Here is a 72089-nt window from a genome sequence, read left to right as displayed (position 1 = left end):
GAGGCCCAGTGCACAAAAACTTGTGCACTCGGGGGTGGGGAGTTCCCTCAGAGTCCGCGCCTTCTCACAGTCCGGGACTCCTTGGGGGATGTCCACTTGCCAGCTTAGGCCCATTCCCCAGAGGATCAGGCCTAAGCTGACACTCAGACATCCCTCTGGCAGCCTGGGAGCCCTCGGGTAATGTCCAACTAACCGCCCAAACTATGAAGTCCCACCCCAGCCCGCATTGCCTACTCCCTGTGGGAAGCAGGCCTAAGCCATTAGTCAGACATCCTTAGAGCTGCTGCAGAGGTGGGAGAAGCTCCCGCCACTGACGCTGTGCTGGCCAACCATGAGCCAGCTTCTGGCTGAGCGGCGCTCCCCCTGTGGAAGCGCACTGACCACCAGGAGGCAGCTCCTGTGCTGAGCATCTGCCCCCTGGTGGTCAGTTCCACCGATAGGGCCAATTTGCAACTTTATTATATAGGATAGAGAGATTATCTTACCTACCTTGTTTGGACTTTCCTCACTTCCCTAAAGAAGCCTGAGTCAGGCAGTTTCCCTGATCTGTCTCCATGAGACTTCTTTCTGTCCAAGTGTGTGGCCATTGTCCTTGCTCTTGGAGCTCCAGTGACTTTCTGTAGACAGTCACACTCAAATAGGCTGATTTTTGCCTATGGGTCTGAAATAAAGCCATCGCCTCATTTCCTAGGTATAGCTCAACCAGCATTCCCTGTTTTCCTAAGAACTTTGGAATACCTTCACAGCAAAGTGACATGCAAAAGAAAAAAGCAATTGGCTAGTTACTAGTGTTTATTGTTCTATGGAACATCTAGCTAGAATCTTTTGTGAAGGGGACCAAAGAGGAGTAAGAGCATTTGTTTCTTCTAAAGTCTGTGAGGAGAAATTCATGCCCCTTTGGGAGTCACAGGAGAGTCTGAAACTCCCCGGAAAGATGTTCTATGAGCCAGGCCACGTGAATAATTGTGGTAACCAGTTGTGGGAACAAATTCTTACTTCAACAGACCCAGTTTTCAGTCTCAAGAGTTTCAAAATGCCACACTCCCTCCAGTTCTGACAATCAGTCCACAGACTGCCCTAAATATTTTCATTTTATGTCTGGAACTTAATGGGAGCATGGTTTGTTACATGCAGAACATATTCCGACTAATAAAAAATGAATAAGACCACCTGGTGGGCTTTCTCTTTAATCTAGACCTTGAGCTCATTTCTGCCCCATTTATTCAAGGTTGGGGCTGAATTCCACTTGCCAAGTATAACAAGTGCAATCGTTTCTGTTTAATTTTTTTTGAGCCTGCACATTTTTTTTTGATTTCAGTCCAGATGAATTCAAATTTAAGCAAAACCTGACTGTGAAACTTTAAGAAAGCCTTAATTCATTCAGTTCTGCCAGTAGGTGGCAGGCGTGCAACATGAAAAACATTAAGGCACTAAATGGAGTAAGCTGATGATGATGATAAGATGATGATGAAGAAGAGTGAGGCATTTAACCTTGGATTTTTACACTGCTTTTATTCTAATGTAATTTTATTGCTGTTTCTCTATTGATCCTTATAATACACATGGGAGATGGAGAAGGGAGTGTCCAATTTCCATGTTGTGAGCTGGAATTAATGAAACTCAGTGCTGTCCAAGGACTTGCCCAATTAGTTTAGCAAGTTATTATCAGAGCCAGCTCTGGAATTTAGGTCTTGGGATCCAAATCCAATCTCTTACTTGTGCTCCTTTCCAAAAAGCATTAAGCCCTTTTAAGGGTGAAAATTCATTAATCCTCATTAAATATAAACTTAACTTTACCAAAGAATTGTATTTCATTGACTGGATAAAGGAAAGAAGAAGTCATGAATGTGTAGGGTTAAAGTAGAGATCTGTTTTGCCTAAAAAAGTGGGAGGCGGGGGGAGTTTTGCCTGAGAGTAACAACACCTGTTAACTTTCGGAGGCCAGATCACCTAGTTTAGTGAACACCAGGCAGTAGTTTCAGCATCTGTTTCTTCCATGCCATTTACAGCATGTAGGAGCTCCTACATGGCCTCCAGACCACCTGAAATAATATTGGGTGGCCTTCTGCAGGGCTTGGGGGATTGCAGCTGTGAACAATGCTTCCACTGGTCAACAGCGCCACACAATGGGAAGAAGAAGTGCACATAAGGGGGCAGTGAGACCACCCCAAGGACAAGAACCACATTTTCTACCAGATTTATTCTGCAGTCAGTAATCACCAAAAGCACAGCAAGGCTTTGTGGGTGGGATGAATTCTGAACCACACTTGGGTATCAGGTGCCTGGGCTTAAGGGGATTGAGAATGGAAAATGTTATCTACAGTTTCTGTTTTCATTGTTTACTTTGCTTTTGAAGCAAAATGAGAGTCTTAAGTCAAAGCAAGATATATTTTTTTCTCCCTTGAGTAAAAGTCCAGTTCATGGTCTGTGTCACAGCAGGTAAGGTAATCACCACGTAGCTAGAAGCAGAACCTTTGTTGAGAGGTGCTGCAACATACAGACACGTGGGAATGAAACAGTTAAACTAAAAACACTGAGGAGCCTTTGATTGGACAGCAAATAGAAAGGGCACAGAACACAAGATTTCACACCATTTATGGGGATGTTAACTGTAGGTTTTCAATCTATCTTTATCTTTTTTTGGTTTTATAGTGACTATGCCCAAAGTTTGGATTTTGAGCAACTACCTGTAGTAATTGTATTCTCTGTAAAGGGTTCATGAACTCTGAAGGCTCATCTGCAGAAGGGAACATGGGAAGGCAGAGAACAGTGGAAAACTTGGAGAGTAGAAGAAGGTTAGCATCAGAACCAGGACAGAAACATTTCTGTTTTCTTGGATTTGGAAGGAGAACATGTGCAGAGTGAGACTTGGGGTCTAACGGCAGATGCTTATGGTGTGCTCTATTGCTGTCTTTGAAAGGAATTCTCAGGGTAAATATCATGCAATTACATATTACTAGTTGTGGGATTTTATATAAAAATCACCCACACATCTGCCTCTTTCCTTTAAGTGTGAATCATTGAACCTGGAGGAAGGAGAGAACTATGTGATAGTGGTATACATGTACCAGGCATTTTGCATATATTGTTTCATTGCCTATGTTATTTAATGAATATTAATTGAGAGGTATTATATACCTGGACCTGTGCTACACCAGCAAGACTCTTGATATAAAATCCATATTCTATGGATCTAATGAGGAAATGGACATTAATTAAATCAAGATGCACATGCTAAGATTCTGTTACCAATAGCAATGTGTGTGTGTGTGTGTGTGTGTGTGTGTGTGTGGCGGGGGTGGGGGGGTCATGTTTCAACACTACTAAGTAATTTGCCAATACCAGTCCTACAATTCAACTCAATCTGACACTATCTACTCAGAGATAATATCAGATCCTACAGGTTAAGGGCTCAGTCCCACAAGACCGCCCTCCACTTCAGATGCTAATTCAAGTAACTGTGCTTCTAGACCAAATAGCTATAAAGTGGAGGTTCCCACAAGCACCTCATGGGGTTCTATTAATTGGCCATGTGGCTCACAGAACTCAGAGAAACATTTTACTTACTAGATTATGGGTTTATTATAAAAGGATATAACTCAGGACTACCATATGAGAGAGATGCATAGGGCAAGGTATGGGGAAAGGGTGTGGAGCAACCATGGCTTCTCTGAGTATACCACTCTCCCCAAATCCCCCAGAAGCTCTCTGAACCCTGTCCTTTTGCTTTGTTACATAGGCATGGCAAAATATTTGGCCATTGGTGATTGAATTCTCAATCATCTCCATCAAGGGAGAGGATGGGTTTTCTTACTGAGAGGCAGGATTGATGGTCTGAATGCCCTGCCACCCTTGGTGTCAGTGATTTGAGCCACGTATTCTTGCCAAGTCCTTGTTCTTTCTCCCTAGCATCCACTGAGGCATTAAACATAAGCTTACCCACAGGGAAAGCACTGCATCGGCAGGGTTTGCATCTTCTGCAGTGAAAAACGGATTACTATCTTTTTTTATTGCTATGATCTCCATTGACTTTGGGACTTCTAAGCTTCTAAAAGAATGTCCCGAGGTTAGAGGTTTAGAATAGAGTAGAATAGAATGCAACATTAGTTTGCATAGTATTCTTCATAGAAGCTACATCCCAAAATGCTTCAGCTGGAAGCAGAGACCTACTGCAGAATGCATTACAGAAGGCAGCTTGATTGAGGCATCTATAAAGAAAGCAATTGAGGGGCCTGAGCCAAGGAGAAAGATGTGTTTGCTGAGACTTTTTTTCTTTGGTAAAATGAACTAGTGACAGCCAGTAGCCCCTATGTGAGAATAGAGAGGGAGGGAAGTACTGGTGGCTGAGTGGAGGTCAGGGGGCTGAGATAAGAGGGAAGGAAATGAGACCCTGATCCTCAGCTAAAGAGTATCCTAGCTTGGGATTTATAGGTCTTCCCAAGGACTATGCTACAGAGACCCAGATATGCATTCCAGGCCCTATGGTGGACTATGGCAGCCTTGAACAAGGACCTTGAGGGGAAGAATTAGATACAGAGTGATGCCTGGGTAATGGCCCTGTCACTTCTTAAGAACAAGTTTGTGCCAGGTAATGAACTAAACATTTATTTACATTATCTCCTTTAATCCTCAAAACAAATCTACAGGGTAGATGTTTAGTCTCCATATATAGGTGAGAAAACAGAGGGTCTGAGAGATTCACTCATGCAACAAACAATCCTATCTAATAAAGAGGGAATATGCAAATTGACCATCACGCTGTAACAAGATGGCTGCATCCACAGTGGAGGCCGAGTTCCTGTAATGAGCCTTAACGAGCAATCAGCAGGGACCTGAGGCTGCGTGGCACTGGGCTGGGGCAGGGGACCTGAGGCTGTGCCCCCCACCTGGTGGGGCTTGATGGGGGACCTCAGGCCATGACCCCCACTCTGGTGCCAGGCTGGGGGACCTCAGGCCATGCCCCCTGCCCCGGCACTGGGCCGGAGGACCTGAGGCCACTCCCCCCACCCCAGCACCAGGCCAGGGGACCTGAGGCCGTGCCCTCTGCCATGCAGGGCTTGACGGGGACCTCAGGCCACACCCCCCACCCTGGCATCTAGCCAGGCGACCTGAGGTCACGTGCCCCCCCTTCCCCTGGCAGGGCTTGACGGGCATGGGGCCGGCTGGGCCTGGATCTAGCCCAATAGGAGTGGGGCCTGCCGGGTCTTGGTCTTGCATGATTTTGAGGCGCACGTGGGTGGGTGGGGACTTGACTCAGGTTCCCATGGTGCACCCCAGACTCTGACAGGAGGTTTTCATTACATTTTACTAATTTTCTTTCATCTCTGACACTTCTATTATAGAGAAAGAGCAAATAGAAATATTAAAATATTTCCTCTAATTAATTCCCTTTTAATGTGCACAAATTTCGTGCACTGGGTCACTAGTAATTATAATAAAAGCTAGCATTTATTGGGTAAATGCTACATGCCAGACACTGTTTTAATTCACTTCAATCTTCCTAACAACCATATGAAGTAATTACCATTTGTGGAACTACTTACAGATGGGGAAGCCAGGTAGAAAAAGTTTAAGTAACTTGCCTTGGGCCACATAATCACTGTCAGAGCCAGTGTTCAAATCCAGACAGTCTGACTCCAGTTCTGAGACTTTCACTTTGACATAACTTGAGTGTCAGTCATGTTCCCAGGACCATCCTGGACCCTGGGGATGGAGCATAAACAAGGCAGACCTGATCTCAACCTTCCCAGAACATACTTCTTAGTACTAGGGAGGTTGAGTTGTCTAGGGTCACACAGCTATTCAGGTTTGGGGGTTGGGACTGAAGTCCTAAAAAAAGCCACCTTCACTCCTCCCTCCCCCAAATATTCCATACGCTTCTGATCAGGATTTTAAGTCCTTTCTTACTTTCCTAGTCTGTACTCTGCCATTTAATCCTGCTCATTCTTCTTCCCTCTTCTTGTCTCTATGACTTTGCCCCATCTTCCCTAACCCAATGCAGCAAGTCTAAAGTCCCAAGAGTGCACAGAGCTTCTCAAAGGCCGGAGATAGAAACTGTCTTTGCAGTTTTATTTTTCCCCCATAGCCTGAGCTACAGTAAGTCTTCAGTTAACATTGTTGATAGATTCTGCGATTTTAAGCAAAATGATATATAACAAAACAAATTTTACCCTGGGCTAAGTGATATAAACAAGAGTTAAGTTCCTACAAATCTCAATCAATGTTATAAATGAAATGACGTTGAACAAATCGATGTTACTCGAGGACCTGCTGTACTGTGGAGCATATGAACTTCTCTCACTTGGTCTAGCCCTGAAATGATTACTTTTGGTGTATAAGGGGGTAGCCTCAACTGAATAAAGTAGCCCACTATGCTCAGGATTACTTCCCCTCAACATTAACCTCCAAGGACCCGCACTCTGTCACTCAATCACTCACTCCATCATTTGGCATTTATTCAGTTCTTACTATATACTGACCAGAAACTGAAATATAGTGATGAGTAAGCTTTTGATGATAACCTCAAGGAGCTCACTTCTAGTGAGGCAGGCAGCCTTGATTAATGTCATAGAAGAGAAAGAGAGGCAAAGAGTTAGTGGATGGTAAAAATAGCTATTTTTATTGAGAGATTGTGGTAGCCTTGGAAGTGCATATCTCATAGCTCCCTTCAAAAGGGACCCCGAGGCAAGGAATGTTGTTAACTGATAGCCTCCAACTGCTACACCTTTGGGATTCACTGAGCTGTTCATGCTGGCTCTCCTCCCAGGGTCATGCCCTTCCCAAGTTGCTCCTAGCCCAGGACAATGGGGGGGCTAGAGGAGGAACATTTCTGCCCAATGCAGGACTCCTCTAGGGGACACTCTTTGCTTTATAGCTCCCTACCCTCTAGCCTAGACCTTCAAGATGCTGCAACAGTCTGAGACTCCCCATACCCAGTCTCCCTTCTTTCCCCTTCTCCATCCATGGGTGTTGAACCTGACCTGTATTGTGGTTGGAAGGCTTGCCCTGCTTGTCCCTGTCCCCTCTCCTCTCTCTATCATAGTCACACGGGTTTCCTTCAATAAGTCTCTTGTGCTAATAACTCTTAGTGTCTGCTTCCTAGAGGACCTGAACTGACCCAGGGCACATTCGTCAGGATAGGCTTGGTCACACTGCAATAACAGGTTAATCTCAGCTTCTCAGTAAATGAACACAAAAAAGTTGCTTTCTCCCATGCTCCACACCCAGTGCAGGTTGGTAGGGTGTCCGTGCTCCCCATGGGTACCCACGCTGAAGGGCTCAGGCTTATACCTGACTTCCTCGCTTGCCATGAGGCGATCTGGAGGAAGGGAGAACTTTCACACCTAGGCCTGGAAGGGACTTAAATTGCCTCTGCCCATGTCTCACTGTCCAGAACTCAGTCACATGGTCCCAACTCACAGTCGCCTGTAAATTGTCACTTTTGTGTACAAGCCCTGGACAAGCCATATAGTGGGGAATAAGCATTCTCTGTGCTTCCAGTGGTCACTATGAACTAGGCCTTATCTGTTTGCTAAGGTTAATTATACCTAGTTTATGAGTGAGGCACCTGAGGCTGAGCGAGGCCAAGTATCTTCCCCAAAGCCGCATAATTAGCAAGAGGTAGAGCCAGAGTTTGGAGTCACGTATGTTTGACTGCAAATCACAGTTTAACCACTCTACTGTGGGTGCAAAAGAAATGCCTAAATGCTGGGGGAGGGGGGTTGTGAGTGGCTAAGAGATTTCTAAATTTTGACCAGACACATCCCAGTCTCTCCAGAGTGTGTTTAAGCCTCTGTGAAATGTGTGAGACACAGGGAACAGGACTGAGATTTATGCCAACTCCATTATACCAGGTGTCTGCTTTACCCCTGCACTTTCGTTTCTGAACAGGGAAGATAGTATTTGAGTGGCACTTCCTCCCACATCTCTCACCGTTCTGGGGGCAGGAGGAGAAGATTTGTTTGGCTTCCATTTATTTAGGTAGAGCAGTCCAAGTGGCAAAAAAATAAATAAATGAGCTGAAAAAGTTTGGGAGCTTTTTTTTTGTATGTGTGTGCCTATTTTGATTGCAGTTAATAGTTTTGAAGAGTGCTACAAAATAATGTGGCTGTTGAAAGAAATGCTTTTTGCCCAGTTTCTTTCTAGCCAAGGTTTTGAGCAAACTATAAATAGCTGACAATAAAAGAAAATTGCCTCTGTGATCTGCGGAGAAGGAACGGGAAATACAAAAGGACCGCCCTGAGAGGTTTTCAAATAAAAATTATGGCTTCCCACCCAGGGCCCAAGATTGCTACTTCTCGGAAGAAGGGAAGGGCAAGGATGTGATGGATGCTTCCCCTCTCTTGTTTGTTTTCAAAGATGCTTTGACTTAGTTGTTTTTGTTCTATAGAACTCGGAACTCTTCGCATCTATTAAACATTTTAAATGAACTGAATTTTTCTTGAGAAGTAGGTAATCATGCAACTCTTTGACTTCTCTGTCTGTGTTTCCATTTTCCTTTTGTGCGCACGTGTCCTCTGGCACAGATGTGTTGGGGTGGGAGAGAGGGAACAACTAAGGTACAAGGAAACCTTGGCACCAGTGTGACTGTTAAATGGATAATGCCCCTTTGTTTATTTTCCCCAATAAACCATTTTCAATTTCCTGCCAACATGTTTGCTTGCCATTGATTAAACTTCACATTTTTTTGGACCCAGGATTAACTGTAATGCTTATGAAAGTGGAAGGTGAAAAGAGACGAGTTGTATTTTCCTGTAACGAAAGGGCTTTCCCAAGCTGAAATCGTCTCCTCTTCATTTGAAATGACTTTCCTATCAACTGGAAGTAATTGGCCACAGCTCAGATGTGCAAACTGCTGTTCCCCCCACCCCTTTTTAATTGAATTTATTGGGGTGACATTGGTTAATAAAATTACATAGGTTTCAAGCGTGCAGTTCTATAATACATCATTTGTGTATTGTATTGGGTATTTGCTACCCCAAGTCAAGTCTCCTTCCATCACCATTTATTCCCCCTTTTTCCCTTTTTTACCTTCCCCCACCTTTCTTCCCCTCTGGTAATCACCATACTGTTGCCTATGCCTGAATGTATTCCACGCCCCCCACCGCCTTAATCTCTTCACCTTATGATTTCACTCATATGTGGAATGTAATGAACAACCCCTCCACCCCCCTAACAAACAAAATAGAAACAGACTCATAGATAGAGAGCAGACTGACAGCTGTCACCAGGGATGAGGGTTGTGGGGCTGGGAGAAAAAAAGGTGCAGCTACTGTTTTGAATAATATGCTAGCTCTACTTGCTGAAGGTTTTTCTATGATATGAAAGTTGATTTCCAGAGGTGGTCTTGAAATAGAAAGTCGGGAAACTGTGATCTCTGGGTTCAATGAAGACAAACTGCTCTGTGTTTTTACAGACCCATTGATATGCGTGCACACTTATACTTTTGAGTCACATCTGTCTTTTGTGTCGGGATCCTCCTTGTGCCTGCGGACAGCGCACAGGGACTGATCTTAGACTTGAAAGAATGAATGGGTTCCTGTGGAGTTGTCTCCTGGTGGCAGGTGGGAGCTCTGTCAGAGTCGCCAAAGGAGAAGAGGCATGTTTCTGAGATCAAAGGCATCCTGACAGCTTGACATGGAGAAGGAAAGAAAAAAAAAAATGAAGTTGGAAATGAGAGAGAATAAAGTCAGAGAAGAAACTTGCCCTAGGGCATTTTAGACATAGATCTTGTGATATTAATGTTTCCTTTATTTTTTTAAAAAAATGAAATAAATTGCTTGCCAGTGACCCTGAAAGTCATTAGTGCCAGCTGGGACTTCATACTGTTGAGAGAGAATGACAGTGATGAGCAATGATAGCAGGTAAGCAGTTGGGATGGAATCAGATGTTTGTACAGCTTAGTGAGCCTGGATACTTGTAGCAATTTCAGGCTGAGTCCACCTGAGCTGTCCTCAGAATTTAGTTCAGCTGTCACCTCTGGGTCCAATTAGAAGGCACACTGGATTAGGAGCCGGAAGACAGGGATGTCACCTTCATTCTGTCCCTAGTCATATACTTTGTTGTATAACTTCATTTATCTGTGCCTCAGTGTCTTTATCTATAAAATCAAAGATTTGGGCTGGACCTGTAATTCACCCAGGTTCTAGCTAACTTTATGTGAGGTGTGATAGAGCTGTGATTAGATCTCCTCTTATCTATTTTGGTCAGGAAGCCAATTAAACAACACAAATCAACTGTGCACTTTCTCTGTGCTAAGCTCTGTTGAGAGAGGGAAGATATAAGGAGATAAAAAATTTGGTTCTTGTTTTCCATCAACCCCATGTGAGACTTTTTAAACCACTGTGTCCCAGAGTCTAGCACAGTTCTTGATGTCAGTGGGTGATTAGGGGATAATACTTTGTATCTAGTTAGAGAGACAAGGCATTAAGAAAAGATGCCCAAGAAGGTAAGGCATATAAAATCAGTACCAACTGCGTAAGCATGATATAACTATTGTAGAACTTCTGAAAAGGTAACTTTTTTTGCGGGGGTGGGTGGGTGGGTGGAAATGGTGTGATATTTTCCAGAGAAGGAGATTTACTTCCATGGCTAAAATCCAAAGATCAAATTCATTTTGGATCCTGAAGGTAGAAATCAGTTTCAAGGCTGAGATAAAAGGACAGCACAAATCTTGTTTGACTGCTCTTCTTGCAACAAGTATCATAATTCAGGGCTCTGCAGACTTAGATTGTATACAGAATGGATCAGAGTGAGACTCAAAAAATGGAGGCCTGAGGAGTGTAGGGGAAAGCAGCAAGCATTTATCCACGTTGGGGTATGGACAGATTTATTTCTCAGGACAAATTATGTGAGCGTGAAGCACATACTTAGCACCAGGAGTTTATCCATTACACATACATGGGCTTTGGGGCATCTTCCCACACTTCTTCCTCTCTGCCCATTCTCCTTTTCTCTGTACTTGGACATCATCACTGTGGTAAGTTCTGTGCTAGGTGCTGGGAAGACAGAAATGAGAAAAAGAGATGACATCTCCTCTTGAGGAGGCTAGGTCAGTGGAAGAGGAAGACATGAAATCAGAAAAGTTCCAATGCCTTGATTGCTACAAGAGATGCAAATAAATAACTGCTCTGAAAGCTTGCACTCAAGGGACTAAAGGGTCTCAGCAAATTGGAAACGAGGTGTGGGTACCAAACTTGTGCCAAGTGTGGTGCAAATGCAAAGATGCAGCTGCCACCGGGGGGTGAGAGGGGTGTTTTGATGCCTCTCACCTAAAATCTAAGGTCCATGCTTTGAGATACTTCCTCCAGGGACTTGGAAAGAAAATAAATGTGCATGTTATTTGCATGAAAAAAAGAGACCATGCATTTCTGTATTAGTTTCCTCTTGCTTTTGTAACTGCAAATTTCGTAGCTTAACATAGCACATTTGTTATGGTTCTGGAGGCCAGAGTCCCCAACTTGAGGAACTAGCAGGGCTGAGTTCCTTCTGGAAACTCTTGAAGAAAATGTTTCCTTGCTTTTTCTAGAGGCTTTCCTTGTTTTTAGAGGCTGCTTGCTTTCCTTCACTCAAGGCTCCTTTCCTCTGTTTCTTTTTTTAAATTTTAATATATATTTTTTATTGACTTCAGGGAGGAAGGGAGAGAGAGAAAGAGATAGAAACATCAATGATGAGAAAGAATCATTGATCAGCTACCTCCTGTACACCCCCCAATGGGGATTGAGCCCGCAACCTGGGCATGTGCCCTTGGCCAGAATTGAACCTGGGACCCTTCAGGCCGCAGGCCAACACTTTTATCTACTAAGCCAAACTAGCTAGGGCTCCTTTCATCTGTTTCAAAGCCACAAGCATAGTGTCTTCCAATCTCTCTCGCTTTGTCTCTGACTTTCCTGCCTCCCTCTTATAAGGACTCTGTGATTACACTGAGACCATCCTGATAATATAGGACATTCGCTTCATCTATAATAATAAAAGCATAATATGCTAATTAGATCGGACAGCCCAATGACCTTCTAGACATCATTCTGGACGTCCTTCCGGACGACCTTCTGGATGAAGCTGTGGCAGTGGGGGCGAGGCAGATGTGGCCGCCATGATAGGCAGGGGCCAAGGTAGAGTTAGTTAGGGGCAATCAGGCAGGCAGGCGAGCAGTTAGGGGTGATCAGGCAGGCAGGCGAGTGGTTAGGGGCAATCAGGCAGAGTGGTTAGGGGCAATAAGGCAGGCAGGCAAGTGGTTGGGGCAATCAGGCAAGCAGGCAGAGGGGTTGGGGGTGATGAGGCAGGCAGGCGAGTGGTTAGGCGTGATGAGGCAGGCAGGCAGAGTGGTTAGGGGTGATGAGGCAGGCAGGCGAGTGGTTAGGGTGATGAGGCAGGCAGGTGAGTGGTTAGGGGCGATGAGGCAGGCAGGCAGGCAAGAGGTTAGGAACCAGCCATCCTGGATTGTGAGGGGGATGTCCGGCTGACGGTTTAGGCCCGATCCCAATAGGGCCTAAACCGGCAGCCGGACATCCCCCAAGGGGTCCCGGATTGTGAGAGGGTGCAGGCTAGGCTGAGGGGACCCCCTCCCATGCACGAATTTCATGCACCAGGCCTCTAGTTTTTAATATTCTTAATGTAACCAGATTACATTAAGTAGAGTCCCTTTTCCCAGATATGGTAATGTATTCATGGGTTCTGGGGATTAGGACATGGACATCTTTGCACATCTTTAGAAGGCCATTATTCAACCTATAACAATAGCCCAGTGTTCTCCTGAGAGTTTATTCTTCTCTTTTCCCTCTACTCTCCTGGACCACTACACTCTCTGGTCCACTTCCCTCTATGGGAAATGTAGAATGGAAGCACTGTAGCTGAACAGGTTCTGGATCAAATGTTCAGTGTAACGATGAATAAGTTACTTCACCTCTCAACCCCAGTTTCCTCATCTGTAAGGTAGAGATAATAGTGATGCCTATTCATAGAACTGTGGTGAGGATTAAATGAGGTATTGTGTATAAAGCTTTTACTACAAGAGAGTCTTACACATAGAATGCACTCAATGAATTTTGACTATTTCTGCTGTTTTAAAAATTATTATTGGGAAGGTGGAATGGGATACCGTAGAAAAGAGGAAGGTCTCCAGAAACCGGAGCTGTACTGAGAACTCAGCTTTATCTTGGTTTTGGGGTTCTTAGTTTTCATGAAAACCAATTTCCATCATTCTAGTCCCAGGGAATCAATGTGTTGAGACTGACCCCACCCCATCAGTGTACCCAAGTCCAGCTCTGGGGACTTAGGGAAGGATGGGTCACAATGAACCTTTCCATCTTGTGGGGTTATTAATTATTGAAGCTCTTGGCAGCACCAGGGTCTATAATTTCCTAAATCCATCTTCTGATTTTAGCCTGGCATTATGAGGAAAATTGTTTCACTTTATTTACTCTGACCTGTGCCTAACTGATAGCTAGACAACCCTCCATATTTTTATGTTTCTCATTAAATTAATAAAATCTCTGCATGATGAAAGTTTAAGAGTTAGAGAGGAAGATGAACATAATCTGGAAATGTAGGGGAAAATATGTCTGCAGAGTTGTTAAGTGTATTTTTGCCTTACATGTAGCCCTAGTGGTCAATTGCTCTAACCTATACTTTCTTCTCAGTTTTATGCAGTCCTCCAATTTTGAACATACATTTTTTCTATTTCAGTATTCTCAAAGGAGCTCCAAAGCTCTGGGGAAGTTGGGAGGGATGGGGTATTTAGCAGGGAGGACTGGAGTGGCGGTGGGCATCTATTTGTAGGGAATATCGTAGGTCCTGAGTTTTTAAGTCATGGGCCTGCCCGTATTGTAATCTGCTTCCCACTTATTTTCATCTGCTTTAACAGGAGACATTTTAAATTCTGCTCAGTTATTAAATATTCAATATCTCAGGATCACACGAGCAGATATAGCCTGAAAATTTTTATTAATGTTGCTTCCAGAGCTATCTTTCTGCAAATGAAATGTAGCAGTAATCTTCAGGCAGCAGGTCTGATAAGCCCAATAAGGACTTGGAATTTGCACCAGAAGCTATAGCAAACGATTAGGCAGCACATGGGTCTTTAAAACTCCAAAGACTCTCTCAGGAGCGTGGGATAAGGCACATTTATTGATGGTGCAAGGTGGTGCCAGTTGGAAAGGCCTGAGAGATCCAAATCCTATTCATCATAGAAGAGACCTTGCCAGCTCCTGACAGGTGTGACTTGTTTCGGAGTTGTGAGAATTGTTCCTAAGGGGTAGCATCACAGTGTGGGTAGGAACTTTAGTTTCTGCAGTTTGATCTATAGCATAGAATTTTGATGCCCCTTTTTACATGGATATCCAAGAGTGCCCTAAAAATATTAACTGGTGACCCTCTCAGAGGTCTGGGATGATGATAAAAGTTATCATTGATTGAATATCTATGGCCAGGTGCTTATAATGCATTTTCTTGGGTCCTCATCACAATCCTACAAGAGGGATATTAGGGCTTTTCTTTTATAGCTAAGGAAAGCCATACTCATGACAGATAAGTAACTTGTCCAAAGTCTCATAGCTAATAGTCACAGAACTGGAGTTTCTGGAAAATTCAACTACAGAGCTGTTGATAGTAGGGGACCTATTTGTGTTCTCTAAATTTGGAAGATAAAGGGGAGATAAAATGTGAGAAGAGATAATTTGAAAAAAATGATCTAGTTAAAAACAAGTAAATAAAAAATAAAAACCACTTCATTACATTAAAATCATTTGTTACATTATGTATAGTACTTTTAAAAATGTAGTTTATAACCCAATCATGGGCCATGAAGTTTGTTTATTATACTTTAAACACTTTAATCTTAGTAAAATAGAATAGAAAAAAATAGAAGAGAAAATACCAGAGGGCAGCACATATGGAATAAGGAGGAGCAGCTTTGGAAAATGTGTGTATATCTATGAATGTGTATATTGGGGCAAGAGGGAAAATGTATCACTTCACTGTGGTTTATAGTGAAAAGAATATGGAAAACACTGATGGGATTTTTGAAATAACACTAATTCTCACCTCTCTAGTTTTAGAAATATATACCCCAGTCCTTTCTTCTCGAAGTCACCATTGTAAATGGAGCAACTGTTCCCATGTGTGATGTTGTATAATAGCCCAAAGCAGAGCCCGCTCTCACAAGAAGCCCAAGGGTCAGAGAATTTCTTGGGAGGGACTAAGCAGTCAGGAGCAGTGACTGTTTGGTGCTACAAACATTGATAGAGCTTGAAAGATGACTCCTAGAGTGATTAACCAAACCCCTTCATCTTGATTGCCTTTGTCTTGGTTACTTGGTTTAATTGTGGCCCTGTTGTAATTGTGTGAGTGTGCTTCTGTAAGACCTCAGATAATGTATTTGAAAAAGGTATAATATGAATGAATCAATCAAATATAAACATTTCAAGGTATCCATCATTCATTTAACAAAAGTTTGTTGAGCACCTATTTTGTGCCAGCCACTCTGCTAGAAATGGAGAGAAAAAAAGAGTGTACCCTATATTCACTGTTCTTGATGAGTTTATATGGTTATAGGAGAGGTAGACACATAAAGAAATAACACAACAAGTGGTATGCATATTCAGTCTGACATAAATCCAGAAAAGCAATTCTGTGGACTGAATGTTTATGTCTCTCCCCCCCGTTCATATGTTGATGCCTAATTACCAAATGATGGCATCAGAAGATGGCAACATTGGGAGGTGATTAGGTCATAAGGGTGGAGTCCTCTTGAATGGAATTAGTGCCCTTATCAAAGAGACCTCAGAGAGCTCTCTTTCTGCCATGTGAAGCTACAACAAGAGAATGGTCGTCTATGAACTACAAAGCAAACTCCCACCAGACACCACATCTGCCAGCACCTTGATCTTGGACTTCCCAGCCAAGATTTATACTTCATGAACTGTGAAGTATAAATATCTGGTGTTTAAGCCATCTAATCTCTGGTATTTTTGTTATAGCAACTTGAGCAGATTAAAACTGACACTGAACCCAGCATCTGTATGAGCATGTAGGGTGAGTGTATAAGGTGTGGGGGTGCAGAAAGGAGCAAAGGGTTTGGTTACAAAAGGTTTCTGGGAAGAAGTGATGCCTGGGAATCATATAATACATTCATCAAATTGCTGGTCTGTATCTCCAGGTTCTGATTCTGTAGATCTGAGACGGGGCCTGAAAATTTGCATTTCTAACAAGTTCCTTGATGATGCTTGCTCTTGGTTCAGGGACCAAAATGTTTATAGCTGCCTACACCACCCCTCTTTTTATGTGAAATCTTATATGGAATGCTGATGTATAAGATCGATAAAAGTAGAGATGGTTGCAAGGAAACCTTATTTTCTCCCAGCCTATGTTCTTCCCCAGTGGTTGCTTCTGAAACATCTCTATGGAAATTGTGAACCTAGAGGAAAATCTGGTTCTACAGTTTTATAGTTTTCTCTGTAGGCATGCCTTTCTCTCCCTGCTATTCTCTCTCCCCCCCTCCCTTTCCCTCTCTCTCTGAGTTAAATCAAGTTGTTTGATTAAAAAAAAAAAAAGCCAGTCAAATGATTTTAAAAGATCCCTGTAGATCATTGGGCAAAAGTTTTGGCACAGAAAGAAACTTGTGTTTTGATTTCTACTTAAAAAAATTAATGTGGTGATTAGGTCTGTTCTTAAAAATCATTATTTGAAACTTTGCTTTTTGATGCTTTATTTGGTCAAGTTGTGGCATTTCTACATGAGATCTGCAGGTGTTAGCATCCCATCATAAATCATTTCAAAGACTGTTAATAAATATCAGAGTAGGAAAAATGCTTTGCGTCAATAACATAGCACAGTTTGGAAGCTCATTTATGGCCATCTAACGTTAGTTCACAGTAAGATATTAGCTGCCGAATGTCTTAATTAAAATAGAAAAATTGATTGATCAATTATCTAGATAACCAGAATGTTAGAAAAGTTTTAAAATTTAGGTGTTTGTTGTCCATCCAGGTTTTCTGAATCACAGAGTAAATCTCATTCATTTGTTAAGGTGGCAAACTGATCCTGTTAGTAACTATTTGAATTCATGTTACTGATCTGTAACTAAAATTACCAAATAACATTTTACTGTCTTCATTTTCATCATTGGTTGATGACTCTACAGCAGGCAAAAAAAACCGCAACAAAAGAAAACAAACAAACAAACAAACACAAAAAAACACAAATGCCTTCCTACTTTGAAAAAGAAAAACTTACTTTGAAATTATTTCAAGTTTTGCTTTATTCTTAGATCATTTAAGTTGTATAGGTTGAGACAGTACCATATTTATCAAAATTGGAAGAGTGGTGAAAGCCCAGAGTTCTAACCAAGTTTTTGAAAAATATATTTATTGATTTTTAGAGAGAAAGGAAGGGAGAGGGAGAGAGAGAGAAACATCAAAACATCTATGGGCTGCCTCCTGCATTCCTCCTAATGGAGATTGAGCCTGAAACCTGGGCATGCACCCTGACTGGGAATTGAACTGGCGACCTTTAAGTGCATGGAACGATGCCCAACCAACAGAGCCACACAGGCCAGGCCTAACCAAATTTTAATCAATACTCAGAAGCTTGGATGCTTAACTGAAACTAGTCTAAACTTTTTGTTTGACTTGGGACTTTGCAAACCTCATTTATTAAGGTACTTGCTATTTTTGCCTAAAATAAAAAAAATTTCAAAGGCAAATGGAAATTAAAAAGTGATTATTAAACAAAAGACAATCAACATTTCATGAAGTTTCTAGGTCCAAACCACTTCTACAATTTTGGGAAACATTTTACTTAATTTACTATGCCTATTTCTGATGCTGACATTGTTTCATTTGGATTTAAGTTTGAGGCCTGATAATTTTTATAACATTATCAAATCATCATTTATACTAGATACCAAATTGGTGAGACTCATTGCTAATTTGCATCTGTTTTTTATTTTTCTAAAAACAAATGGTGACATTATAGGGGAATGGTGGTTAATGCATTTTAATGTTTATTGAAGCCACTGCTCAACTTGATTTCTCCAGAAAAGGGGGCGCTTTTGCCAAGGAGACATCTGGGAGAGATCTGTCAGTGGTCATTGATTCAAATAAGCATTCACATACTCTCTTGGAGTTGACAGAGACATGTGAAAATCTAACACATCTGGAAGACAATTCTTTACAGTTAGTCAACATCTGGGGTTGACAAAATGGGTGATTAAATGTGATGGAAGTTCACCATCTATAGGCAAGTACAGAGTAACTGCCTGTGAATTATGAGAACATACATGGATCTTGCATGCCATAATGAGCCATTAGCACCCAGTTTACGTGAGTTGGAAAGGCATCAGAACACTGAAGTATGTATGGAGATGTTTTCAGAAGTGTTTCCAATTTGTTTTTCTTTCAGAGCCACATATAAAACCACACTATAAATTTAGACAAAGCAAAACAAAAAGTTCAGCCTCTCTAAGCTTCCTCATTCTTTATCCTACATGTTTAAATTTGCTGTTTTCATTTTTGGGTCTTATTTTCAAGCCATTTTGTGTGTGTGTGTCTGTGTGTGTGCACATGTGTGTATGTATGAATATCACATACCAACACTGCTGTGCTTCTCCTGGCTCCTTCCTCAGGTGCATTTTATCACCTTTGGGGCAATTTCAGATGTTCTATAACAGTAGCCAGTATCGACATTTCATTCTGTTTTAAACCTTGAAAATAATTCACTTTGCTTAGATAACCATTTAATGTGACTCTTTAGAAGAACTCAGGTAAGAACAATAAAAATGATTTATAGCTTCACTCTCCTCTGTGATTTTTATACTCCATTCTCTTGCTTTTTTCCTCTCATTTTTTTTTTTTTGGTCTAAATTTCTCCCTAGGATTTTTTTTTTAAGCTCTAGAGACCTAACATCAAACTACATAACAGACATGTTGTTCTGACTTTCATCTTTCTAATCTTTTCCTCCCCAGAACAAGAAAATCAGTGGTTTGTGGCTAAATGAAAAATAAATCTGACTTTCTTATTGAAGCAGAACTTGCTCAAGTAGCAGAGGTAGTTTAGTTGTCTGTAGTTAATGGATGAAGATAGGTTCACAAAAGGTATTCCTGCCACTTCTTGTTCAACAACATCTTTACAAAATGCTGCAAATGTTTTAAATGGAAGAAAGTGCAGTTATAAAACACCTTAACTGTGTTCTCTACTAGTATAAGCTGATTCAAGACTGAGTCTTTGTGGGGAGTTTCCATGAAGCAAATTCTCAATTTCACTGAAATAATAGAATTAGTGGCCCTATTGATTGTGCCTTTTTACATCAGGTCCCTCCACCAGCAAGTAGACAAAGAGAACCACACTGGGAATGAAAATTCCACAAGCTCTCAGCAGTTAGAACGAGCCCCACACTCTTGGTAGTATTTAAGCTAGGAGTCAACAGATTTTTTCTTAAAGGCCAACAAAATAAATATTTTCAGCTTGTGGCCTTGAGACTTCTGCTGCAACTCTGTCATTATAGAGCAAAAGAAGCCACAGAAAATGCTAAGCTGACGAGTCTGGCTATGTTCTGATAGAGCTTTATTTACAAAACAGGTGCAACTTGAGATTGTCTGATCTCTGATTGAAAAACTGATACCAAGAATCTAAAGACAGAGAGAAAGAGAGAGAGAGAGAGAGAGAGAGAGAGAGAGAGAGAGAGAGAGAGAGAGAGAGAATCTTTGAATTCCTGTAAGACATTGAGTTAAAACTCCAGGAAAAAATGATTAACATTTTGATCAACAGAATTGGTTGTTGAGGTGTGTCCTTTAGAATGAGAGAAAGGTGTGTCCTTTATGATGAGTGTAGTGAACCTTGTTCTCTAATCCTTTCTTCTGCTCTCTTCTTTGCCTTTCTTCTCTTTCCTTCTCATTCCAATGTTCTCCCTTATTCTTTTCCATAACTTTGTAGATGGGTGTACATGTCACATTCACATATACATTCCATGAGAAGGCTTGGGCTAGTTGGGTAAGTAGCATTATGTCCTGGTTTGATTTTTATTTAGAACTAGAGGCCTAGTGCATGACATTTGTGCACTGGGGGGTGAGAGGGTCCCTCAGCCAGCCTGTGCCCTTTCGCAGTCCGGGAGTGGGCCTAAGCCTGCAGTCGGACATCCTTAGCACTGCTGCAGGGGCAGGAGAGGCTCTGTCAACCCAGCTTCTGGCTGAGCGGCGCTCCCCCTGTGGAAGAGCACTGACCACCAGGGGGCAGCTCCTGCATTGAGCGTCTGCCCCCTGGTGGTCAGTGTGCATCATAGCGACCAGTCATTCTGCTGTTGGGTCGATTTGCATATTACTCTTTTATTATATAGGATGGGAGTGGAGGAACACTCTAGCCTCAATTATAATATTGTCTAATCAATGGCTATATATGTATGCAAGTTTATCATAATAGATTAGTTCCTGTTAAGATAAAACCATCGTGGGGCCCTAACCGGTTTGGCTCAGTGGATAGAGCGTCGGCCTGTGGACTGAAAGGTCCCAGGTTCGATTCCGGTCAAGGGCATGTACCTTGGTTGTGGGCACATCCCCAGTAGGAGATGTGCAGGAGGCAGCTGATCAATGTTTCTCTATCATTGATGTTTCTAACTCTCTATCCCTCTCCCTTCCTCTCTGTAAAAAAATCAATAAAATATATTAAAAAAAAAAAACCATCGTGGGGCAAACTTTCTGTCTGCCACATGCAGGCTTCTGCCTAACTAACCATTTAATCAATGCTATAGAATTTCTAAACATTTATATTCAGAAAAGTGACTGTAGAAAAACAGCAGCCTCACACTTGCCCTCTCCCTTGCTTCAGTTCACATTTACTCCTTTCATGGTTTGATACATTTTTTTTAAAACTCTTGTTAGTTAGCTCAGTTGATCCTGTTGGATCCCATCCGGTCTCCCAACCTTACACATTAAATGAACCAAGTTCAGATCAGGCTCTCTGTTAAGCAGGAAGGAAGAAAAAGCACAGAGGAGCATAGAAACATTGTACTGAACTCTGGCAGGCTTGGAGGATAGTTGTCCCAAATTGGTCACTCGAACCTTGGACCCAGCAAACTTGATTGGTACTCACAGTCATATTGTGGAAAGGGTAGTATTGAATTGGACTTGATTTAGGCCATACCCCTAACAGTAGTTATATATAGAATCTCAAGCAAGTTACAAAATATTTCAGGTCCTCAAGTTTTTACTAAATGATTCTTCTATGACTTCATTTGAAAATTCTTTTTGACTCTAACTTAATAGCAGTGCATTTAATTTACTAAGGGTCAGTGCTCTAGCTGTCTATTGTCTAACAAACTACTCCCAAATTTTGTGGCTTAAAACAACAGCAGCATATATTTTGCTTACAAAGCTTCAACTCGGGCAGGAGTCTGTGAGGACAGTCATCTCTACCCCACTCAACATCAGCAAAAGCAGCTCAAAGGCTGGGGGCTAGGACCATCTGAAGGCTGTTTACTTGTACACTTGGCAGTGGATGTTTTCTAGTAGCTGGAACCTTAGCTGAGACTGGTGGCTAGAACATTTCTATGTAGCATGTTCATGTGTCCTGAACATCCTTACAACATGGTAGCTTGGTCCCAAGGACAAGCATTGAGCTAGAGTCAAGAGGAAGCTGTGTCGCTTTAATGAGCTAATCTTGAAAGGCATGCACAGCTCCTCCCACCACATTCTATATGTCAAGGAAGCCAGAAAGGTCTGCCTAGGTCAAGGGGAAATAAAAAAAATGATAGGGGTATGGCAAGGTAGTGGAAAAGCAAGCAGATTAGAAATAGTGTTGTGGCCATTTTGGAAAATGTAATCTGCCACACTCAGGTTCTAACAAATGCTCATATTTGCATAGAACAACTACAGGATAGAAGTTCTAATGTCATTGCTTGAGGACAGCTTCCTCATCAACAATTAAAAAAGAAAAAAATGGCCAAAACTGGTTTGGCTCAATGGATAGAGCATCAGCCTGCGGACTCAAGGGTCCCAGGTTCGATTCCGGTTGGGGGCATGTACCTTGGTTGCGGGCACATCCCCAGTAGGGGGTGTGCAAGAGGCAGCTGATCGATGTTTCTCTCTCATCGATGTTTCTAACTCTCTATCCCTCTCTCTTCCTCTCTGTAAAAAATCAATAAAATATATATAAAAAAAATAAAATAAAAAAGAAAAAAATGGTCTGGTCTAGGCCCGAGTGGCTGCGTTCGAAATGGGCAAGTTTATGAAACCCGGGAAGGTGGTGCTGGTCCTGGCCGGACGCTACTCCGGACGCAAAGCCGTCATCGTAAAGAACATTGATGATGGCACCTCGGATCGCCCCTACAGCCATGCTCTGGTGGCTGGAATTGACCGCTACCCCCGAAAAGTGACAGCTGCCATGGGCAAGAAGAAAATTGCCAAGAGGTCAAAGATCAAGTCTTTTGTGAAAGTTTATAACTACAATCACCTCATGCCCACAAGGTACTCTGTGGACATCCCCTTGGACAAAACTGTTGTCAACAAGGACGTTTTCAGAGACCCTGCTCTAAAACGCAAGGCCCGACGGGAGGCCAAAGTCAAGTTTGAAGAGAGGTACAAGACCGGCAAGAACAAATGGTTCTTCCAGAAGCTGCGGTTTTAGATATTTTTTGTTTCTGTCATTAAAAATCCATAAAAAGAAAAAAAAAGAAAAAAATGAATGATTCTATATAATACCAAAGTTCCTGCTTAATATCCATAAGTGCCGTATCTTATTTAATCTTCAGGTTTACAGATGAGCAAACTATGGCTGAAGTTCAAGTGACTTGCATAGGCTTTCATAACAAGCAAGTGTGTGATGGAAGGTGGCTTTAGAGTCCAGCCTGCCACATTCCAAAGCCCAGGCCTCTTCTATTCCATCGTGCCTCATACCTAAAAAACTCTGTTCTCATCAGCTTTCCTTCCTTCCTTCCTTCCTTCTTTCTTCCTTCCTTCCTTCCTTCCTTCCTTCCTTCCTTCCTTCCTTCCTTCCTTCCTTCCTTCCTCCTTCCTTCCTTCCTTTCCTGAAAGAATTCAGATGAGATTTTAGCTGCGACTTAAAAGGGAGGAGACTTGCCAAATATTTTAACCCCTGAAGTGACTTCATATTTAAAATCAGTCTTTGCTTATAGTTGACTATTAACATTCATTTTATTTCTTCATTGCACTGGAGAAGGCAAAGGAGAATAATAGCTTGGCTGTTATTGGTTGGTACCTAAGGACTGGGGAGAGAATCCTGAAGCATGTCTCTGACTCATAGCTACTAGTGTATAGGACAATAATGTGACTACAAGATTCTATGTGAGCGAGTTCACCAAGAGTTGATGATGACTAAGTGTACAAAGTGTCTTCAAAGTCAGATATGAGGACATGGGAAAGTAGGTCAAACATGGCTAGTGGTCTGGACTAAAAGGTCAAGGTATTGTTGCCTCAAGTTGGGCTTCTGTGTATGAGGGCCAGGCTCATGTAAGAGAATATAGCAGGCAAGGTGCCTCTCCTGTCCTTGGACTAGGTTCTTCTACTGAATGCAGTTTTAAACAGAAGCCTTTGTGAAGGCTCTCTGTCTATACAGGGTCACCCCTTGATGATGGTTTACCACATTCATTTAGTAAAAACAAACAACAATAACAGAAAAAGTGGTCGACATTTTTTTGTGCTGTTAATTATTGCCCTAGGATCTTTTTTTCCATTGATTTCTAGAGAGAAAGGAAGGGAGGGTGAGAGACAGAGAGAAACATCGATGTTAGATAGACACATTGATTGGTTGCCTCCTACATGCACCCTGAGTGGGGCCCTGGATAGAGCCTGCAACCGAGCTACATGCCCTTGATTGGAATTGAACCCAGGACCCTTCAGTTCATGGGCTGACACTCTAACCACTGAGCAAAATGGGTTAGGGCTAATCCAATAATCTTTTAACATGTTTGGCATTGAATTGATCCAACCAATAGGCTTATGGCATCATGTGAATACAGTCTTATAAAAAGGATTCCCCCCCCCCCCCCACACACACACTCTTTTTAACACACATTAACTGTAGAGAAATCTATGGCTTTTAGGAAATTTCTTATAAGAATTTTCATTTTTTGTTAACAATGGGTTAGGTGTTAAAAGATCATTCTGAGTCTGGTTGACAAAAGGCTTTGCTGTGCTGCCTACATCAACATGCTCTCCAGTACAAATGGTCTGCCAAGGACAATTTGTAGGTCTTAGCAGTGGGATTTCGTTTTCTTTCATGAGCTTGCAACAATTGCAGTTGCTTCCTAGCTCAACATCTGGAAACACATTTGGCTTCATTGTTGGAAACTAAATTAGCATCTGTGTTCACGAACATGGGGCTGACCTTGCACTGGACAGCAGTGACTGGGTCTGTGTTTGACAGGCCAGTCTTCCTTGACTTTAGGAAAGAAGCTGATATGCATTACTTTTCTGGCATGAGTTTCCATCTCTCAGAACAGCCTGAGTCTACTCATTATAAACTGGACATTTGCCCTAGGCCATGGAGCAAAAGATGACACTAATTGGAAGTAGGCATCCTGGAAAACATTGTCAGAGTCATCTCCTGCAGGAAAAGAAGCCTTATCTTGTGCCAATACTGAACGCTGGGCTCCATGGACCTGCCTGTGTCTGCTCACACCTGTTCCAACATGGATGCCAAGAAATGGGGGGTCAGGAGGAAATTAGACAAACAGAGCCTTTGGGAAGCCACCAAAAGTCACAGCGCCCTTTAAAAGTCCTTTGGAATTCTAAGAGATTGGACAAGGAGGGGATGCCCTATGTAGATGTATTTGGCTGTGGTCATGAGCACTGAGAATCCCACTGCAAGCACCAATGTGAACAAACTAAATAGTGAAGGAAAAAGGAACAGAAGATCTAAGTAGACAATACTTTGCAGATTTTTCTTTTTAAATTAGGCATAATATACGAATATGAAGCTAGAAATGTGTATATATGTTTGCATTGGTGTAAATGTGTAGACTTACACACTAAGTATCTTCTGCCATTTCATGCATTTAGGCAGATTGTAAATTCTAGTAAAATCATGGTATAGTGACTCCATGTAACATTTTTAAAAAACACAGTTATAAAATAAACTAGAGGCCCATTGCAGGAAGATTCCTGCAATAGGGCTTCCTGCGGCAGTCTCTACTGCCCCACCTGCTTCCCTCCCTGCTCCGCCGCCCCGCCTGCTTCCCTCCCTTCTCTGCAGCCCCACCTGCTTCCCACCCCACCTGCTTCCCTCCCTTCTCCACAGCCCCGCCTGCTTCCCTCCCTTCTCTGCAGCCCCACCTGCTTCCCACCCCGCCTGCTTCCCTCCCTTCTCCACAGCCCTGCCTGCTTCCCCACTGCCCCACTTGCTTGCTTCTCCGCAACTTCGCTCCCTTCTGCAGCGCTTGGCTTCCTTCTATGCTGTCTTCAGTCTTCGCTCTCGGCCTGGATATGGAAATTAACTGCCATATTGGCTAGGTTTATTTGCATATTCACTCCTGATTGGCTGGTGGGCGTGGCTAGTGGGCGTAGCGGAGGTACGGTCAATTTGCATGTTTCTCTTTTATTAGATAGGATAGAAAGGCCTTTGCACTACCCCAAAATTGGTCATAGAACTAAAGGGAAGACACTTACATGGATAATTTTGATATACTGAGATAAATATTCTATTACAGATAGGCATGGGTTATACCATAAGAGTGAAAAGGAGGGATACATTGCTCAGACTTTGAGTGCTTGGCTTTCTAAGAAAGGTAATGCTTGAATTGAATATGAACACACTAAGTTATTCGATGTATTTCTACTAAGTTTGTATCTAGGGGAAATTCAAGTAATATAATCCTCTCCATGACAAAAAAATTAAGGATAAATTCCAGTCATATTTTTTAAATATTTGGCATGTAGCAGATGGGTTATGAAGATATTAGTCATGTTTTTATTAAAAATGAAACCAGTTTCATAAGCTAATATACCATTGTCAAATAACTGTTAAGAAATGATAACATATTAGGGTCAAAGGCTAAATTTTTTTCTCTTTGATTTTGTCATTTTTTTTATGTGAGAGATTATTATTGGAGTTTGGTTGAATAAAAACCTTAAGTCTTCAAGTAATATTAACTTGAAAAAATTTCAATTTTGCATAATTTTTATTTGTTTTATTTTAAAAAATATAATTTTATTGATATTCAGAGAGGAAGAGAGAGGTAGAGAGAGATAGAAACATCAATGGTGAGAGAATCATTGATTGGCCTCCTGCACGCCCCACACTTGGGATCGAACCTGCAACCCAGGCATGTGCTCTGACTGTGAATTGAACCGTGATCTCCTGGTTCATTGGTTGATGCTCAACCACTCAGCCATGCTGGCTGGTCAATTTTTGCATAATTTTTATAGTACATAAAAGCACTATTATTTCCATAATATCCAGACTAAAGTCTGTAGGAAATAACTTCATGACCTTTCCAGCTCTAGTAATCTCTGATCCTCTGTTTTGCCAATGATTTACTCTGAGAACATTAGTACAGTGTCCAATGTTTTTAATAAATACAGATAATCATATTCTGAATAGAAAAAGTAGTATTGTAGGTCAGATGCTTACAACTTTGAGCTAAGCTCCAAGGACTTCTACTCTGAATTCAAATGAGCTCCTGATATGGGTATCATCAACATACCCAGTTTCTAATCGTCACTGATACCCTTGTCTAACTAGGGCTGCTGTCCTTGGTTCTGAAGTGATTTTTGCATTGATGTTCTTTGAGAGCATGCATGTGCATGTGTGTGTGTGTGTGTGTGTGTGTGTGAAGGGAAGGGAAGGAGTGCGGTGGGGAGGAAACGAACAAGTAAGCATGCATTATCGAAGACACAAGAAAAAAAATTTCTCACTCATTTAACCAGTAAACATCATTTTTATGCTGCTAAACCCATTTAGGTAGCTTTGAAGATTTCCTGGGATTTCTCATTTATTAAATTTAAATCTTTTTTAACAGTGACTGAGTTTTTACATAAGTAGTTCAAAATAGTTTCCCCTTAGTTTTTCATTTTCTATGTTCATTTCCCAGTTTGCCACCATAGCCTTTGTACGTATATCTTGTCAGGAAATTTCTTCCTTATATGTCTAGCAAGTTTAAATACCCATTTTACATTAGTCTTTTGTGTTATCCTCCACAGACATGGAGAACATCATTTGAGTTTTTCTGAACTTAAAAATATCTATGTAAGTGGAAAATTTTTCTAGTACACCTCCTGTCCTCCCCTACAACAAGGCATCTGCTCCTGTTTGTTACAATAACAACCCAAATTCCTTGGGCTAATGGTATTATTTGCTGGTCAGCATGGAAGAGTACCTCAAGTCATTGTCTCTCCTGCTATCCTTTTCCTTTAAAAAAACATTTCACGGATCATAGGTCAGCAAATTTCACACCAGGCACCCTCAGGCTAGTTTAATTATTTTTCCTTTAGTCTTTCTTATGCAACTCACAGTTTTTTCCCCAAATTCTTCTCTAGTTATCTTAGAAAAATGTATCTCCTCTCTCCCTCTCTTTGTTCCACTTATGAGAAAAAAGGGGGCTGATCCAGACTATTCAGTATAAGAGCATTGCTGGTAATATTTCTATAGTAAAGAGAATGAAAACTGGAAGCTTTGATGTGGAATTAGGGAGAATAAAGAACCAGTGCCTCGAACCTCTCAACCCACTGGAAGGCACAGTAAATGCATTCAGGACCTTTAAAGTCAATGTTTTCTTCTTTATCCTTCTCTAATTAAAGTTTAACAAAGTTATGATTTTTTTCTGTTTTCCTTTTCTTTTTAATGTTTCAATCATATTGTTTGCTACATTTTTCTAATCCGATTGTATAATACTTCTGTTTCAACTGAGGTTAAAAAAGCTTTTGTGAACTGAACCCTAATACATGATGTATAACATTTCACTATGTTTTTGAAGTCAAAACAGTCAATATACAACTTTTGGAAAATGTTTATTTCTATCATGGTGCCTCTCTGGATTAATTTCTTACGTTTAATGAATATTATTAAATATTTCATTGCCATCCATTTATTTTTAAAACTGAATGCCTCTATTTCCTTTGCATCAAACAATAACCATCTTAGTAGTTTTTTTTTACTCATACTACAGTTTTTAATATCCCTTCATTTTATTCAGATGGCAATTATCCATGGCAATTATCCATAGGATGCTGAGTATATACCAGGCATCATACTAAGTTCTGAGCCAGAGATATTTAAGAAATAGTCCCTATCTCAAGCTGTTCATGCTTTATAAGAGAGAGCTACTTGAGCAAACATAATTATAAGACACTGTTAACTAAATTATAAAAGAAATACAAAGTGCCATTGGTCTCTATTAGACTGCCCCAGCTGGATGGCTCATTTGGTTAAAGTGTTGTCCTGTACACCAAAAACAAAAAAAACAAACAAACAAACAGAAAGGTTTTGGTTTGATTCCTGGTCAGGGCACATACCTAAGTTGCAGGTTCGATCTCTGGTTGTGGTGCTAGAAGGCAACTGATTGATGTTTTTCTCTCACATTGATGTTTCTTTCTCTCTCTCTCTCTCCCTCTCTCTCATCAATAAACAGGTAAGGATTAGACTGATATCCAAGCTGTGATTACTGGCCCTGATTTTGGTACATTTGGTGCAGTAGTATGGACTTTAGAATCAGACAAGCCAAGAAACAAATTCTGCTCAGCCACTTACTAAGTGGTATTTCCTCTGTGATTGTTTTCTCATCTATAAAATGGGAATAATGATATCCACCTCATATAAGAGACTGGGGCACACAGATGTTTATTTCCCTCTTCCATCACAGTCTGGGACAGGTTTGAATAGGATAATGATGTTCATATCTCTTCTATTTTGTATGTTTTCTTTAAGCCCCTTCTCCTGGAAATTAGAGCTAGCAAGAGCAGTGAAATGGCTGGAACTCTGATAATCACACTTGGTTAAAGCTCAAGCCCCAGTTTAAGTTATTCACATGTCTAATCCTTTTTATTGTGACCACAATTCTATTATTCCTGCTCCATAGGAGAAAAATGAGGTTCACAGGAGTTAAATGATTTGCCCCAAGGATATGGTTAGTAAAAGAGAGAGCGAGGGCTTGAACCTAGATCTGTGTGGCACTGAAGCTCAGGTCTTTCTCCACTTCTATACTCTTGCTCCCTGCCCTGTTTTGTTTTGATTGTTAAGTGTGGTGGACACTTGTCTCACACATTTTAATTCCAAGACAGAAGACTAGTGTAGACATTAAACTATACCGGGTTGGGCAAAAGGAGGCTTACAGTTGCTTGTATGGAAAATAACACAAGAATTAATACATAATAATACAAGAATAAACTCTGAGTTTTGCAAACTCACAATCGTAAATCTACTTTTGCCCCACCCTGTATGTTCCATGAGGCCATGTGCCATGTGTGTTTTGCTAAGCTGCATCCCCAGCATGTCACACAAGATTTAGTACCTAGGAGGCACTTATATTTGTAATGGTGCAGGCTAAGCTGATATAACAAAGAGACTGTGACACACAGATGGTTATTTCCCTTTCCCAACATGGTCTGGGGCAGGTAGGGAGCCTTTACTTTGCCATTTTCATTAAGCAGGCAGGAGAGAGCAGAAGTCCAGGCCAAGGGTTTCCTTTAAAGCAAGTGATGGGGAAGTTGTCCCTACCACTTCCTTCCGCTTTCCATGAGTGCAAACTTAAGTCATCACACCTCCCTGTAAATGGGCGGGAAAAGTTAGGTTGTAGTTGGATAGCTACATGCTCCGGAAGAAAAGGAGACTATATTTGGGGGCTCCATCAGCGATTTCCATGACAGTGCTTGATGGACAATTATTGAATGAGTAAAATGAAGAAAATGAAAACCTATAAGTAAAAATGGGCTCCAGTGAGACCAAGAGAAAGATGTTAGCTTGATCCGCCAGCTTATAGACCCACATCAACACACCAATGTGTCTTTCTGGCTAATTCTTGCCCAAACGCATCTTGAGTCGATAGGCACCTATCGTAAGTATCTTTTCACTATAGTGTTTTCCTTTAATCTATGGCTGTCAACTTTTCTCTCGAATGTCAGAATGGGATCCAAGCCACAGAAGAGTTTATGCGAGCTCCATGGATTATGCTACTCTCTTAAGGAAGATAAATGACAGGTTATACAGCATTTATCTCTATCACCTGTCAGGCTCTCTTCATCCTGGGGCAGAGGAGAGTATCAGGAGGTTTAGCTGGTGTATGTGATCCTCCTTCAGAATATCCTTGGCATTAGGAGACAGTGACCTTGACACTGGCAAAATGTGGTTTCAGCTCTTCTAAAGGAAAATGCTAGAAATTTTCTACCTCAGGACTTCTAGACTCTGTCAGATCAATATCCTAGCTGGGGTTTCTATCTTAGCAACTTCCTCTTCTACAGTGTAACACTTTCTGTTTCATCAGAGATATTGTTTTCACAGTCACTGTTGGGGCATGTATTGTATGATATCCCACCAGTAGCAGAAAATTTGCCCCACACAGAGTGTGACCACTCTTCTCTATTACCCGAGGGTATGGTAGATCTTTAATTCCATTGAGGCAACAGCCAGAATTACAATAGATGATCTGACCTCCAATCCTAGCTCTACCACTTACTACTCATGTGGCTCTGGGCAAGTTCAGTCTCTCTCTAATAATAAGTTTTTCCATTTCAAAGTGGGTGTGAAGAGAGTAAAATGAGTTAATGTTTATTTATTTATTTTGATTAATCTTTACCCAAGGATATTTTTCCATTGATTTTTAGAGAGAGTGAAATGGAGGGGGAGACACACACACACACACACACACACACACACACACACAGAGAAATCTCGATGTGAGAGAGACACATTGATTGGTTGCCTCCCACATGTGCTCTGACCAGGGCTGGGGATTGAGCCTGAAACTGAGGTACATGCCTTGACCAGAATCAAACCTGGGACCCTTCAGTCCATAAGTCAACGCTCTATCCTCTGAGCCTAACCGGCTAAGGCAGTGGTCGGCAAACTCATTAGTCAACAGAGCCAAATATCAACAGTACAACGATTGAAATTTCTTTTGAGAGCCAAATTTTTTAAACTTAAACTTCTTCTAATGCCACTTCTTCAAAATAGACTCGCCCAGGCCGTGATATTTTGTGGAAGAGCCACACTCAAGGGGCCAAAGAGCCGCATGTGGCTGGCGAGCCGCAGTTTGCCGACCACAGGGCTAGGGCATAAATTAATGTTTAAAGGTATTATAATGCCTGGTACAGAGAAAACAATATAAATAAACTCTAGTAGTACCCCTATTATCAGATGAAGAAATTGAGGCTTAGGGAGACTGACTAATTAGCTCAAGATTACCCAGCTATTAAGTTGGGATGCACCATTTTTTGGGACTAGGTTCTTACTTGCAGAAATTGAGACCTTAATCTTTTTTTTTTTTTTTTTAGTGTTTCATATTTTTATTTTATTATTTTTTTTATTGAGGTATTATATGTGTACATATCTTACCATTACCGCCCCCCCACCCCACACCCATACATGCCTTCACCCCCCAGAGTTTTGCGTCCATTGTTTATGCTTATATGCATGCATACAAGTCCTTCATTTGATTTCATAACTCCCCCACCTCTCCCTAACTTTCCCCCTGTAATTTGAAAGTCTGTTTGATGCTTTACTGAGAACTTAATCTTTATGTCATATTGACACCAGGAAAGGACAATCAAGGGATACTTGCAGTTAAACTGGTTTTTTTTAATTAGACTTACAATCTAAGCATATTGAAATTTGCCTGCTTGCATTTCAGGGCCAGGAATTTGGTGACACTTACTTTACACCACTTTTCTTTGCCAAAACCACTAGGATTTTGAATGTCAGAGAAGGGATCTTTTATTATTTCTCCTCCTTCTCAACATAATTCAGCCTTGTTTTCTCTTGTCCGAGCAGTCCTAGGAAATGCCCACAGAACCAGATAAACACTTTAATGGTAAAGACTATGAGGAAATGTAGCTAATAGAAAATGCTACAGAAGAAGCATAAGTGGAAGGGAGAGGAAGGGAAGGAAGGGATTAACCAACTCATATGCACAGATTATAGGATGGTGAAGGCCAAGGGTGGGAGGGAACCAGTTGGAGGGGAGCAATGGGGGAGAAAATGGGGAACACCTGTAATACTCTCACAAAGATTTTTAAAAAAAGAAGCATTATGTGGACACTGAGAATTCTGTTTTGTTCCATTGGGCAGGGAGATTTAGATGGGTTTATGAAATGTTGAGGGATGCAAGTTTCTGTGCCACACTTCTTGCCCTCTGTGGCAAACACTGAATTTTGGGAACAACCAGGAAATTCCTCTCAGCTTCACGTAAGGCAAACCCTTAGCTCTGTCCTCTATGGTTGTGCTGCCGCTGGCTCGGGCCTTGCTTCTCTGGTTGCTTAAGCTGTGATTGTAACATGCCCTCCCTTCTGGGAAGCTGCAGGCCACATAGCTGTTGACTACTTAGTATACTCTTGACCTGAGACCCTTATGCATGCTAAATCCTCTTTAGTGTGGCCAGAGGGAGGGGAATTTAATTGCTTTGGCTGATGATGGACCATCTTCTCCCTCTTGCTTCTGAAGTCTTGCCAGAGACATTTTCTAACTCTCTTGACCTTCTACGATTCTTTCTCTGTACTAATGGTCCTACTTCTCTTCATATTATAGCCTTGTGTTCCCATCTTTTAACAGTTATAATAAGTATACACTGTACTTCAAGGTCATTGAGGGTAAGAAATATGTATGTATATAGCCTCATAGGTACCATGGATTATGTTGGGTACTAGAGATATCTATAAGACACTTAACATGTATATACTGAATGAATGGACCAGTGAGTGAATTAATGGGTTGGTCCTACTCAGTTGCCCTTGAGAGGACCTAGCAATATATACTTTCGTGCTATAGGCTATTGAAAGAAAAAAGATTGAATATATATTTATTTATACACATACACTACTTTGAATCATGGCCAAAAGTCAACATCTTCTCAGGCAAACTAGCAACACTTCAGAACTAGATAACTTAACTTTCAAATTTGTAGGTGCTGCAAGGTGCTAAGACTGTGGATTAATTGAAATTCTCCAGCTTCTTCAATTGTCAGAATTAAATGCTATTCAGAGAGGGAACACTGATATTCCCATGGTAACAGGGCTCCATTAAAGACACAAAGCTGTCCTTGTTTGAGGACACCTGGGAATTTCAGGTATAGACGGAAATGCCATTAAAGCAAATTATACATACATACTCAGTGAAATTATGTGCACATGCATAGATATGCCTTATTTAGTCCCACCTTTCATTTAATCCCATTTATCATTAGCCTTTTAATGACTCAAATCTCAAGCATGAATATAGTTCTTAAAGAGGAGCTCATCTCAACTTTGGAATAAATATCTATCAATGTGTCGCTGCTCTTGGGCAGAAAAAAAATCAAATGCTTTGCTTATCTACTTACTACTTTTATCACAATTAAGTGAATGTTTATTCTTATCACACCTTCTGAAATAGGTAAATTTATTGTCTCTATGAAGAATTTTCCAGCACCTGGCTGATCATTCATGGCTTAGGTCAGGCCGGCAGCATACCTGAAAGGAATATTTTAGTTATGAAAAGGATTGTACAGATGAACTAGGCAAGGGTCATCTCAAGTGTCTTTTATGTCTTTTTTTCTGGTTTAAAAAATTTGTCAAGCCCTGACCAGGTTAGAGTGTCATTTCAATACACCAAGGTTGTGGGTTTGATCCCCAGTCAGGGCATATACAAGTATCAGGCAATGAATGTATAAATAAGTGGAACAACAGATATCTCTCTCTCTCTCTCTCTCTCTCTCTCTCTCTCACACACACTCTCTATATATATATATCTATATCAATATATATATATATATTCCCATTTTTCTCCCCTTCCTCTAAAATCAATAAATTAAAAAACTCAAAATATTTAAATCATTATTTATTTTGTAGATACCTCTAAATAATACTTTGCATAGTGTCTAAAAAAGGAAAAGATCAAACAAACAAACAAACAAAAACACACATAGAAGGGTGAATGGATTGGAGAATGGTCTTGATTCTCTCATCATTAGTATAATCCCTTTGCTTAGTTGTGGATTCTCTTCCTATCAGAGACAATGCTTTTAATGGCTCCATCTTCATATTATACAATGCAGCCAGGAAAGTGCAAGGCAGACTAGGTCAGCTCTGAGAATGCAGAAAAATATGACAAGGTGATAGCTAGCTGTGAAGTTAGTTAGCTCATAAATAACACAAACTTGATAAGAAGAAAATGCGAACCATTTGCATAGCTTGTGTGGCAGGAACAAGTGTAGCTAAGTTTATGCTGACTGAAGAGTTGCTCTGAGTATTTGCCAAGGTGACTTTTCTCTCCAGAGTGCTTTTAAAGGTTCTTGCTGCACTTCCCCCCTCCCCACCCCCTCCCTCTTTTCCCATAAATTCCTTGGAATTGTTAAAGATGTGAGGCTGAAGGCTGGCTTTGTTTATGACATTGTGTTGAATTGAGTTCTTTTAAATAAAAACCTAATGCTGTTTTTCTAAATATCTATATACGGTTCTTTCATTGACATTCATATTTTGGTTATAAAAAAATAATTTCTTACATTTTTTACATTTCAAATAAGTCCCAAGCAGTGGTCTCCATGATGATTTTCCTGAGGGCTAGGTGACAAATTATCTAAGGATCAAAAATTACTTTCGCTGCCTGTTAAATCCCCTTCAAATGTAAGGAAATTTTCCTCCCCAGTGGAAATAGAAAGTTAAAGCTGGAAGAAAATTTAGAAAACATATAGTTCAATTCCCTCCCCTCTTTTTTAGCATTAAGCTTCTTTTATTTTTTAATTTTTATTTTTGATTGTTGACACTATTATAGCTGTCCCACATCCCCTCCTCCCCCGCCCCCTTTTGCTCTCCTTTAGTCCATGCCACAATGGTGTTGAAAATGCTCCCCTATGAGCTAGCTGCTGATATTGGATAGAAGGACAAAAATTACATAGGGAAGTAGGCAAAAGTAATAAGAATGGGTATGAAATGAATAAAAATGGGTACAATGGTTACAGATTACCGGCAGTTCCGGCCAGGGTTTGCAAAGTGTGGGATGCCATTGTTTCTTGGCAACATAGTTGTTAATCTTTCTATGATGCGAGGCAGTTCTCCGATAAGGTTAACTCCCATATCCCGGGTGGGGCGTACAACTCTCAGCTAGGTCAGAATGTGCTTTCTTTAATCAGAACAAAACAATCATGATTAACAAAACATGATTAATATTTCTTTTTTAAAAAAATATATTTTATTGATTTTTTACAGAGAGGAAGGAAGAGGGATAGAGAGTTAGAAACATCGATCAGCTGCCTCCTGCACACCCCCTACTGGGGATGTGCCCACAATCAAGGTACATACCCTTCAGCTGCCTCCTGCACACCCCCTACTGGGGATGTGCCCACAATCAAGGTACATGCCCTTGACTAGAATTGAACCTGTGACCCTTCAGTCCCCAGGCTGGCGCTCTAGCCACTGAGCCAAACCAATTAGGGCATGATTAATATTTCTTATAACTATAGCTAGTCCCCACTATTCTATTTTTCCGTCCAGCCCCTGACTGTGTGAGGTTATAATGATCATAATCTCCATTGTACAGAAATAGAGACTGAGGTTAAAAGAGATTAAATAACAGGATGAGTCAGAGCTTGGATTCCAACCGAGATTTAGGTCATTCCAGAGTGTGAACATGAACCCCAACATATTTTGCTTCTGCAATTTGAAGTTCTAATTTGTCTTTCTCCCAAGCATTTATGTTGCCAAAAAATTAGATTATTTTACCAAGTTAAAGGTCAAACAGCACAGTGGCAGACAATGAATGGGCACTTGAGAAATATTTGTTGAATAAATGTATGAATGAACGAAAAGGCCTAAGTCTCCCTCGTGAGAAAAGCACATGCTCTTTCTACAACACCAAGAGAAAAATATGTTCAACGGAAGAGTTTCCCATTTTAAGGCAGCTGATGTTTCTAATCCTTCCATGCTCATTCTGTTTTCCTTTGACTTAATATATTACTGCAAATGCCCTACTGCTATTCTAAACTTTTAGTTTTTATTCTTATGCTATTGTCTGAGCCAGTAGTCTGCCAGAAGAACTGAGGCCAAATCCAGTGCTATCATTAGAGTCCCTGAACTACTATTTCAGGGATTCTGAGAAAGTCACATTAGCCCTTAGTCTTCCTCCACTTCCTGGGAATTTTAGAGCTAGAGCATCCTTAGGTTAAGATTTTATGTTATTAGACCTTTGTATATTAGTGTCAGTGAAAGATCAAGGACCAATCCCTAAGGAGGGAAGAACAACATAGGGGCCCTGAATGACTGGGACTAAGAAGGATGGAGGTGGGGTTTGAGGAATAATAGAAGCTGATCCATCTGAGAGGCCTACTGGGAGAACTAAAGTTAAGTGGCCTGTTGCCCACTTTAAAACAGGGGTGGCTTTGATGAGGTACAAGGTAGTGGGAGCCAGAGCAGGGCAGGGGGAACCCCCTGCACTCCTGTCTCAACTATGCAGCTGCCACCTTGTGTGGACTCAGGATAAGGAGACAAGTGTCACACCACTCTGGGTCTCATTTCCTAAGCTATGAATCAATGGGGTTAGGGTGTTCAGCCGTTTATTTCCTTCTGTTTGGGAGGTGTACAAAAAGGGATCCTAAATTGGGAAAGGGCCAAGCTGGGTTCTGTGGAGACAGGCTCAAGAGGGCCGAGTAAAGAGGGTAGAGCTCACGTCAGCTTCCATGGTTTGGCCTGAGGTCTCCTCCCTGGGCTGGGCCCTTTATTCTGATCAGAGGTACTCTTGAATTTGGAAACTGCCCCCCCCCCTCATGCTGCCCCATTGCACCAGCTGATCCTCAGACCTTCAAAGGCTTAGCACTATGCTTGTTCCCACCACCTATAGCCCCCTGGGGAGGGGGCAGGCATACTTAGCCTAAAGGGGTATTTTGGGATTTGCCAGAGGACATTTAAAAAATATTTTTATTGATTTCTGAGAGGAAGGGAGAGGGAGAGAGAGAGAAACATCAATGATGAGAGAGAATAATTGATGGGCTGCCTCCTGCACACCCCACACTGGGGATCAAGCCTGCAACCTGGGCATGTGCCCCAATTAGGAATCTAACCATAATCTCCTGGTTCATAGGTCAATGCTCAACCACTGAGCCATGCCGGCAGGCTAGAGGACATTTTTTAAATTTCTGGGCTGATAATGATGATCTGAATGTCATCCACTATTTTACTATCTTTAATTTGGTAAATTATTAATTTGTTAAAAAGAGTCCCAGTACCATATGTATTTATTGATTATACATGTGTGTGTGTGTGTGTGTGTGTGTGTGTGTGTGTGTGTGTGTGTGTTTGATTTAGTCTCCAGGGAGGGAAAACTCTTTGCTAACACATTTATGGTCGATCAGACAAGAATATATGAGAAATTGATTTAGGTCTCCTCATTCACTTAATGCAGATTTGTGAATCATCAATCTCATAAAGACTTTATGCACGAGCTAGAGATAAAGATAAACAAAATACAACCTCTGCTTTTGAGGAACTTCTAGTGTAACTGGACAACCAAGGGGTCCAGGCCGCCTGTCACTACGTGAGCCAATTAAGCAGAGACAGGGTTGAATCATATATGAGCGTTTATTCCAATAATGCCAGCAGTATGGGAGAGCAGCAGGTCATCCACAAAAATCTTCTCTGCACCCCACCATAAGCCAGCTGCGTATATTGCTTAGAAGGACAAAGTTTAAGTGGGGAGTAAGAATTACAGGCATGGGTAAGTAGGCACGAGATAATTATTACAGGTTACTAGTCATGTGGGCTACGGGGAGGGGTAGAGGGAGGGTCGCAAGAGGGCAGGCGCCTCTGGCCACCCTGAAACCAGATTGCAGGTAATAGGGGCTGGGGATTGTAAAGAGCAGGTGACTCCAGGACTGGATTGTTTCAGCCACAAGGCTGTAAATCTTTCCATAATGATAGGCAGTTCTCAGGAAAGGAGGATGGACAGCATTCCAGTCTTAGCTCCCATGTCACAGGGGGTATTCCAGCCAGGTTAGAATGTGCTTTCTCTAATCAGAACAGAACCATCATGGTTACAGAGCATGATTAATATTTGTTATCATTGTAGCTGGTCCCCAATATTCTATTTCTGCCCCTAACATAATACAGTGGAGAGGAGATGGATGTGCAAACAGGTAATTGTAATGCAGTGTCACAAATGGTATCCGTGGAGGTGGCAATAGAGTGTTATGGGAATTAGGAGGGAGGGGCAGGCTCTGGGAAATTAGCTGAAGTTTCATGGACCACATGTTATCTGGAGATGGTGAAGTTCCAAAACTCGCACATTTTATCTCTAACCTTGAGCTGACATTTGATTGTTTAAGGGCTTAGCCACAAATCTTCCCCTTTTCTGTGCTCCCTCTGTAACTCAGCAAAGTATTACAATCAGCTGAAATGCATGAAGGCAAACAGCGTAGGGTTAAAAGTGAAAGCCACTCTTTGCTGACTTGGGTTGGCTCCTGGATGCTGCAGAGAGCCCTTAATCTTAGAGTTTTTCTGATTAAGACTTTTCCCAGCAGCTCCTTCCATGGAAGTAGGTAAGCAAAACAAGCAGCTAGCAAGCAACGTCTTCTCAGCTTCTGGCATACTTAGCAGGATGTCATCTGCCTGGCACAGGAGGCAAATAAAATTGCTTGCATGAGGCCCTGGTTACAGCGGAGAAGGGGGGATGTAGGAAGGAATTCAATCTCTGGCTTAGAAAAATCTAATTCTCTCAAGGTATATTGAAGTCTGGGAAGCAGTTATCTTTCCCAGCAGCTAGACACAACCTGGAATGTAGCTCCTAATAGCCTTGGTGAAATTAAGTGAAGTTTCTGTGATTGTGGTCATCACACACAGGTCACGTAGGGTGCGTTGCCCTTCCCTGCAATCAGCCCGGGCCAGTGGTCCCTTCCATATTCCTCATCTACCCCACGCTTTTTACCTCTTTCCCGCTGCCCCAATCCACTGGCATTTCTACAGGAGGAAGAAATGAGTGGCTTGACAGCTTGAAGGATATGTTTAATAGAAATTGATGGAAGTGGCCCAAGAAGGCCACCATTCTATTATTCTTGCAGCAAGAAAGATTATCAGGGCTTGATGGAGCCACGCTCTCTAGCTGAAGTATTGTGTGACTGAGCAGACTTGATGTTTACTGGGCTTGCACGGGAGTTGGAAGAGAAGTTGAAAGGGAAATTAATTTGAACTGTAATTGATATAAGGTCAGTCACAGGGTGGCAGTAGGAACGGAGTTGTGGGATGGTTTATGGACGGGGTGAGCAGTTCTACTCCAAAGTTGGCACCAGGATCCTTTGTTGTAAGAAGTGTAATTTGGAGACAAGGGGTCAATTTGTGGATCTGGTTCGATTATACTGGATGTATCAGCCTTTCAAATTGAAGTACATACTGGCAAACATGCAAACAGATTTGGTGGCACCATTTTATCTCTACAATTCTTTGCACACAACAGTTAATCCCTAAAGAAATTCAGACTCCTTAGACTAAGGCACTTCAGCAGCTGCTGCCTGGAATAATGCTTTGGACTTTGATTTCAGTTTAGCGTTTCTTCTTTCTTTTTTTCCCCTTCTTCCATCTTTCTCTCTCATTCTCGCCCCTTCTCTCTCCGTTTTATTCTTATTACCTTATCACTTCAACAGCCTCTTCATAAGGATGGAGAGGCGCTATGTCTTCCAAGGGTACCCTAAAAATCCTTGTCAATCCCACAATACTAGCTCAGAAGTGACTTTACTGAAAAAATGAGATTCCCAGAGATTCCCAAGGAATATAGCATCTTTTTTGACCATTTGCAAAAATCATCATACATTTATTATTACCTAATAATTCCTGTAATGTCAATGACATAAATAAACTCGAACTGACTTAATGAAGACAAACGGGATCTCTTGGCTTATAAACCGGAAAGTTCAGCAGTAGCTCTGGGCTTACTTTTGCTAGATCAAGGGTCTCAAGGGATGGTGTCAGGGTTCTCTGTCTGGCCCTCTCTCTAGACTGCTTCTCTTTGTGTTCTTCATGGTGATGGACTGATGACAGCCCTAAGCTCATCTTCCTCAGCAGAAGAACCAAAAGGATATACTTCATTTCCAAATTTTATGTCACATTTGCTTGGGAGGAAATTGATAGTCTCTGTCTTGGTAAACTCCCCACTGTGGCTTAGGGAATGGGGACAGTGATAGATGAGATCTGTGCCCACCCATACAGCCAGGGTGTAGGCGAGGCCTTGTGACTGACAATCTTGCTGGACCACATGGAATATGAAAGGGACAGTTTCCAGAAGGAAAGAGGGGTGCTGAGTAGACAAATATAACAGATGTCTACTACTTGATGTCTTGGTTGTTTCTCTTTCTGGTGGCTTTCTTTCCTGGAGAAGATAATAATTTCTTGGTAGGATTATAATCTGATTTTTCTCTCTAGACATCCCAAGGCCTACATATAATCTGGCCTCTACTTATCTTTTTAGATTTATTTTCTATTGTTCCCAGAGTCATATCTAGGCTCTGGGCAGACATGACCTCTCATTATTCTACAAATATTTTCTTCTCCATGTCTTTGTTTTTGGGGGTCCTTGGGGTCAGAATTAGGGTAAACTCCGCTTTTACAAATTAAACAGTAGAATATATATTTGTAAATGTCTTATCTTATTTCTATAATTTACTCTTATTTCTAAGAATCAGATTTTTTTTTTCAAGATACAAAGCCCTGAATAACATTTGAATAATGTCTTCCCCCTTGGTTCTTTTGTTGCTGTTCCAGCAAATTGATTTATTTATCATTGTGTTATATTCTATGTTATCCTCATCTGTACTGTTCTATAGCCTTCTAATTAGTTTGTTTCATGTTTTGTTTTAAAAGTATTTTCATATCTCTTTTAAAAAAGATAACTATCTTGGACAATAGCAAAAAGCATATGAAGGCTTAAATGAATATGTGGTTAGAGGAGACTGCAATAGAAATAGTGACCAGAAATGTCTAAGAAGAAAATCAGGCCTTGGACAAGAAAAGCCCCCATTTTGCTTAATGGTTCCTTTGTTCATTTTTGAGTGTGAATTGTCATTGTGATAAAAGCACCAAAAGAGATAGGATGATTAGAGAAGATGGTGCAAAATTAAGATCTTGAATAACTTTTAAAAGTTTGCATTTTTGAATTTTTCAAGCATTGTAAAAATGGGAATATTTTTAATTTTCCATTTTGTATTCTTGTATTTTTAAGGGCTACAAATGTGTAGGGGCAGGGAAAAGTCCTTGTAGTTTTAGCTTATTAATTACACTACTTCCATTTCTAATACCTTCTTTCTCCTATTTCCCATGTTTCAATCTTTAATCCTTCAAGACCTAACTCATGGTTAAGTCTCTCAATGAATTTATCTCTGATAGCCTCAGCTGAAAGTACTGTTTCTATCTGCCATCCTCTAAAAACTGCGCGTCTCCAAGTGTAGTCACTGGACCAATCAGCAGTATCAGAAACATCAGAAAGCACTTACTGAAGAATTCTTTCCTCTTCTGCCCCATTCCTCCAGGCCCCCAAACTACTGATTCAGAAACTGGAGGAAGGGCTCAGCAATCTTGACTTAAAATACCCTCAGGAGATTCTGATCTATGGTAATGTTGAAGTATCACAGTTGTAAATATTAGTGTCGTGTCTCATATTTATATGGCGAATATGTAACACCTGCTCTACTTGACAACGTGCTCCTGGGTGAATGTCTATGTCATTCACTGCTGCTGGGTGAATGTCTATGCTGCTCACTGGTCGGCAAACTGCGGCTCGTGAGACACATGCGGCTCTTTGGCCCCTTGAGTGTGGCTCTTCCACAAAATACCATGTGCGGGCACACATGTACAGTGCGATTGAAACTTCGTGGCCCATGCACAGAAGTCGGTTTTTGGCTCTCAAAAAGAAATTTCAGTCGTTGTACTGTTGATATTTGGCTCTGTTGACTAATGAGTTTGCTGACCACTGGTCTATGTTATATTTGATTTTTAGGCCCTTATAATAGGTAAAAGATATTGAAACCTGAAAGTTTGTAGATGGATGGGCATAATAGGGCATAGAGTTTATTTTACATAGGAGCGGGGGAACAAAGCCTAATCTGGTTTCTCAATTTGCTTCGGCTGAATGAACCGAATAATTACTAAGTCCCTATTTCACCTTATGGCCAAATCCCTTTTTTGCTTTATGTGGTATCTGTTTGAACACAGAGTAGATGTGCTCTCATGCTATAGTCACTGAATATATGTCCATTGATGATGGTCTCCTTTCCTTTATGCAGTTCAGCAATTACAATAGTATTGCTTAGAGCTTTTGTGGAGTCTGCTGGTGAAGTTTAAGTAAAGGGCAAATCCAGTTTAATTTAAATATATAGAACAGTCTATTAAACATTTTTGTTCTTCAGAAGATACTGTTCCATCCCATCAAAACAGACTCTCACTCACTTCAGGTGTTGCCCCTGAGGCTGCTGAGCTCTCTGGGTGTCTAACCTTGCCCTCTTGTCATCGGCTATTAAAACTGCTAAAACAGAAGAATGCTTAAATGCTCCTGCTGTTAAAACATTAGTACATGCTTTGGTGAGCTCAAATTTAAATGCTTTGAATGACCCTTTAGGGGATCTTCCCCCCACCTTTTTAAATTTAGAGCTCAGTCAAAATTCAGCAAGAGTTTTAACTTCTTCAGTCCCTGGTTATGCTCGTTTTCTCCAATTTCCCCACTCAAAAGGTCCAGTTAGCTGTTAGTCTGTATTTAAAAGTCACCAGTTAAAACTCTGATAACTTTTTGGCTTTGCCTTCTGTCTTTCACTCCAAGCCTTCATTTATTATTATTATTATTATTATTATTATTATTATTATTATTTACTCTAAAATTCCAAATGATTCTTACGGGATGGATCAGGATAGGATTAGCCAAAAGGGAGTCAGAGGGAGCCCTTTCCATTTTACCTGGCTAGAAGATCTATGGTGCAAAAAGGAGCTCACATCCTGTCTCTGTTTCGAGAACCTTACATTAACCCCTTTCTCTTTTAAATTTTTTTTGCACGCACATTCTGTGTTACACAAATGCCAGCTTCTTATAATTCTCTGAAATTTTATAGGATTTTTCCTTTAAACTCTCTGGTTTGTTAGTTCTTTCATATATTCTCAGTTTGGACTTTCCTTAAGGAATATATCTAATGCTCCCAAATTTATAACTCAATCTCTTACCCATCTATAGAGCTCCAGATCTCTATTCTACCTGTATTCAACTTGGTTATTTATCTAACGTCTTGCTGCTCAAAGTGTGCTCTGTGTATCAGCATCATTGGCATAATCCTGGAAATATCAGAAATGTTGGATCTTGGGCCCACCTCAGACCTACCGAATTGGAATTTGCATTTTAACAAGATTCCCAGGTGATTCCTGTGCACAATAAAGTTTTAGAAGGACTGTTCTAATAGGTACCTCACACTGAACTAGGCTAAAGCAGTATTTTTTTACTTTTTTTTCTGTCTAGTTCCTCCCCAGGTTCTCTTCTATGCATTCAGCCCTCTAACCTTCCCTTCCTCCCTCTCCTCTCCTCTCCTCTCCTCTCCTCTCCTCTCCTCTCCTCTCCTCTCCTCTCCTCTCCTCTCCTCTCCTCTCCTCTCCTCTCCTCTCCTCTCCTCTCCTCTCCTCCTCTCCCCTCCCCTCCCCTCCCCTCCCCTCTCCTCTCCTACAATCCATTAAAAAGTCCTATGAAATCTACTTCCAATGCATATTAAAAATCATCCATTTGGCCGAAACCGGTTTGGCTCAGTGGATTGAGCGTTGGCCTGCAGACTCAAGGGTCCCAGGTTCGATTCCGGTCAAGGGCATGTACCTTGGTTGCGGGCACATCCCCAGTAGGGGGTGTGCAAGAGGCAGCTGATCGATGTTTCTAACTTCTCTATCCCTCTCTCTTCCTCTCTGTAAAAAATCAATAAAATAAAATAAAAAAAAATCATCCATTTGTATCATTTCTCATGATAACTATTTCCTATGACTATATTATATTCATTATATCACTCATCACTATTTGAGGTTATCTTATATTTCTATACTTGTGTTTTTGTTATTGTTCTCACTCTACCTTTCCTCCTCTCCAACTAAAAGGTAAAATCCTTGAGAGCAGGATCTTGTCTGTCTTGTTCATCGCTGTATTCCTAGCACCTAAGATGATGAATAGTGTGGAGAATATGCTCAAAGAAACAGTAATTGAATTAATTAATGAGGATTTTCACATTACCCAAACAACATCTATCATGGTTTAGATGCCTCATGAGTGTGAATAATTGATGAGTCGGGACTCAGCACTGGCTTCTCTCTGGGTCCTATATTCTGATGTGGAGAAATGTTCCATCCTGAAAAATGAATTTTCATTCTGAACAAATTGACAGGTATATTAATAATCAGTACTGATAATCAAATGATTTGAGTTCATATCCATATTTAGTTATATACAAACTCTGTGACTCTGGATGTTATTTAAATTTGGGTTTCAGTTTCCTCATCTGTAGGAGGACATTGCAGGCTATCTACCATATATTTTCCTGAGTGAATGTATTCTATAAAAAATGTTTTACCCACCCATTTTTCTTCCCCCATTTCTCAATAATTATCTGGTACACATGCACTAATAGGCTATTTGTACCCCTGTGTTATTACTATCAGGTATTATGTTAACAACTTTGAATCAATAAAATTTTTAAGTTAAAGAAGAATATACTTATTTATACAGTTTTGAGCTATTCAGGTTTAACTCCACAAAATTACATCAAGAAATTGGGTTACTGTGAGAGGTGACTGACAAAATGGAAAAATAGTATAAATAAAACTTTGAATGTTCTATTCACCTACAATGTTCTATTCTTATATGCTGGGTATGGATTTTCTATTTTTATTGTTCTTGTCAACAAAATAAACTTTAACCCATATACATACACATGGACTTCTGACCATATAGCCTGCAGTTACAAAAACAGCACTAACATGCCCTGGCCGGTGTGACTCAGTTGATTGAGTGTCATCCCATGTACCAAAGGGTCACTGGTTTGATTCCTGGTTGGAGTACATGCCTGGGTTGTGGGCTTGATGCCTGGTGGGAGGCATGCATGAGGCAGCCAGGAGATAGCTGCTTAATGTTTCTCTCCCACATCGATGTTTTTCTCTCTCCCTCCTACTCCTTTCCTCTCTGTGTAATATCAATAAAAACATATTTAAAAACCAAAATAAAACAACACTAACAAATTTTGAGCCATTTGGACTGTTTCTCTAAGATCTCTCTCTGTTTTAAAACACATAATCACATACATGTGTTACTTTAAAGGTTTATTAAATACTTTATAATAAATTACAGATAAATAGGTAACTCAATAATAAAACAAGTTGATATTAAAAAGCTGCATAGGCTTCCATCCAAGATGAAGAAACAAGGATCAGATTTACTTTCTTCCCTAAAACATAAAACTTGACAACATTTATGAAAAGACTATTTTTGAGACTTTAATCAACAAAGAACAAATGAGATGAGACCTAAATTTTTCTGATTAATATCTAAGCTGCAACTCATGGAAAAGAAATGCAAGTGAGCAGAATGTGCTCTCTGCATCTAAGAGATAAAGCTGGGAGTCTGGGGAGGTCAAGGGGGCTAAAGCCATAAAAGGAGAGAGCTGCAGAGATAAGACTTCAGAGATCTGAAGATCTCCATCAAATCTTCCCCTGAGTATTGATCAGTGCATGTGTGAGAAACTACTGAGGCTGGGGAAATAATCATCTAAAATGGTTAGAGGGAAGAGTGCTCAGAATGGATACAGGGCCAGAAAAAGTTTCTGCTTCATGAGCCATAGCAGAAAATATCAAACTTCACAAAAAGTTAGATGAAATGCACAGAAGGGTTTTGCTTCAGTGGTGTGGTAAAATTGGATGTAGCCTAAATGCTGTTGTATTATTGCATAACAAAGATTCAAAATAAGATGTGAAAATATAAAGTCAATTTAAAGTAACTTTATTATAGAACAAGTCTCAATAATATCTACAGGAAAACCAAAATATCCAGGACTCAACAAAACAAAATTTACAATGTCTACAATTTAATAAAAATATTAAGAATACAAAGAAGAAGCAAAATATAACACATAATAAAGAGAAAAATATAAATATCAATTCCACAATGTTGCAGTAGAAAGAATTAATAGATAAGAACATTATAAAATTTAGTTTAACTCTATTTTATATTTTAAATAACTTAGAGGAAAGATTGGACATGCTAAGTAGGGACATAGAAAAATACAAAAAGACTCAAATTAAACTTCTAGACATGCAAACTATGTCAGAGATGGAAAACTACTCTAGATGTGTTTAACACCTGACTAGAAACTGCAGAAGAAAATATGAGTGAATTTGAAGACATAGCAATAGACACTATTCAAAATGAGACATAAAGAAAAAGAAGAAGAAAATAAGGAACAAAGCATGAGAAAATGAGCAAGCCATGGGACAACTGTAAATTACTTGATGTATGTAATTGAAGTTCTCAAAAGAGAGGAAAGAAAGAATTGGGAAAGAAAGGTTTTTGAATAATTTTGTCTGATAATTTGAAAATTATGTCTGAGAAATTTCAAAATTTGAGAAAAACTATAAACCCACTTATATAGGAAGTTCAAAACCCCTAAGCACATCATAATGAAAATGGTTAAAATAACTGATAAAGAGGAAAAATAACTTAAAGCAGCCAGGAGAAAGATACATTGTATTCAGAGGAGTAAAGACAAATTTCTTGTTGAAAACAATGTAAGCCAGAAGCAGTAGAGCAATATCTTTATTTATTTAATTTATTTATTTATTTATTAATTCATTTTATTTTTTATTGAATTATGGGGGTGACATTGGTTTACAAAATCAAACAGGTTTCAAGTGTACAACTCAACAAAACACCATCTGCACACAGCATTGGGTACCCACTGCCCCAAGCAAAGTCTCTTTTTGTTCCTGTTCCCTTCCCCGCATTGACTACCACACCTAGTTCCCACCCCCTTTTCCCTCTGTCACCATATTGTTGTCTGTGTCTATATGTTTTATATATACAGCGCGCACGCACACACACACACACACACACACACACACACACACACACACTTTTTTTGTGCTTAATCTCTTCACCTTTCATACAGCTGCCCAGTCCCCCTCCTCTCTGATAGCTCTCTGGTCTGTTCCATGTATCCAAGCTCCTGTTTCTATTTTGTTCATCAGTTTGTTTTGTTCATTAGATTCCACATAATAAGTGAGATCATATGGTATTTGTCTTTCTCTGACTGACTTATTTCACTTAACTTATTACTGTCTGAGTCCATCCATGCTGTAGTAAAAGGTAAGATCTCCTTTTAGTATTTCACTGTGTAAATGTACCACGGTTTTTTACCCTCTCGTCTACTGCTGATCATCTGGGCTGTTTCTAGATCTTGGCTATTGTAAATAATGCTGCAATGAACATAGGGATGTATACTAGTATATTCTTTTGAATTAGTGTTCTAGGTTTTATCAGACATTCCCAGAAGTGGAATCACTGAATCAAAAGGCAGTTCCATTTTTAATTGTTTGAGGAAACTCTATACTGTTTTCTTCAGTGGCTGCACCAATCTGAATTCTCACCAGCAGTACGTAAGAGTTCCCTTTTCTCCATATACTCTTCAGCACTTGTTGTTCATTGATTTGATGATAGCCATTCTGACAGGTATGAGGTGATATCTCATTGTGATTTTAATTTGCATCTCTCTGATGTTGAGCATTTTTTCATGCGTATTGGTCATCACTATGTTCTCTTTCAAGAAGTGTCTATTCATGTTCTTTGCCCATTTTTTAAATTGTTTTTTCTTCTTGGTGTTGAGTAGTACAAGTTCTTTATATATTTTAGAAATAAAAACCCCTTATCAGATATATCATTGGCAAATATGTTCTCCCATTCAGTGGGTTTTCTTTTTATTTTGTTGATAGTTTCTTTTGTTGTACAAAAGATTTTAAGTTTTATGTAGTCCCATTTTTTAATATTTTCCTCTCCTGATTAGATATATTTGCAAAAATATTGCTAAAAGAAATGCCTGAAAATTTACTGCCTATGTTTTCTTCTAGGATTTTTATGGTTTTGTGACTTACATTCAAGTATTTAATCCATTTTGAATTTATTCTTGTGTATGGTGTAAGTTGGTGGTGTAGTTTATTTTTTTGCAAGTATCTGTCAAATTTTGCCAACACTATTTATTGAAGAGACTGTCTTTATACCATTGTATGCTCTTGCCTCTCTTGTCAAATATTAATTGACCATAAAGGTCAACTTATTCTGGGCTCCTATTCTGGTCAATGGAACAGAATCTGAGGTTCTTATGCCAATACCATGCTGTTTTGATTAATATAGCCTTGTACTATAGTTTGATATCAGGTAGTATGATACCTCTAACTTTATTCTTTTTTTTTCTCAAGATTGCTATTTGGAGTCTTTTTTGGTTCCATATAAATGTTTGGAATATTTGTTCAAAAATCTGTGAGGTATGCCATTGGTATTTTAATAGGAATTGCATTGAATCTGTAGATTGCTTTGGGTATGATGGACATTTTAATGATGTTATTTTTTCTTATCTATGGACAAATTATATGCCCCTACTTATTTGTATATTCTCAGTTTCTTTTTTCAGTATCTTATAATTTTCTGTGTACAGGTATTTTACCCCCGTGGCTAAATTTATTTCAAGGCACCTTATTTTTGTTGTTGCAGTAGTAAATGGGATTTTTTTTTTTTTGAGAGAGAGAGAGCGTGAGAGAGAGAGAGAGAGAGAGAGAGAGAGAGAGAGGAAGGAAGGGAGATGGAGAGAGAAACATTGATTGGTTGCTTCCTATATGTTCCCGATAGGGGATGGAACTTGCAACCTGGGTATGTGTCCTGACCAGGAATTGAACCCGCAACCCTTCGGTACATGGGACGATGTAGAGCAATATCTTTAAAGAGTACAAGAAAAAGAAAAAGAAAGAACTCGTAATACTACATCTAGCAAATATCTTTGAAAAATGAATGCAGCCCTGCAGGTGTGGCTCAGGAGTTGAGCTTCGACCCATGATACAGGAGGTTGAGGTTTGATTCCAGGTTAGGGCACATGCATGGGTTGGGCTTGATCCCCAGTAGGAGGCATGCAAGGAGGCAGCTGATCAATGCTTCTTGCTCACATTGATGTTTCTATCTCTCTCTCTCTCTCTTCCTCTCTCTGGAAAAAAAAAGAAAAAAGAAAGCAAAAATAAAGGTATTTTAAGATGAAAAAGGAAGACACATCATTTATGACCAACAGACAAAGACTATCTATATTAATAAAAGGGTAATATGCTAATTAGACTGGGAGACCTTCCAGGAGACCTTCCGGACGTTCTTCCTGACAAAGTCATGGTGGCAGGGCCGAGGTAGAGGCAGTTAGAGGCCAAGAGGGGAGAGTGGTTGTGGATGATCAGGCCAGGATGGGACGGCAGTTATGGGTGATCAGGCTGGTGGGGGGAGGGGCCGTTGGGGGTAAGCAGACCAGCAGGGGGGCCGTTGGGGGTAAGCAGACCAGCAGGGGGGCCGTTGGGGGCGAGCAGGCCAGTGGGGAGGAAAAGTGGGGGCGAGCAGGCCAGCAGGGGCAGCAGTTGGGGGTGAGCAGGTCGGCAGGGGAGGCAGTTGGGAGGAGAACATTGGCACGGGGGCAGTTGGGGGTGATCAGGCTGGTGGGGGGGCATTTGTGGGCGAGCAGGCTGGTGGTAGGGGGCAGTTGGGGGCGAGCAGGCCAGCAGGCAGAGTGGTTAGGGGCAATCAGGTAGGCAGGCAGGCAGGTGAGTGGTTAGGAGCCAGCAGTTCCGGATTGCGAGAGAGATATCCGACTGCTGGTTTAGGTCCGATCCCTGTAAACCGGCAGTAGGACATCTTTCAAGGGGTCCCAGATTCGAGAGGGTGCAAGCTGGGCTGAGGAACACCCCCCCCCCCCCCATGCATGAATTTCATGCATCGGGCCACTAGTAAGGAATGTTCAAGGAAATCTTAGAAAATAATTCCAGGTGAGTAGAAAAGAATGTTATAGAAAAAAATGAGTAGTTGGTCTTTTTCAAAATTAAGACAATTTGCAAAATTAAGATAAGCCATGTACTGAGAGAAAATATCAACAAGCCACATATAGAATAAAGGACTTTACCCATAATAAATAAAAATTCTCAAAATTCAATAATAAGAAAAGAAACAACCATTAAAAAAATAGGTGCATAGAAACTTCACCAGAGAAAGGATGATATATGGATAGCAAATAAGCACATAAAAAGATGTTTAACATTGTGAGTAATTATGGAAATGCCAACTAAAACCACAATGAAATACCACTACAATTCAATTATAACATTTAAAATGAAGAAAAATGAAGCTATCAAATGTTGGTAAGATGTGAATCAAATGGAATTCCCTGCTGGTGGGAATGTAAAATGGTACACCCAGTGTGGAAAACAGTTTGACAGTTTTGTACATAGTTGAGTATACATACACCTACCAAATGTCCCTACCATTCCACTCCTAGATACTTTACCCAAGAACAATAAAAACATAATGTCCATACAGAGGCTAGGTCATGAATGTTTTTAGCAACGATATTTATAACTAGAAGCCCGGGGCACAAAATTCATGCACAGGTAGGGTCCCTAGGACTGGCTGGCAATCAGGGCCGATCTGTGGGGCAACTGGCGGGGTGATCTGGGGGGCCCCCGCTGGCACCCACCTTGGCTGGCCTGGGGCCTGTGGGCTAGGGGCAGCTCCTGCGTTGAGCATCTGCCCCCTGGTGGTCAGTGTGCATCATAGCGACTGGTCGTTCCACCAGTTATTCTGCCGTTCAGTTGATTTGTATATTAGGCTTTTATTATATAGGATAGTCCCAACCCAGAAACAACCTACCTGTTTATTAAGAGGTAAATGGATAGATAAAATGTTACATAAGCATATAACGGAATGCTACTCAGCAAAACAGCATGGATAAATGTTCAGAGAAGAGTTAATACTAACAGTAATAATGATACTGCCATCCTTTAAAAGGCCTGCTTAAATGATTAGCCCTTTGCTGGCATTGAGAAACTTGAGTTTTGACAGGGTTCCCACCATTCTCAGAACTGTTAAGAATGACTTAGTGTACCTAAACTCTGCAAGCAATATAATTTACTAGAGGCCCAGTGCACGAAATTCGTGCACTGGCGGGGGGGGGGGGGGGGGCGGGGAGGAGTCCTTCAGCCAAGCCTGCCCCCTCTGACAGACTGGGAGCCCTCAGGAGATGTCCTACTGATGGGGAGCGGGCCTAAGCCTCAGTCTGGCCTTCCCCTGTGGGAGGTGACTGGGTTGATCAGGGGAAGGCACCAGCCCCATCACCCCGCTGCTGCTGCCACTGTCACAGCCGCCAAGATGTTTTCACCAACACGGACTCCAGTCCCTTCACCTTGAAAAAATGACAGCTTTCTTTAGGCACTTTTAAGATGTGTCTTTCATAGGATATGACATTTCTTTTCTTTCTTTCTTTTTTATCCTCACCTGAGGATATGTTTCCATTGATTTTTACCGAGCTTGGAAGAGAGAGGGAAAGACAGAGAGAAACATCAATGTGAGAGGGACACTTTGATTGGTTGCCTCCTGCATGAGCCCTGACCTGGGCCCTGGCTAGGGAGAAGCCTGCAACCTAGGTACATGCCCTTGATCAGAATCAAACCTGGACCCTGTGGTGGGCAGACCAAGCCTCTATGCACTGAGCCAAACTGGCTAGGGCAGGTTATGACATTTCTTAGTCCTCCAGCAGTGGACCTTCGTTTTTCCTCCAGGAGTGTGGTGGAAAAACCTTAGAACACCTTCTTAGGTTCTTATTACTCAAGTTACCAAGAACACTGTGAGAGGCAGCTTACAGGGAGCTTAGCCAATGAGCCTTCAGAAAAGGTGTTTCTTCTGCAGCTCATGCACAGAGGACCCCCTTCATTGTGTCTGCAGGGCTTCCGTCCACTGGGCTGGGGGCATGCCCCAAGCTGCGCCCCCCCAGCCCAGCGGCCCTGCTTTCTGTCAGCTGCGCTTCTGTCTGCTGGGCCAGAGGCGTGTCCCAAGCTGCGCAGCATCGCTCCCCGGCCCAGCGTCTGTCCGCTTGGCGTGTCCCAAGTTGCGCTGCGGCGGCTCAGAGCTCACCCCCAGCCCACCGCCCGCTTTCTGTCAGCTGGGCTTCTATCTGCTGGGCCGGGGGCGTGTCCCAAGCCACGCAGCGGTGGCTCTGAGCAGCCCCGGCTCTGAGCAGCCCCGGCTCTGAGCAGCCCCCGGCCCAGCATCTGTCCGCAGCCCCCGGCCCAGCGTCTGTCCGCTTGGCGTGTCCCAAGTCGTGCTGCGGTGGCTCAGAGCTCAACCCCGGCCCACCGCCCACTTTCTGTCAGCTGGGCTTCTGTCTGCTGGGCCGGGGGCGTGTCCCAAGTCGCGCAGTGCCGGCTCTGAGCAGCCCCTGGCCCAGCGGCCCGGTTCTGTCAGCTGGGCTTCTGTCTGCTGGGCCAGGGGGTGTTCCAAGCTGCGCGGGTGGCGGCTCTGAGCATGCCCCCAGCCCAGCAGCCCAGGGTTCTGTCTGCAGCTCTTCCTCCCTCTGTGGCCTGTGAGTGGGACGCTAGCGTCGTCACCATGGTGATGATGCTAGCGTCCCACCCTGGTGCTAGGTGGGCCGCCAAGCAGCCCTGGCTCTGAGCAGCCCCTGGCCCAACGGCCCAGTTCTGTCAGCTGGGCTTCCATCTACTGGGTCGGGGGCATGTCCCAAGCCGCACAGGGCCAGCTCTGAGCAGCCCCCGGCCCAACGGCCCGGTTCTGTAGCTGGGCTTCTGTCTACTGGGCCGGGGGCGTGTCCCAAGCCGCTCAGCGCCAGCTCTGAGCAGCCCCCGACCCAGCGTCTGTCTGTTTGGCGTGTCCCAAGTCACACTGCGGCAGCTCAGAGCTCACCCCCGGCCCACTGCCTGCTTTCTGTCAGCTGGGCTTCTGTCTGCTGGGCCGGGAGCATGTTCCAAGCTGCACAGGCGGAGGCTCTGAGCGTGCCCCCAGCCCAGCAGCCCAGCGATCTGTCTGCAGCTCTTCCTCCCTCGGTGGCCTGTGAGTGGGACGCTAGCGTCGTCACCATGGTGACGACGCTAGCGTCCCACCCTGGTGCTATGTGGGCCGCCATCTTTGTAGCTATGTGGGCCGCCATCTTTGGTGCTATGTGGGCCGCCATCCAGCCCGCCCGCGTTTCCCTTCGGCCCCAGCCCCGACCCCACCTCCGCCCCGCCCTTGTCCCCCTCCCCGCCTTCTCCTCCAGCCCGCCTGCGTTTCCCTTCGCCCCCAGCCCTGCCTCCGCCCCGCCCTTGTCACCCGCCCCGCCTTCTCCTCCAACCCGCCTGCGTTTCCCTTCGCCCCCGGCCCCGCCTCCGCCCCGCCCTTCTCCTCCCCCCTGGCTTGCTTGCTTCTTCAAAGCTTTACTCCCTTCTGCAGCTCTTGGCTTCTTTGGACGCTGTCTTGATATGCAAATTAGCCGCCATCTTTGTTGGGGTAATTTGCATACTCGTCCTGATTGGTTGGTGGGCGTGGCTTGGCTGGTGGGCATGGCTTAGGTGTAGCGAAGGTGCGGTCAATTTGCATATTTGTCTATTATTAGATTAGATGCCGAACACCTATTTTCCTTTTGAGAGTCTGGGAATTTTGCTGCATGCCAAGCAGAGGCAGGTACACGACCAGCCTCCAGTAACAACCTTGGGCACCGGACCTCTACTAAGCTTCCCTGGTAGATATTACACAGGTGTTTTCATACTTGTTGCTGGGGGAATTAAGTGTGTCCTGTATGATTTCATTAGGAGAGGACTCTTAGAAGCTTGTGTCTAGTTTCCTTTGGACTTGAACTCTTGCATCTTTTCCTTTGTTAATTTTACTTTGTATCTTCTTTGCTGCAATAAATCATAGACATGGTCACAACTACATGGTGAGTCCTGTTAGCTCTCCTAGCAAGTCATCAAACCCATGGGTAATCTTGGGATTTCTGACACAATAAATCTCAAAAATATTATGCTGAGTGAAAGAAATAAAGAGGGGATAAAAGAGGAAGGAGACCTGACTTGTGAGGTCCAGACAGAGCCTGAACTTCGACCCAAATTTGCAAGAATTCCAGAGCATATTCTCCATGTACTGCTTCATATGCCATGGATGAATAACTGAGAATTCATGCTAGTAATTATTCTAAAACTTCTCTTCTATGAAAGGTCTTCCATTGGCGTGGGGAATACATGGTCTCCTTAGTTCACATTCATGTCCTCTGGCTCTTTGGCTTGTTGAACACAGCCGCCCTGCAATGATGGCCATGGGCTTTGGGAAACAGAGCTTCTGTTTCAGAATTCACTTCTGCTGACTCCTGGTTTGCTTTTACTGAAAGTTCCCTACCTCATCTCCCTGCCACTCTACCCTTGACTCTGTGCTTTAAGCCCCAACTTGTTTCAAAATTTCCTATTGAGTTACCAACTTTTCCTATCTCCTTATCATTGCTTCTCCTCACCTTATAGTATTTTGACTCTTGATTCCATGGTATTCTTGGCAATGACAACACCTACTACTCTAGGCAAGAGACCCTCTTTCAAGCCCTGCATGACTCTCATAGCTCAAGCTGAATCTTGTCTCTATGAAGAAAAATCAGATATTGCGGTCAGTAAATCAGGTAAACTTTCAAAGATGGAGCTAAAATTTAAAGAGAATAAAAAAGGATATCTGCTTTTGTGTTTTGATGTATGTTTGGAGCTCCGCTTACATCATCTACTATTGTTATATTTGTCATATCAGTCAATCGGAGGTAATTAGGGAACTGTCAACTCCATCCTTTTTAGTCAACAATGCTGTCTAACTCTGCAGCTATTAATAAACCTTCTTATCTCTCTTGGTTTATCATCCCTCTTTCCCTGGCTTCTTTTCCAGCATTTTGATCACTGGTACTGATATGGCTTATGAGATAGTTGCACACAGAGGATGTTAGCAAATTAAACAATATTGGTTGCACCAATCTGAAGTAACAGGAAATTATTTTCATGGAGGTTCCTGGTATGTGCATTGTACCATAAATAATGTAAGGTATTTTCAAATGGAGAAAAAGTCATTTTCTTAGAGTGTGGACCTGAATGCTATCACTAACTGGACTATGTAAAAAATAGTTTCAGTGGTATAGGAGACAGTTTAAGCACCCCAAATTTCATGTCATGTCACAGACTTGCAGTCCGGCCAGGAATCAGAGAGTTCACATTTCATTTATCTTTCTCACATCTAGTAATACGAAGAAGTAACGGTGAACATATTACTTCGGCAGCAGTTGGAATTTAGAATTTGTATCCAAAAGCCTCATTTCTGTGAAGCCAGAGAGTCTATCTGTGAAGGTCAAATGCTAAGTGTGTGCTGATACTTGGGCTGCAAGTCTCTCTCTGCCCCCTGATCTTTCTTCCTTTAATGAATACGATATAGGAAAAGAGAAATGCAATTTCATGGAAGCTTATAGGAAAGAGAGGAAAAAAAATCTTTGCATTTTATGATAACGTTTGATGATCAGGCCAAACTGTCTGTCAGTATATTCCTTTCTTTCTTTTTTTTTTCTTAAAGTGAAAGATTGGGGACTTGATCATTCAGCACAGCAAGAGAATTTAAACAGGGTCTATGAAATTTTTCTTAATTCTACTTGTATTCAAATAATATACCTTAGATACCTTTAAAAAAAGAAATAATACATAACTAAATAAATTGATATATGGACTCAGAAAATGTACTTAATTTCTCAAGCTCCTAGCTTTCTCCTTTATACAATGGAGATCAATGAGGGACCAATGATATATTGTATGAATTCAAATTTAGCACTGCTGATGATCTTGGCCTAATTTGTTTCAGCAGACCAGGTGAGTAGGAGTAGTTGCTCAAAGTGAGTAAATGCTTCTCTTTTAAAAATAGAACAGAGGAGGTAGTAGTAAGAGTAATTTTGCTTGCAAGTTATGGAAACTCAACTCAAACTGACTTAAGCAAAGTAAAAATAGGCTTGTTTACCTTTAAAGTTCGTGTGTAAATCTTGTTAGTCAGAGCTGGAGTGAGGGGCTCAAATGATACCTTTAGATTTGGTTCTCTCTCTATCATTTATTTAGGCTTTGTCCACATGAAATCCACTCTTAAGCATTCTCTTTCTTCAAGATGTTTCCTAGAAACTCCATACTTACATTCTGATGGTTCTCAATTTAATTGAAAGAGCTTCTCCTCCCCCACCCTCCTGACAATTCTCCAAAAATTCATTGGGTCAGCTTGTGTCCTAAACCCATTCTTGAACCACATTGTTTTCATTGAGCAGGCTTGAAGCATATATTTATGTCAGGAACCCGGGTGGAGTTATACCATTCAAACTGCACAAGAGTAGTGGAAGAGTGATTCCCAAAGGAAAATTGTGGCTTAATTTTTCAAGAAGAAAAGTGAATAGATCCTGGGCATGAATTAATAATAATAGCGGACAATTACATAATGCTTACTCGGTGCCAGGCACTGACCGATCTGATCTCCTGATATGAGAAGTTATTTATCATCAAAATAACCTACTTTATGGATGAGGAAATTGAAGTACAGAGAAGTTAAATAACTTGCTCAAGGTCATACATCCAGGTTCAAATGCAGGCCGTCTGGTACTAAAGTTCATGCTCTCTAATCACTGGACAACACTGCCTCTCGGAATAAAAAACAAACAACAACAAAAAGTTATATGCTTCCACTGAGGCTCTGGAATTAAACTCAACTTTTGACTCTTTTGCTTATAAGCCATTAGCCATGGGCAAGGGTCTCCTCCCTCCCTCTCTCTGTCCCTCCCTCCATCCCTCCCTCTCTTCCTTTCTCCTCACCCTAGGATATTTTTTCCATTGATTTCCAGAGAGAGTGGGAGGGAGGGACAGGACGGGGGCAGAGAGAGACACACACACATTGGTTGCCTCCCACACATGCCCCTTCTGGGGTTGGGGAACCTGCACCTGAGGTATGTGCCCTTGACCTGGAATCAAACTTGCAATCCTTCAGTCTGTAGACTGATGCTCTATCCACTTAGCAAAACAGCCAGGGCATGGGCAAGGTTCTTAAGCTCTTGGATTCAACTTTCCAACCCTCAGAATTCCTAAAACACATTTAGTAAGGAATGAATGTGAAGTAGTATTTTCTTCTCTACTCCAAGAAAATGGTTAAAAAGTAGTTAGTTCTTATTCTCTTCTGATTTACATTTTGATGATTGCCTCATCACTGGTTTTGCATTAAATACAGAGGTGTGACTAAATAATTCTGTCTTGCAGCATAAGTTTAGAAAATGAACACACTTAGAATTTCACCACCCCCCTCCCCGTTTTCTCTGCCTCCTCCTTATCAACAGAAAATGCCATTTACTCAACACCTACACACTGTGGTGTTCCAGTCTGAGCTCCCTCCTCATTTTTCTGGCTTTTTCTAATATGCCTTCTTTTTATTACAGAATGGAAATAAATCACTGAAAAGTAGGACATTTTCCCAGTAAATAAGTAAGGTTTTATATAACTCTTGTAAAGAGATAGTATAAATATGTATTTTAGTAACATTTTATCACAAACATTGGTGACAGGAGTTTCCTAAACAGGAACCACATATTCAAAGTAATGAGACAAAACTGTTAACTTTTGGAAGAGACAACTATTGTTTGTTTTCCTGTTTCTTCGGCTACCTATCAAAATATTTTTTTTTTCTCCTTAATGCATCATCTTGCTTTTCTCCTAAATGTATTTTACTAGCTCCTTTACGGAATGAAAACAACAATAAAAAAAAAAAGGTTATGGCATGTTTTAAAGTCTGGTTGTTTGAACAGGTAAATAATATAGCTTTTAATAAAATACTGGGGAATCGGAAAATGGAATCTTTCTTATTTGATTAAATGGATCTTTGGGAGCCCAGCCAGCATGGCTCAATGGTTGAGCATCAACCCATGAACCAGGAGGCCATGGTTTGATTCTCAGTCAGGGCACATGCCTGGGTTTTGGGCTCGATCCCCAGGTAGGGGTGTGCAGGAGGCAGCAGATCAATGATTCTCTCTCATCATTGATGTTTCTATCTTTCTCTCCCTCTCCTTTCCTCTCTGAAATCAATAAAAAAAGGATCTTTGGGAGATAATATTTAGCTGAGAATGTGGAAGACACAGCAAGAAGGCTTAGCCTTTCATACGAAATATTTGGGAATAGCCCATATCGCCTAATAGGTAGTCACAATGAAAATTTCACTTTGCCAGGCGTCTGGCAATCTTTCAGCAGGTAAACCTTGCTTCAGCAGACTTCCCATTTGAGTTTCTTTGTTCCCATATTCTCTGAGATGGTGCACAGAAAGGAGCAATCCCAGGGTCTTAGGAAGATTTTGGCTCCAATGCTGGCGGTCAGTATGTGACCTTGGGAAAGTTATCTGGGAAGCAGGTTAATTCTCCTGATGATCTTTTAAGCATATAACCAGTTTTTGCCAAACTTACTTGTGATGGTTTTAACAAAAATGTTGGTATGTTTAACAAAAATATGTATTATACTAAAGTTGATATGCTAGCTGAGAAAACTGTCAAAGAATGTTAAAAATGCTAAAAAGTTCCCAGTAGAAATGTTATTTTCCAACCAATATTTTGACTTTTCATATGTGTTAGGATTGTTTCTGTTCCTTCTTTTAGATTTTAATTTGGATACTTTCTTTAAAAAAATATTTTTATTGATTTTAGAGAGAGAGAGAGAAACAAAGAGGGAGAAAGAGAAAGAGAAACATTGATGAGAGAGAACCATTGATCAGCTGTCTTCTGCATACCATCTATTGGGGATTGAGCCCACAAACTGGACATGTACCTTTGACCAGGAATCGAACTGACAACTGGTACATGGGATGATGCTCAAATAAACTGAGCCACACCAGCCAGGGCCAATTTGGATGGTTTTAATTGTCATTATGTATTTTTTAAAACTTTATGCACTTAAATTTTTATTGCCAACAACTCAAATGGTATATCAGCTCTCGTGTGTTTCTCTAGCCATTTAAATTAAAAGTATATTAAATAATCACCATTTTAAATTAAATTTAATTGAATTTTAACTTTAAATAGAATCAAATCTTCATTCCAACTTAAGTGAAATTTCCAGGTACTTTAATTAAGATTTAATTACATACATATTTAAATTAAATTTAAAAATTAAAGTTAAATTCAAAAGCACCATAAAAAGATAAAAATAACCTGAAAAAAATCTCATCACATAGAAAATGCAGACATTTTATTTGCTGAGAAGAGACAGTTGGGATAGGCCAGGATATTTTAAATTTATTGAAATACTAAACAGAAAAGGATTAAAAAGGTTAAAGTGTGTAACATCAGATTATTTTGCTGTGGTAGATCATATGATTAATAACTTTAGTATTCCTTGACCATAAATTAGAAAAAGTTAAGAAAAAATATTAAAAAGAGACTAAAAATTCCTAAAACTGCTAAAATCTGACAAAACAGAAAAAATGTTCAAATGAGTTTAAAAATCAGTAGAAATGGAAAAATTTTTATGCTGACATTTCTGTTTTGCTAAAAAAATGTTTTATTAGCAAAAATCAAAATTTAACCTTTCTTTTAAGCTCTTAAAATATTCCTGCTTGGTTTTCAGTTTTCTCACAATTTAAGCTATAAAAACCATTTCAATTAGACCCGTAAATTTGATAAATAGAACAAATTGACATTTAGGAAGTTGAATCTTGCTGAATTCATTTTAAGGACATTAGCCTACTGCCAGTTGCTAACTTCTCTATGACTCAGTTTCTATATCTGTGACACGAGAATGACAATAACAGTGTCTTCTTTCTTCCTTGTCATCTCATCTATATCTCTCTTGTTCTGTATTTTCATGAAAGTATCTTGTATCATTTATGTAAATATTCCCAGGGACTGATACATAGTAGAATATTAATAACTTAATAATATTAATAACTGCTTATATCATGCCAGATATTGTGAAAATGTTTTACTTAATTATCTCACTTAATCTTGACATAAAGCCAATAATAAAGGTACTATTATCTTCTCACTACAGATAAGGAAACAGACACTCAAAAATTGACTTATGAAACAGAGGCCCAGGTAACAAATAATGGAGCTGAACTTCAAACTCAAGTGGTGTCATTCCATGTTGCTGCACTGAATTCCTAAGGATACCAATAGGCCAACTCTTTTTTAAAAATGATGTGGTCCTATGATATTTTCTGGTTCATATTTTTTTTTTCTTAGGACTAAATAAATTTTCAAATATAAGGCTCTCTCAAGAGGCCTATAAATGTAGATGTTTCTTCCTCTATTTATCTGGACTGTATAGGATGAGATAGGAGGAAAGGTGGGATGGGCAATGCAATTAAATAAATGATTAATTACAAGGGATAAGGAAATGAAACAGCACTTACAAGTGAAGACAGATACTCAAATGTACTTATGTTTGGATTCACAGTAAGACGGTATGGATTATTCTGAATTCAAGAGAACTTCTGGATCATTAGTCTTCATTGCTTCTCATTAGCTTCTGTAGAATTACATAAAGTAGATTTGTTGAAGATGTGTAATGAGCTAGGGCCACAGATACACCTCTCTCTCTCTCTCTCTCTCTCTCTCTCTCTCTCTCTCTCTCTCTCTCTCTTTCTCCCCTCCCTCCCTCTCTCTCTCTCTGTCTTTGCCATCTGCAGTTTATAACTATAAATGTGGCAAACTTATACATTCTAAACATTAACAAAGAGCAACTGGCTATCCTTTTCTAGGCTGAAAGCCTCATCTGATGTAAAATGTTAGCTTGTCCATTGAAAAGGACTTGTTTATTCATCCATCCTTTTAACATTTAAGGTGATCTTCCTATGTTTCAGACACTGCTAGACATTAGAGTTATAGAATGAAAATGATATTGTCCCTGCCTTTGGGGTTACTAATCTCATAGGCGAGACAATCAGATAAGTACAATCTAAGAGATACAAGGCAATAATAATTTCCAACATTTATTGATAACTTATTTGTGCTAGATATTGTTCCAGTATTTAAATACAAGAAGCCCAGTGCACAAAATATGTGCACTTGGGGGTGGGGGGAGGGTCCCTCAGCCCGGCCTGCACCTTCTCACAGTCCAGGAGCCCTCAGGGGATGTCTGGCAGTCCAACATCCTTAGCGCTGTCACAGAGGCGGGAGAGGCTCCTGCCACTGCACTCGCCATCTGTGAGCCTGACTCAGGGCTTCTGGCTGAGTGGCGCTCCCCCTGTGGGAGCACACTGACCACCAGGGGGAAGCTTCTGCATTGAGCGTCTGACCCCTGGTGGTCAGTGAGGGTCATAGCGACCGGTCGTTCGGTTGATTTGCATATTAGGCTTTTATTATATAGGATTATGAGATAGTTACTCTTATTATGCTGAATTAAGATGAGAAAACCAAAACACAGAGATTTTATTTATTTATTTTTTTCCAATTTTTTAATTAAGGTATTATACGTGTACATATCTTACCATTGCCACCCCCCACCCCACTCTCATATATGCCCTCACCCCCCAGAGTTTTGCATCCATTGGTTATGCTTATATGCATGCATACAAGTCCTTTGATTGATCTCTTATCTCCCCCACCTCTCCCTAACTTTCCCCTGTAATTTGACAGTCTGTTTGATGCTTTACTGTCTCTGTATCTATCTTTTTGTTCAAGTTTATAATGTTCTTTATTATCCATAAATGAGTGAGATCATGTGGTATTTTTCTTTCATTGACTGGCTTATTTCACTTAACATAATGTTCTCCAATTCCATCCAGGTTGCTGCAAATGATGAGAATTCCTTCTTTTTTATGGCAGCATAGTATTCCATTGTGTAGATGTACCACAGTTTTCTGATCCAGTCATCTGCTGACGGGCACCTAGGCTGTTTCCAAATCTTAGCTATGGTGAATTGTGCTGCTATGAACATAGGGGTGCATATATCCTTTCTGATTGGTGTTTCTAGTTTCTTCGGATATATTCCCAGGAGTGGGATTACTGGGTCAAATGGGAGTTCCATTTTCAGTTTTTTGAGGAAACTCCATCCTGTTCTCCACAGTGGCTGCACCAGTCTGCATTCCCACCAGCAGGGCACGAGGGTTCCTTTTTCTCCGCATCCTCGCCAACACTTGTCGTTTGTTGATTTGTTGATGATAGCCATTCTGACAGGTGTGAGATGGTACCGCATTGTTGTTTTGATTTGCATCTCTCGGATAATTAATGACGTTGAGCATGTTTTCATGTGTCTCTTGGCCTTCCTTCTGTCTTCTTTTGAAAAGATTCTATTTAGGTCTGTTGCCCATTTTTTTATTGGATCATTTATCTTCCTTTTATTAAGTTGTATAAGCTGCCTGCAGATGTTGGAGATTAAACCTTTATCAGTGATGCCATTTGCAAATATGTTCTCCCATGCAGTAGGCCTTCTTGTTGTTTTGTTGATGGTTTCTTTTGCTGTGAAAAAGCTTTTTATTTTGATGTAGTCCCATTTGTTAATTTTCTCTTTAGCTTCCATTGCCCTAGGGGCAGTGTCAGTGAAGAATTTCTTTTGGCATATGTCTGAGATTTTGCTGCCTGTGGATTGCTCTAGTATTTTTATGGTTTCCCGTCTTATGTTTAAGTCCTGTATCCATTTTGAGTTTATTTTTGTGTATGGCGTAAGTTGGTGATCAAGCTTCATTTTTTTGCATGTATCTGTCCAATTTTCCCAACACCATTTATTGAAGAGACTGTCTTGACTCCATTGTATGTTCATGCCTCCTTTGTCAAATATTAATTGAGCATAGTGAAAACACAGAGATTTTAAATAATTTATCAAGGTCACAAAGGTAGCAAAGAGATGAATCTACTAGTATATATTTGAATCTAGATAACTTATTACAAAAGTCAATGTACATGAAACACGGCAGTATTACCACTTTATGAGAGTACAAAGAGGCTTTGATAGAAATGTAAAACACATTCTCATTGTATCCACGTTATAATGAAGGCTGGAGACTTAAAATAAATTTCTTACTTTGGGAAAAGAAATACAAAATTTAATACACATGTTTCAATTAAGACAATAACTAAAGAGCCAGTCTGCTGGTTAGAATCTGGGCTCATACACTTATTGGTAGCTGTGCAACCTAGGACAAATTATTGAATCCCACTGAACCTTAATTTTCTCATCTATAAAATGGAATAATGTTAGTATATAGCTCATAGGTTTGTGATGAAAGTTACATGAGATAATATTGGCAAAGTACTTAGCAAGGTGCTTAGAGGTTGGCAGGCAGTGATCAACAAATACTGGCTCTTATTAAATTTAATCAATAAATTTATAAATTATTTCTTTGCAGCATAGAAACTAATCCTGTATCTGTTCTTCCTGAGTTTTGAGAGGAAATAAAGTCTGGTAGTGGTGAACTAACTAGCAAGGTGGCTAGTGTAGCAAAACAATAACAAAAAATACAAAAACCAAAGGGGGAAAATGGTTCTAAGCTAAATTCTAACCTGAATGAGCTAAATTTCAAAATTGAAGAAATTTTCTAATGTGTATTGACTTCAACAATACTTTAAAAAAAGGGGCCTAGCTGGTTTGGCTCAGTGGATAGAGCGTTGGCCTGCAGACTGAAGGGTCCCAGGTTCAATTTCGGTCAAGGGCATGTACCTTGGTTGTGGGCACATCCCCAGTGAGGGATGTGCAGGAGGCAGCTGATCTACGTCTCTCTCTCGTCGATATTTCTAACTCTCTATCCCTCTCCCTTCCTCTCTGTAAAAAAGTCAATAAAAATACATTTTTTAAAAAAGGGGGGACTAACTGATCATTTCCAAAATGGCAGAATATGGAGCTCATAGAACCCCAAAAAGGATAAACATAAAGATCTGAATCTAGTTGTATAACACAGGAAATGGTTGAAAGACAAAGATAAAAAGAAAATCTTGAAAGCAACAAAAGGAAGATGACAACATATATAGGGAAATAACAATATAAGTACATGTTTATAGCTCATCAGAAACAATGGAACCAGAAAGAAGTGGAATAGCATATTCAAAGTACAGAAGGAAATAAAAAAAAACCTATCAACCATGACTTGTAAAAGTAAAGGCAAGATAAAGGCTTTCCATAATAAACAAAGCCTGAGAAAATTCCTTGTGAAGCACTTGACATGTACTATCTGATTAAATCCTGACCAAAAACTTGTTAAAATTTTTTCTTTTTTCTTTGTCCTGTTTTGCAGATGGGGGCACTGTGAAACCAAAAGGTTAAATAAATTGCTTGAGTCCAAACAGTGAATGGGATTTGAACCCAGATCAGTTGGATATCAAGGGTGTTCTGCCTTCCTCACAAAGTTTTATTTTATTAGTTTCCCTGCCTTCAAATTGCTGCCCTTTGAACTACTCTACTTGCTGCTGCTAGTTGGATCCTCTGTCACTTCCTTGATGTTGCCTTAGTGTTCAGAATCCTTGAATGGCTTTTTCTTACCTATAGCATGAAGGCCAAATTCAGTAGCCTGACTTTTAAGGACTTAAAATTTGGCAGTTAAGTACCATTTAAACATGATCTTCTAATATTTCCCAAGTTGTTAGCATCTCTCATCTCTTCCAGTCTCTTCCTCTTCGTCAATTGAAATCCTCCTAAATTTTGTTTTGGAAAGGGAGGCACCCAACTCAGAGCTCATGTATTTTAATTCTTCTCTGATGTTTCCACTCTTTCTTTATGGTTTTCTTTTTACCATATTGCTATTATCCTGTTTGATTCTATGTGTTGCCATATTTCTTTTTGCCACCAACCCCATACATTTTGAGTTTTTATATATGATAATATATAAGATATAAACATATATATTATGTATGTACATTCAAATATGGGTGGGGGAGCATAATAGGATTGGAAGCAAGTTACTATATTTTCCTTTATGTTTTCAGTAGGATTCAGCACAGTACCTTCTATATTACAATAGCCTTTTAAGCATTACTGAATGATGTCTTAGGGTTTGTGGATAACAAATTACATAATAAAATCAAGTTATAAATGTTATTATATCCTGCTATTTAAAGAGATACAAGGCAATGATAATTTCCAACATTTATTGAGAACTTATTTGTGCTAGACATTGTCCCAGCATTTAAATACTAGAGGCTCAGTGCATGAAATTTGTGCAGTCTGGAGTCTTGCTAAAATCAAATCTGAAAAAACCCACAAAAACAGAAATTTCTCTTTTATTGCTGTAGTTCCAGGAGGCTACCACAGTATTTCAAAGCTAAATACTTATGAATTTCTTCTTAACCATCATTGCTGTAGACCCAGAGAAAATCAAGACAGATATTAGTGGTCATGGATGCTTACAGCTCATAAATTTCATAAACTAAACTGGTATCCAACTGCAATTTTATGGGGTGGGTATGGGAAGGTTCATTCAAATTTGGAGCATAAAACATTGTATAATTCTCATGCTTATCATGAAAAGCAAACTGATTCAATTAACTGGTCCCTAAGATACACATTTAGATGTGTTGTAAGAGTAATGGGGAGGGTTAGCATTCATGAAAAAAGCAATTAATTTCCTAATGGAAACTGAGGACTTAAGAAATTGCTGTTTGCAGGAGTTTTGTCGGTGGGTCTGTTTACTTCTCAAAATATGACCTAACTTTAAAGATACAATAGGGTCAATCACTGGTATGGATTTCTATTTCTCTTTTTCCTTAAACTTCTCCTTTGAGCTCTTTCTCACCTCTTTCACTTTGAAAAAACACACACACAAATCTTGTTAGGAATACCCTTTGCCCCATTACATACTAGTTTCATTTATCCCATTACATATGCTATAACTACACCTTCATTTATCTAGGTCACCTTCTGGCTATATATTCATTCAATTTACCAAAAGTAAAACACAGCAAGACACCTTGATTAGTGATAGGTAATTGATGTTGGTTCTCTGCCCAGACCCTGATTAAAGTTATCATCTAACGGAGGTGGGGAGAGGTGATTGTGTAGAAAGAGGAGGGTGAGTGCAGGTGAAAAAATAGGAGGGGAGTTTTTCCTTGGGAAGTGTGGAGGCTGGATCCTCATATTTTTAGTGTTCCCTCATTCCTACCTGGATTGGGGCCCAAAATGCACAAGAGTAGCAGTATGCCTATATTGTTGCTCTCCTGGAAATCTCAGCCAGCCACAGGAGCAATTATCAATATGAAGCCAGAGCAGATAACTATGAGGTGGGACCAATCCACAGTCAAGGGACTGCATGGATTTATATTGCATATTCCATAGCTCCCGGCTGGCAAACTTCATGACATTTTTGTGAATCTTGCAATAATGTAATCAGGCATTTAATATAAGTGAATAATAGGGCCCATATCACTCTTTTACTCTACTTTAACTCAGCTCCTACTATATGCCAGGCACTCTTCTATGTGCTAGAGGGTACCTACTAGTGAATTAGATAAGCATAGATTATTCTTTTTATTGCATAGTTTAGTAGAAAGGGCAATTCCCATTCTTAATTATTTTCTCTACATTTCAAATCGAGGAGAACAAGAATATTTATCCTAATCAAAGTTTATTTTTCCTGTATTATGATAATCAACCAGGCATAAAACCCTAGGATGTGGTGATCTAACAGAAATAACAACTATAACAAAATACCAAAGAACTTTGGTATTTTTGACATACTTTCTTCTACCTGATCCCTTTTAACCTCACCAAGTCTCTGCTTTCTCATCTGGAGAATAAGGCATATCAGTATCTACCTTGTATAGATAGATATGGACGGCTAGCCTCAAGTTGGACCTACCAGTTGTGAAGGTCTGCATTGTATAGATGCTGAACCTGAAGCTCAAAGAGTATATGTGAATTGTCAGTGGTTGGATATAAATTCAAAGGAAAAAAATGGGACTCTACAGTTTATGGTTTTCCATTAAATGTTAGTTATTGCTCATTCTACCTATCAATCAGTTAGGAGCCAGGAGTATCCCTTCAGAACATCTCCAGATGTAAGAAGTTCCAGGATAGCTGACCATATTGTCTCTCTTTGGCAGCCCATATAATAATAGTACAACCAAATAGGAAAGAAACAGAGAGAAACAGGGATCATTACTTTAAGGTAATAATAAAATTTTTCCACAAGCTGACCACCCAGAAATAATCAATTTTGTGCATATCCTTCTAGTCATTATTTTAGCATGCATTATATTTCCAGGCTGCTCTTGTTTCCATAAACCCTAGTCATAGGGAGTTGTTTTTGCATTTGTTCCACATACTATTAGAGCAGAAACTGACCTTTGAGGCAATCTAGTCAACACTCTTTAGTATTCTGATGAGAAAGTCACAGTGAGAAAGACTAAGGCAAAGTCCTAAGAAGAGAAAACAATTGGTAACTTAATGAATTATTTCCTACAAGTAATTGTTTGCTTACAAAATGAATTTTCTAATAGAAAATTCTCCTGAGTTTAGATTTAGACAAGATTTTGATATGTTACATCATTGCTTTAGGCCCAACAGAGCCAGCCTATGGATGATAATACCATCCCCATTTTACAGGTGAGGTAAATGGACCTTAGAAAAGTGAAACTGCTCAAGGATACTCTTCTATAATGTGGAGGATCCAGGTTTTGAACTAAGTTTGGTTCCAGAGCCTATGCCCTTAGGAACTTAGTTGTACTACCTGACAGAAGCTTTGATGTGGAAGGAAATTTGGGGATTCTCAGCCTCATTCTACAGGTGAGGAATCCAAGTCCCAGAGAAGGTCAGTGATTTGCTCATGGTCACAATTATTTTGACAGCCTGAACCATGCCGGTTTGTGCTCTGTGTGCAAGACTGAATTAATTGGTTATGGTGACAGTAGCCTGAAGGTGCCATGTACTTTTATTATATCTGCCATTCATAAACCAGTCTTGAAAAGCTGGAAAAATGGGGCGGCCCACACAAATTTTCAAGCGTTCTTTCCTTATGTGAGACACTTAAGTAATTCTGTGAATGGAAACATCATTCTTGCTTGCTCTGGATAAGTGACAGATTCCTTTGAGGTGTACAGTAGCATCAGTTCATTGGCTACTCAAGTTTCTATGTTGAGGAAAGACAACCCAAAAGAAAAATGGAGTGGTGGCTTCATGCCAGGGGAATTAACAAAAGATGCAGGACATTGAACAGGTGATCTTATTTCTCTCTCCCCTACCTGGGCAGTGTCCTCCACTTCTTGTCACTGCAGAAGGTCATCTATTTGCAATATTCCCAGGAAAGAGATTGTACAACTTTCCACTTCATTGATGACAAAATAATAAGAAAGACGGGAAGGGCATATCTGGTATCATTTCATCCTTTTAACTAGAAAATCTCCTCTGGTAAATACCTTGAGGCTAACTGGGATGTGCACATCAAAGAGAATTTGGCTAACCTGCAATGTCATATTTCATGGGGAGTTGAACAGGGCAATTCATCACAATTGACCCTATCAGAGAAGGACCAACCATCCTTAGTAGACCCGAGGTTGCGAAATGCCACCACATTTGGCCATAAAATTTATCATGTCAGGAGATCTATGGTCAACACTATGCACTGTGAAATATGGCAGTGTTGCTGGGAGATTTGTCTTTGTTGGGTCTGACAGATTAGCCTTGCATTTCCACTTAGTCCACTTTTGCACCCCAGCACCATTTATAATGACCCATCAGGGCATTCTGCTTGGAAACAGATTGGATGGGTGCATGAAAGACTTCACATATGCACCAACTTGGGGGGCACTCTGGTAAAGTGCTGAAAAATTATTTGGTGATTTTCTTTCCCCCCCAGATAGTTATTTTAAGAAAAGTAACATTACAAGGGAACTTAGGCTCTTGATAAATTAACATCATGGGAGGCACATACGTTTAACATTTAAAATTTTCTTTTCTCATTTCACAGAAAAGAAGCAAAGGGACAGGCATGGTAGAATATCTTCCTTATTTCTGAGTCCTTCCTGGGGCAGGACAATGAGGGTGGCGAGGCTGGTTATCAAAGCTTCTACCTCCCAGCTCTCTGTTCCCACTGGTTTGTTTCCTTTGCACTTAGTGTTCTTGGAATCTCTTCATATCCACCTTTTCCTAAATTCTGCTCAATGCACATTCGTTTTCACCAGCACGTTGTAAGAGATGGATACAGTTTCATCTCCCTGGACTATTGGATTGCTCTCCAATCTCCAGGGATGTGTGCTGGTTGACCTTGGACAAGTCCTGAAACCTCTAATAGTCTCAGATCAATGAGCCATTTGGATAAATAGAAGCAATTCTCTTTAAGGATTGGCATGAGGATTAAACAAAATTTTATACATATCTATATCTATACTTTTATAAATTAAAGAGCATGATAAAAATATTTCTTTTTGTTTATAGAGGCAGCAAAAGAGAACTGGATATTAAAATTCTAGTTTTCCTATTACCAGCTGTGGGATTTCAGGCAAATCATTTAGTCGTTCTGAGTTTCAATCTTTCATCTGTTAAAATAATGAGAATAACTGTTGTGAAGATTTAATAAGATATATGTGCTGTTCTTTGGAAATTCTAAAAGTAGTATACAAATCATGTTTTTAAATATATACCTCATCTTGTTATATAAAGCATATTCATACCACAAAGAAAGTTCCATTTGATTCCATGTAATATGACTCTGAAATGTCTAGCAGGCAATCCCCAAAGGGTCTCTGGTCAATTGGATAACTTGGGATTTTATATAAGAGTAAGATAGATGGCATTCCTAGAAAAAGCATAGCTTTCCTTAATAGACAGACTAGACAGAGATTTGTCCCTTGGGTCCTGAAAGAGGACATGACGATCAGTATCTTAAACATCATTATGATAAACACAAGGACAAGAATTATTGGGCTGTAAATAAATGTTTATTTTAAAACTTTCCTGGTGTTGGGATGCTATAAAAAAGGCAAAGGATGAGTTCAGCTCCAAAAGAACACCAAACTATTGTAATGAAATCCTCCTATACCACTATGAATCACTGTAGTCACACAGTCCCAGGGACTCCAAGAGGACTCATGTTAGTTGTAGTGATTCCTAATGGCTTTCTTGCAAAGTTCTTCTGGTTTCTATTCCACTGTCTCTATTACAATTCCTAAATATACTACAACTTCCTTGGTGACCCATTTGATCTGCTGATTATTGCTGTCATGACTAGAAATTTACATGGTAGAAATTTTGAGTTACCTCTTTTCCGAGAAGCCTACATTAAATAATTTGAGTGCTTGTTAAAAATTTCCACTGAATAAGATCTTACAGTAAGAGTTCTAGGAATATGTATTTATATAAAACTAACAGGAGTGATTTTTATGCAAATTAAAAAGTGAGACCCCCAGTGGAGTTTGGGTAAAATACTATGACTCACTCTTATACCCTGACCAACTCCCCAGGGACAAATGCAAGAACCTCTGTTCATGTTTGTGTACATAATGTTGTGTCTGCAAAACATTGAAAATGGGGTTGAGATTTCCTAGAATTTAATTATACTTTTACTCACAGCTCTTTTGACCACAAAAAGCAAATTAACTACCTGGGAATAGTACACACTACAATTTCTGGGTGACTTGCTATTGGCCAGGAGGTTCAGCTCATTGCCTTGTGACCTAAAGAAAGGCTTCATTATAGACACAGCCCAGATCTCTCCTCTGAATTCTTGGTCTAAATTTACAAGCTTAATAAACTCCATATAGATGTCCTGCTGGTACTTCTGACTCAACCTGCACCAAGCTAACATGTTACTCTCACATGCTTCTTTTTCTTGTATTCTGCCATCATAAATAGAAAGTCCATTCTTCCATGCACCTATGCAAGGAACTCCAGAGCCAACCAGCTTTTCTCCCCCCTCCCATTCCCACTATTATTCCATGATGATGTAAAGAATGAAAAAGCACCGAAGACCTAAGATGGCAGTGTTACCTAGAGAACTGACACCAGACTAAGACTGGAAGTCAAGGTTAGTCCTGACTCACCATGAACTGGCAGCAAAGTTTGAGCCAGTCACTTAAAACTTCTGAGCCTCAGTGTCCACATCTGTGAAATGGAGACATTGATTTGCTGCTTATTAAGTTTCTCTCCAGTCCTAACTTTCTTTTCTGTTTTCCAATGAGAATGTGAAATGACTGAGAATGTTAAATTTATTTTTTGAGATATAATTGAAATATAATGGCATTGTGTAAGCTTAAGATGTATAACATGTTGATTTGGTGCATTTATATAATGCAATATAATTACCACTGTACCTTAGATCACAGCTCTATCATGTCACATAATCATCATTTCTTTTTTTTTGTGATGAAAACATTTCAGACCTAGCCCCTTAGCAACTTTGAAGTATGTAGTACAGCATTATGGACTATAATCACTGTGCTGTGCATTAAAATATCACAAATAGGGTCTTAGAAGTCATCCCACATCTTCTTCTTTTTTTTAAAAATTTCTTTATTGATTAAGGTATCACATATTTGTCCTCATGCCCCCATTCCCATCCCACACCCCTCCCCACACATGACCCGAACCCCCTGTTGTCCCCAATCGCTGGTTAGGCGCATATGCTTGCACACAAGTCCTTTGGTTGATCTCTCCCCTTTACCCCATCCTCCCCTACCCTCCCTCTGAGGCCCGACAGTCTGATCCATGCCTCCTTGTTTTTGGGTCTGTTCTTGTTCATCAGTCTATGTTGTTCATTATTTCCACTAGATGAGTGAGATCATGTGCTATTAGAAATACACTTATAAGAACCAAAAATGAGACAAGCAATAATGGTTATGGTGACAGGAAATGAATCAGTCTGTAGTGAGTTTCTTTCTGGGCCAACAGTTCTTTTGAGACCCAATTACAATGTCCAACAGTTCCTTATGTGTACATGTCAGCACTGACATTACAGTTCTGGATGGTGGAGAAATGGTAGTAATGCAGGTCCGACTC

General features: G+C 40.6%; 1 protein-coding gene across 1 annotated transcript; it reads left to right on the top strand.

Annotated features, from left to right (window-relative positions):
* The first annotated feature begins 22175 nt into the window (after positions 1-22175).
* On the top strand, positions 22176-22646 carry LOC103292219 (60S ribosomal protein L27). The gene has a single exon (XM_054715457.1). The coding sequence runs from the start codon at positions 22201-22203 to the stop codon at positions 22609-22611; it is 411 nt and encodes a 136-aa protein (XP_054571432.1). The 5' UTR covers positions 22176-22200; the 3' UTR covers positions 22612-22646.
* The last annotated feature ends 49443 nt before the right edge of the window (positions 22647-72089 follow it).

Source organism: Eptesicus fuscus, chromosome 5 (assembly GCF_027574615.1).
Source record: "Eptesicus fuscus isolate TK198812 chromosome 5, DD_ASM_mEF_20220401, whole genome shotgun sequence".
In the NCBI taxonomy this organism is placed as follows: Eukaryota; Metazoa; Chordata; class Mammalia; order Chiroptera; family Vespertilionidae; genus Eptesicus; species Eptesicus fuscus.
The sequence above is the reverse complement of the archived record's forward strand: the minus strand, read 5'-3'. Positions and strand labels throughout refer to the sequence as shown.

What these genes read in the sequence shown, in the direction of transcription:
- LOC103292219 (XM_054715457.1), top strand. Translation starts at nt 22,201, where the DNA reads ATGGGCAAGTTTATGAAACCCGGGAAGGTGGTGCTGGTCCTGGCCGGA.